Here is a 71080-nt window from a genome sequence, read left to right as displayed (position 1 = left end):
TTAAGTCAGTGACAGGGGATTTCTACGAATCTCCCAAACAGTTCATTTTTTTTCTCCGTCTTTTTTTTTTACTAAAAAAAAATTTCCAAGCGCACCATGTGCTTTGAGGCAGCAGCCAAGAAAGCTGTAGTCCGCGTCTGTGAATACCCATGTGTACACCTGTGTGCATACCTGTGTGGATCAGCATGCTTGCATTCCAAAGGTTTCTCCATGTAATGATCTGCTAGGGAGTGTGGGGAGCCACAGCCCTGTCCTCTATGGTATGAAGCAGGTATGGAGGAGATCAAAACTCCAGACATCCAGAGGCCCCCAGAACACAAGAGACCAAGGAAGACCCACAGAGGGGCAGCCGCGCCACTGTTCCAGTAAGAGCTGAGGAGAGTCCCAGATGAGGGCTCACTCAGCAGCCGCGGAGCAGAAGCCAGGGGGAGTTGCAGTGACATGCCCGTGAGCTCCGCCGGCAGCCAGCTGTGCCTGAGTGACCGAGCCCCAGGCCGAGAGGCCGGGGGCACCCCACCTCCGAAATGGCCCGAGCGAGCCCCAATAAGCGGCCGCCAAGGAGTGAGCCGGTGTGTACCCGGACGCCCACCCCCAGACACAAAGAACCACCAACGCACAGACACCTGAGGAAGTCCGCCACCGGCAGGGGAAGTGGTGGTGGGTGGAGATAGGCCCTCCAAGGAACAGGAGGATCTCTGCAGCAGTCAGAAGGGAGAGCAGCTGGGAGTGAGGTGCTTTGCCTTTCTCAGCAGACAGTGCATGCGGATTTAACGTTGTGCTGTGTGGAATAGAGATGGGTTATGCTCCCAGACCCATTCACCAGGTCTATATCAAATCAGAGCTCGTTACGGGATTTTTCCCCGCCGCAGTATGTCCGACCTTACCCATAGAGGGGGTGGCCATGTTGCTAGGAAATGATGTTCCGGGCGGATTAGTGCGTCGTAGTCTGGAGGTGCTGGATGAATCATTGCAGCAATGTTTTAAGCATGTGGTAAGTGCTGAGGAAGCTAAGAATGACCAACAAGCCTATTTCATAGAACAAGGTGTGCTAATGCGTCAATGGTTTCCATTGGGTGCTAGGAGTGTGGACTGGAGTAAGGTTAAGCAGATTGTCATACCCACGCTGTATCAGTCAAAGATCCTGGCGCTTGCTCATGAAAGCCAGTGGTCGGGACATTTAGGCATCACAAAAACGTATCAGTTACTATTAAAACACTTCTTCTGGCCTGGCATGAAATGTGATGTGGCAGCTTTCTGCCGTAGTTGCCATGTGTGTCAACTTGCGGGTAAACCAAATCAGGTTATACCCCCTGCACCATTATGTCCCATCCCAGTAGTCGATCAACCATTTGATCACGTCATAGTAGACTGCGTAGGTCCACTACCAAGAACAAAGTCGGGAAACCAATATTTACTCACCATTATGTGTGCAGCTACACGTTTCCCTGAGGCTATTCCACTGCACAAAATTACGGCAAGGTCAGTTGTGAGAGCCCTTACTAAGTCTTTTTTTCTACATTCGGCCTGCCTAAAGTCATCCAAACAGATCAAGGTTCTAACTTTCAGTCTAAATTATTCAAGCAAGTAGCTAAAAGCCTACAAATCAAACAGGTTGTGTCCTCTGCCTATCACCCAGAATACCAAGGAGCTTTAGAGCAGTGGCATCAAACCTTAAAAGCCATGCTCCGCAAGTATTGCTTAGAGGCCAAAGTGGATTGGGATGAAGGGATTCCCTTTGTGTTGTTTGCTGCTCGCAAAGCCGTCCAAGAGTCACTCGGGTTCAGTCCCTTTGAACTAGTGTTTGGCCACACGCCTCGCAGCCCACTTAAAGCAATAAAAGAGGAACTTTTGATCCAGGAAGGGAGCCCTAGAGTGGGAGTGACCAAGTATGTGCAAGATTTCCGTGAGCGTTTGAGTCAGGCTAATGCTCTGGCTAAGCAGCACCTCACTGTTTCACAAGGAAAAATGAAACGCACTTATGATAAGGCTGCTGTCAAACGACAATTCCAGACAGGAGATGAAGTACTTGTTCTCTTGCCTGTCCCCGGATCATCTCTTTCTGCTAAGTATGAGGGGCCTTATGAGGTATGTGAAAGAGTAGGAGAAACTGATTACATAATCGGCACGCCAAATTGAAGACGCAAAACCTGTATTTGCCATATAAACATGTTAAAGTTATACCACTCCCGACCCCAACCAAAACCCACTGTGCTCCTGTGGCCATCTTCAGTCACTCAGAGGGCGAAAGCACAGACGAGGCTGATGGTTTAAAAAGAAACTACTCCAGTTGTTCTAAGCCCCGCTTGCCTAACTCTGAAGTGTTAAAATCATTCCGGAGTCAGCTTGATCACCTGTCTTCCGAGCAACAAGAAGACGTAGCTAGTTTGGTCCATGAGTACCCCTGTTTATTTGGCGATGTGCCAACACGGACTACAGTGCTAAAACATGACATTGATGTTCGCAAAGCCCATCAAACAACACCATTATCGCGTAAATCCAACCAAACGTTTGTTGATGAAACAAGAAACTGAGTACCTGCTACAACATGGTTTGGCAGAGCCCAGTCAGAGCCCCTGGAGCTCACCATGCTTGCTAGAAGCGAAGCCAGATGGTTCACCTCGTTTTATCACTGACTTCCGCAAAGTAAACGCCGTTACTGTCCCTGACTCTTACCCACTCCCTAGAATTGAGGATTGCGTGGACAGTATTGGAATCGCCCAATACGTGACTAAATTAGACCTTCTCAAAGGCTATTGGCAAGTCCCCTTAACCAAGCGTGCTTCTACCATTTCAGCTTTTGTAACGCCTGACACCTTTTTGCAGTACACTGTCATGGCATTTGGGATGTGTAATGCACCCGCGACATTCCAGAGATTGGTGAATAATGTCCTCTATGGCCTTTCCAACTGTAGTGCTTACCTAGATGATCTGGTAATATACACTAAAACATGGTGTATATTAACCACTGAACCACTGAACATCCAAGGTATGGACATTGAGGCTGTGGACAGCTACAGGTACCTTGGTGTTCATCTGAACAATAGACTGGACTGGACTCATAACTCAGACGCCCTCTACAGGAAAGGGCAGAGCAGGCTGTACCTGCTGCGGAGACTCAGGTCGTTTGGAGTGGAGGGCCCACTCCTGAAGAAATTCTATGACTCTGTTGTGGCTTCTGCTATCTTTTATGGTGTGGTCTGCTGGGGCGGCAGCATCTCTGCTGGGGACAGGAAGAGACTGAACAGGGTGATCCGAAGGGCCAGCTCTGTTCTAGGATGCCCTCTGGACCCAGTGGAGGTGGTGAGTGACAGGAGAACGGCGGCTAAGCTGTCATCCCTGATGGACAACATCTCCCACCCCATGCAGCAGACTGTGACAGCACTGAGCAGCTCCTTCAGTGGGAGACTGCGGCACCCACGGTGTGGGACGGAGAGATTTCGCAGGTCTTTCCTCCCCACTGCTGTCAGACTCCATAATAAAGACTTTAACTGATCAAGCACACACATCCATACATATGCAATAATACTAAGTGCAATAATCCTTTCTGTCATCGTTGTATTTTTACTCAGTTGTATATAGCATTTGTATTTGTATTCTATTTTTATCTTATTGTATATTTATTTTATTTTATTCTACTGTATATAGTATTTTATTTTATTCTATTCTGTACAGTTGTGTACTGTATTTATTCTTATTGTATTCTAATTTTTGCCTCATAACTTTTGCACTGTCCACTTCCTGCTGTGACAAAACAAATTTCCCACGTGTGGGACTAATAAAGGTTATCTTATCTTATCTTATCTTATCTTATGGTCGGACCATTTGTACACTCTGCGCCAAGTATTCTACCGTTTAGCTCAGGCTTCTTTAACCCTCAATCTAGCTAAATATGAATTTGCTAAGGCCACAGTGACTTATTTGGGCAGAGAGGTGGGACGCGGGCAGGTGCGACCTCTTAACGGCAAGGTTGCAGTGATTATGGAGTATCCCACGCCTACCACCCGGCGGGAGTTGCGCAGATTCCTGGGAATGGTGGGTTATTACAGGAACTTCTCTAAAAACTTCTCCTCCATAGTCCAGCCGTTGACCAACCTGCTAAGCCCTAAGGTTGATTTCCTATGGTCTGATGAGTGTCAGGATGCCTTTGAAAGTGCAAAAGCCCTCCTATGCCACACTCCCATGTTAAATGCCCCCGACTTGACGCGTCCATTCAAATTAGAGGTTGATGCCAGTGCTGTTGGGGCTGGGGCAGTACTGTTGCAAGAAGACTTGCAGGGATTGGACCACCCCATTTGTTACTTCTCCCGCAAGTTTAACAAGCATCAGGTAAACTACTCCGTCATTGAAAAGGAGACATTGGCCCTGTTGCTAGCTCTTCAGCACTTCCATGTGTACTTGGGGTCTGGCACATTACCCGTTGTAGTGTACACTGATCATAATCCACTTGTATTTCTTGGCCGAATGTTTAACCACAATTGACGACTCATGCGATGGGCCTTGCTGCTACAAGAGTACAATTTGGAGATTCGGCATATAAAAGGATCAGAAAATGTGCTAGCTGATAGCCTCTCCCGGTTGTGAGTATGACTTGTTCTGTTGTCTGCTGGGAGTCCTGTGCCAGCCTTCTTTTATGCAGATCACAGTGTGCCAGACCTCACGGACGATTGGCTGCCTGGAGATCCCATGACCACTCCAAGACCAATTGACTGGCTGATTGTCTGCACCTGGGAGTATAAAAGGCTGAAGAGCCTTCACACTATGGGGAACTGCTGCTCTGAAGTGAACATGCAGTGGCCTCCTCGTCTGCTTTGCATGTGAACGTTGTTTGTTAAACCTGTTTGCTGTGTTAAACCTGATATACAGCTGACCTTAGTTTTACTAGAGTCTTGTGTTTGATTTGAACTGTGTTTGTAACCTCTGATATTCAGCTGACCTTAGTTTTATAAGAGTCTTGTGTTTGCTGGCTCACCTTAGTTAACCCTTAGCTTTTATTTGGTGTGCCGCCAGCTTATCTTAGTTAACCCTTAGTTTTTATTCTTGCCTGTTCTTTTCATTGTGTGTTAATTGTTTCCCCGGTGGTCTGTTGAACAGCCCCGTCGGTTTTTGGTTTAATGTTTGTAATAAAACCCTTTATTAACTCAGATTTCGTGAGAGGGCTTGTGTATGTTTCTCCCCTCCTGTCGCCTAGCAGAGTGTGAAGCGCTTTGTGACCGCTGTGAAAAGAGCTTAATAAATAAACTTCAATTACTTACCTCTGAAAATCAATCAATCAATAATCAAACAGTGAGTTTGTGTGTTTTACTTGGTGTGTTTCAAAGATGGAGGCCACGCTGCTCTAAGAGGACTGTGTGTGGTAACCTTAAAATCACAGACCATCCTTTGGTTCTTCTTCTGGTCCTGTGAAACTTCCTGTGTGGTGCCTTTCAAATTAAAAGCCCTCCCTGACTGTAAAGACTGGACTGTGCTGCAGCTGGTGGAGCAGCACAGTCCAGCTGTGCTGCAGCTGGTGGAGCAGCACAGTCCAGCTGTGCAGGTGTGTTGTGTTTGATGGAGGACTGAAGTGTGTGTCCAGCTGAGCTCTCTGTGTGCTCATATATACAGATGCTGATAAACACATGTTTGTATTTGGACCCTGTTACTGATCAGGACCTGCTGTGTGTTTCCTGTCCACAGGTCTACAAAGAGTCACACTTCCTGCTGTGGTTCAGATGTTCAGCGTGTTGCTTTGTTTCTCACATGTTGGCTCCACGGTCTCTGCTGCTGTGGGCTGATGTCATGCAGCAATACAGCTGCTCAACATCTGGCCTTGTTTTCATCAGCAGTTATTTGACTTTTACATCACATGATATTTGCATGCAACCTTCAAAGACGTGTGGAGAATTTATTATTTCTTTGAGAGATTTTTTAGTAAATAACAGAAAAAAGAAAGTAAGAGAAACTTTATTCTGTAAAACGTGAAAAATTCCACACACATGTAACTCACCACTGTGTGAACATCACAGGGGAGAAATCGTTTCTCTGAGTCAGAGATGAGTGTCAGTAACACAAAAGTAACACTCAGTGTCATGCAGTGACTTTTACACAACCAGATCAGATGAACCAACTCACACTAAAACATGCATTTTGCTGCACTCTTTACACTTATTTCTTTTCTTTCTGCTCTTTTATATATTTTGTAAAAGAACAAAAAAATATTTTATATCAGCAGCAATTTTTCTCAAACTGCTGCATCACAGCTTTCATGCTGTGACCTGCAAGTGAAATGAGATAAAAGCTCTTTATCAGTAACTTTTACAACTTCTGGCAGGTTAATGTCTGAACTTTGGAGTGAAACACACCCTTAGTTACAGGAAATAACACCACTGTCTGTAACTAAGTGAATCCACCTTAACACCACCTGTGTGTGTGTGACTGCATTACACTCCCACTGCTGGGAACCTGAACAAGAACCAGAACAAAGTCTAAAATACAAGCTGACAAACAGCTGCACCACCGAGTGACACTTTATTTTATAAAATTATCTAAAGGTTTCATGTTCTGACCTGCATGTGAAATGAGATAAAAGCTCTTTATCAGTAACTTTTACAACTTCTGGCAGGTTAATGTCTGAACTTTGGAGTGAAACACACCCGTAGTTACAAGAAATAACACCACTGTCTGTAACTAAGTGAGTCCACCTTAACACCACCTGTGTTTGTGTGACTGCATTACACTCCCACTGCTGGGAACCTGAACCAGAACAAAGTCTAAAATAGAAGCTGACAAACAGCTGCACCACCGAGTGACACTTTATTTTATAAACTTCACAACAGGTTTCATGTTGTGACCTGTGGAGGTGAAAAGACACAAAAACTGTTTTACAGCTTTTGAGCTGCAGGCAGGATTGAAACACACCTTAGTTAAAAGTCAAACAGCAACATTTTCTCCTCCCCTCACGTCACTCAAATGTGACAAACCAGGAAACAGGAAGTTCTTCGTCCTCAGTAAAGAGAGACGCACAGACGATCAGACTGAGCTCAGACCAAACTAGCAGCTTCCTCATTGGAAAAGTGTAAAAGACCATAAACAGCTCCGTCACTGCTTTCATGCACTGACCTGTGAAAGGGACATGATATAAAAGCTGTTTATCATTAACTTTTACAGCTTCTGGCAGGCTGATGTCTGAACTTTGGACTGAAACACACCCTGAGTTACAGGAACATTGGTTGTTATAACTGAGAACTAAACTAGCAGCTTCCTCTGAGTGAGTCCAGCTACAGGAGAGAAAAGTGGAAAACTCCAACACTGCTGCTTCAAGCTGCTGACGCTCCACACACTGAATGTGAGTTTGAGCAGAAACACGACTCAAAGGAAGTTTCAGTGAAGGTGGTAGAGGAGGGAGGGGAGCCAGGACTGACTGTACTTCCTGTCTGCTGTTTTCAGCTTCACTCACAGACTCAATGGCTTCCAGATCAGAGGAGGATCTCTGCTGTCCGGTCTGTAAGGAGGTCTTCAGAGATCCTGTTATTCTGTCATGTAGCCACAGCTTCTGTAAAGACTGTCTGAAGATATGGTGGAGAGAGAGACCAACACACGAGTGTCCAGTTTGTAAGAGAAGATCTTCAAGGGATGAACCACCTTTAAATTTGGCATTAAAGAACCTGTGTGAGTCGTTCTTACAGGAGAGAGATCAGAGAGCTTCAGAGGCTCTCTGCAGTCTGCAATATGAGAAACTCAAACTCTTCTGTCTGGACCATCAGCAGCCAGTGTGTGTCGTCTGCTGTGCCTCAGAAAAACACACCAATCACAGATTCAGACCCATCGATGAAGCTGCACAACAACACAAGGAGGTACTTCAGGAAACTCTGGAGCCCTTAAAGAAGAAGTTAAAGGTTTGTGAAGAAGTTCAAGTGAAGTTTGATCAAACAGCAGAACACATTAAGGTCCAGGCCCGACACACAGAGAGGCAGATTAAGGAGCAGTTTAAGAAGCTTCACCAGTTTCTAGCAGAGGAAGAGGAGGCCAGGCTGGCTGCACTGAGGGAGGAAGAGGAGCAGAAGAGTGGGATGATGAAGGAGAAGATGGAGGCTCTGAGCAGAGAGATAGCAGCTCTTTCAGACACAGTCAGAGCCACAGAGGAGGAGCTGAGAGCTGAAGACGTCTCATTCCTGCACAACTTAAAGGCTGCAGTGGAAAGAGTCCAGCGCTGCCCCCTGCTGGATGATCCACAGCTGCCCTCAGGAGCTCTGATAGACCAGGCCAAACACCTGGGCAACCTGACCTTCAACATCTGGAACAACATGAAGGACATGGTCTCCTACACTCCTCTCATCCTGGACCCAAACACTGCAAATCCATATCTCATCCTGTCTGAAGATCTGACCAGTGTGACTGAAGGAGGAGAGAAGCAGCAACTTCCTGATAATCCAGAGAGGATTGATTTTTACAGAGCTGTCCTGGGCTCTGAGGGCTTTAACTCAGGGACTCACAGTTGGGATGTTGATGTTGGAGACAGTACATTGTGGGTACTGGGTGTGTTAGCAGAGTACGGGCAGAGAAAGGGAAACAAACTGTCTGGAATTTGGAGAATAGGGTTGTTTGATAATGAATACTACAAAATCTCACAATCACCTCCTCACACTCATCTCTCATTCCAGAAGAAGCTCCAGAGGATCAGAGTGAATCTGGACTGGAACAGAGGAAAGCTGTCGTTCTCTGATCCTGATACTAACACACACATACACACCTTCACACACACTTTCACTCACAGGATGTTTCCATACATTCGCACTAATGATACAGTGAAGGTGTGTCCGTTGCAGGTGTCAGTGCAGCAGATGAGTTGAGGATGATGTTTCCTGTCAGTGAGTTGAAGCTGTTAAACTGCAGCTGTCCTCCTGCTGCCTCGTTGTTCCAAAGCTCTTTGTTTCTCTTTTAGTTCTCACTGTTTCTTTCTGTTTCTGCTGTCCACCTTTTCACATGGAAAATCATTTCACTGTTTCTCACTGAATGACTCCCCAAACTAGATTTGAAATTCTATCAAGTTTCTAATCATTACAAGTGATTCATGTTTCTATTTGATGTGTAAATGGAGATGATTTAGTTTGCTGGGATATGGACTGACATGTGTTGAATGGGAGGAGCAGTTTGTTGTTGTCTTCTTGTCTGTTTATGACAACAATAAATATGTTGTTGAAACAATGATTCATGTTTAACTCCATATATGAAATGTTTCTGATCTTTGAATTCTGTTTGATTAAAGACTTTCTTCATGACACAAATGAGATTTCAGTGTATTAATAGAACTAAATAAGCTCAGAGTTGAAAGGCTGGAGTATTATGTACGTGCTTCACTGTCAGGATCTTCAGGGGGATTCAAAGGGAAACATCAAACTGCTGTAATGAGATAAACTAGTTGGGCTGAACACACTTATCTGTAGTTTGTCTCCATCCAGGATCATCAGAATATAATGAACATGTGTGAAGAGCCACAAAACTGCTGCTGTTTGTCAATTTGTTTCATTTATCCAGCGGCGTGTCTAGAAAATATTTGTTGGGGGGGGGGGGGGGGGGGGGCAGATAATGTTTGAAAAAAAAAAAAAAAAAAAAATTCTACCAACCGTTAACCATAATTCAATAATCCTATAAACCTAATAACCGAATGCGCTTTTAACTCTTATTAGAATGAGATTTTAACCACTATGGTGCAAAGTTTTTAGATACTGCGTTGATAAAGTAGAAGAGATACAATCAGTGCTTTGTCAGTGTTTACTCAGCATTTACTCAGCACCAAAACAAAAAAACAAGGACCACAAGAGTCCAAATACACAAGAAAACAGTTCAAGAACACAAGAAAACAGATCAAAAACAAAACCAAATCAGAGCTCAACAAGAGTCTGAAAAAAAAAAAAAAAAAGTACAGGGGGTCGACAACACTAAGACCAAGACAGTTCTGGAGGCCGGCCGTGCACACAGCAACGGCGGCGACGGGCAAACAGTTCTGGAGGCCGACCGTGCACACGGCAACGGCGGCGGCGCAGGCAAAACCAGTCAGGAGGCCGACCACTTGGAAGGCAGTGGTGGTCACTGAGGAGGTCCGGAGGTCAGCCGCGATGCCAGCGGCGGCGACGAACCCTTTCCGGAGGCCGTCCCCGAAGGCCACGACGCCAACTTAGAGGCCCGGAAAACGGCCGGCAGAGGCGAGGTGGAACCAGTCGAGCTAGCTCTGACGACGGTGTGGCAACCGCAGGACCAGACGAGGCAGGACCAGACGAGGCAGGACCAGACGAGGCAGGACCAGACGAGGCAGGACCAGACGAGGCAGGACCAGACGAGGCAGGACCAGACGGAGGCGGACCAGACGGAGGCGGACCAGACGGAGGCGGACCAGACGGAGGCGGACCAGACGGAGGCGGAGCTAAAGCTGGACCAGGCGTGGATGAAGGAGCTGAAGCTGGACCTGACGGCAGCGGGACGGCTGCGGAACCTGACAGTGGTGATGCTGCAGGCGGTGATGCTGCAGGAGGTGATGCGGATGCAGGCAACGGTGTAGAAGTCACAGGGGATGATTCACCAGGTGGTGGCTGAACAAATCTCCCCGGACCGTCAGCAGACGTGAGGATGTGCTTGCTGGGTCCTCCAGGACCCCCAGCAGATGAGGTGTGGTGCTGGGTGGGCTCCTCGGACCCACCAGCTGATTCGGCTTGAAGCTGGACGGGCGACTCGGGCCCTCCAGCAGACGAGGCAGGACGCTGGCTGGGTTCACCTGAACCACCAGCTAACATGGCTTGAGACTGGACGGGCCCCTCTGGCCCTCCAGTGGAAACAGACACTGAAACAGCAGGCACGGAGACCTCTGCCAGTGTGGACACTGGCTGGGACTGAGCAGCACAGTGGCTAGACTCAGGCAGCAACAGTGGGATGCAGTCCTCAGAGGGCTGAAAGTGTTCCCCAATGCACTCAGCAGAGGACGGAGGCGGACGGGTGAACTCACTTGAACTCTCAGGGGGTGCTGAGAGCTGAGACTGTTCTGGTGAGTTCTCCGGTGAGGCTGCTGGCACTGGCGTCTTGACCTCTAGGGATACACCGAGCCTCTGGGGAGACCCTAGAGGGAGCAACTGTCTCTGACATGGCCAGCTTAAGAGAACCAGCAGATGTTGTGGTGAAGTGTGTTCCCTGCTTAGAATGAGACAGTGAGGATGGTGGCTGAATGAACGAGTGGGTAGGCTGCTGAACTGGTGGCAACTGAGCTACAGGTGGCGAAGTTGTAACAGGTGGTGGAGTGGCTGGCTGGGCTGCTGGCTGAACTGAGGGCTGCTAGCTGGGCTGCTGGCTGAACTGAGGGCTGCTAGCTGGGCTGCTGGCTGAACTGAGGGCTGCTAGCTGGGCTGCTGGCTGAACTGAGGGCTGCTAGCTGGGCTGCTGGCTGAACTGAGGGCTGCTAGCTGGGCTGCTGGCTGAACTGAGGGCTGCTAGCTGGGCTGCTGGCTGAACTGAGGGCTGCTAGCTGGGCTGCTGGCTGAACTGAGGGCTGCTAGCTGGGCTGCTGGCTGAACTGAGGGCTGCTAGCTGGGCTGCTGGCTGAACTGAGGGCTGCTAGCTGGGCTGCTGGCTGAACTGAGGGCTGCTAGCTGGGCTGCTGGCTGAACTGAGGGCTGCTAGCTGGGCTGCTGGCTGAACTGAGGGCAGCTGGCTGAACTGATGGCAGCTGGCTGAACTGATAACTGTACTGCTAACTGTGTTACAGGCCCCACATTAACTTGTGGTGAAGGTGTGGATGGGGGGATATGGTCAGGAAAAACTGTTTCGGGGAAGTTTATTGCTTTACCTGAAGGAACCGAGGCAGACGTAAAAGGCTCCCCTAACATAGTCATTCCCTAAACTCGTCGTGCTTGACTCAGTAACTTCAGGTTTAGAAACAACAGCGTGAACACAGTCATTAACCCTGAATGTGGGCTCAGCAAAGGCAGTCTTTGGAGCAGTGGCCATGGGTGAGACGGAAAAATTATTGTTATATTCAGAAGACACACAAAAAATAGCTCCAGAAAACACAGTCACAGAGTCTGACGCAGCATAAAAACTGTCCCTTTCACTCACCACAGCTGACTGCTTACATGTCCCTACATCCGGCTGTGGGGTGCCACGCCGGCGGCGCGAACGTCGCTTTCGCCTCAGAGACGGCTCCGACGGACCGGGTAATTCTTCGTCTGGCCGGTCGGACGGCACGTCCTCCATTGAAGCGAGTGGGCAAGCGGTAGCGGCGGGTGAAGGTGAAGCTCGTGAAGAACAAAATTCTGTACGAGCGGATGCAGTGAGTCCAATAACCAGGGGTAACTGGAAATAAGGTGTTGTAGGTTGGCTTCCACAGTGTAAAGAGACGCTTCTCCCTCATGCTCTAGCCACTGGTTGATTAATTTAGAAGCAGAGTCGATAACGGCCTCCTGAAGCTCCCTGGTTGGGCTGAATGCTGCTGGATCCATATCTGGCTGGTCCGTACTGTCACGGCGAGTGAGATGAGCCGTGTGGAAAATAATGGAGGATCCAAACGCAGGCACTTGTACAGGTGTGAGGGTGGTTTATTAAACACAAAAAGGAAATGGACAAACTAAACTAAACTAAACTGGGAACAAACTAACTACAGAACACGAACCTGGACATGAATGAGAGCGGGCGGAAACAGATGATGGTTGACTGCAGGGAAACACACAGATGAAGCAGGGTGGAAACACAGACAGACCAGCAACTACAAAGACAGAAGACGCGACTTAAATACACACAGAGAAACACAGGGAGATTACACACAGGTGGGGGACACAGCTGGGAATAATCAACAAGACGAGACAGAGGTAAAACTGAACACACATACACTCACACTCACATGAGACGCAGACCTTCACAATAAAACAGGAACAAGAAACCATCACACAAAGATGCAGACTCGACACTGAGAGACAGACAGAAAATGACACATGGAACTAAACTAAACCTGCAAAAACATGACAACTCAAAATACTGGGCCAAACTGACCCAGAACCATGACACTTTCTATGCTGCCTTATGGTAAACTTTGGTAATATTGATGTATAAAGAACAACACTGGCTGATGATGAAATACAGTCAGCTGGCATGGTGACACTGCCAGTATTAACCTGCAGGGCTGGACTGGGACAGAAAATCAGGCATTTTGACTACAGACCGGCCCCCCAGGTATTAAAGCCATAAAGACTTTGAATGAAAACAAATGCTGTTGTGACAGTCCCATATGGAAAAGAAATAGTAAAAACTTATATGACTTAACTCATGAAAGTGGCCACTTTCATGAGTTAAGTCATATAAGTTTTTACTTATATAAGGCTTACATGATTTACTCATGAAAGTGGCCACTTTCTCATTACTTTCATATATTGTTTTAGTAAGTATCCAAAACATACAAGATTCATTATATAATCTTTCAAGGGATCTTATATCTGTTTTTACTCTTGTATGCTTTTCATACAAGTTTCACACAAGACAGATACAAACTTTATAAGATTTATAAATATCTTTTCCATATGTACACTGTCTTGTTGGTATATGTATGATTTCTATACATTTTATGTCAGATAAAAACTTTGGTTGTAAGATTTAGATAATTATTTAATAAAAGCGAGACATTTTAAATGAGAATAAGAAAGAAAAGTATTTCTTTGTGCCCCCCTCTCCCTGTTAATGCCCTACCTGGCCCCCTGGCAACACTTTGCTAGACCCGCCCCTGCACAGTTACCAGCTGTCAGCTACATAAAAAAAGGATCCTGGTGTTATTTGTCTCTCAGAAACAGTTCATAACTTCTCTTCAACTCCTTCATGTGACCTAAAAGATAAACCTGTTTCTCCATCAACTGTTCAGCTCTGATGATTCAGTAAGGACATCTCCTGGTTTCATCTTCATGTTTCCCTCTCACCACATATCCAAACCGACATCAAGACCAGCAGGTTTACAGCTGTGGCTCCAGCAAACATCAGCTGATACTAGAAATTAATATTAAATAAATTCTAACAACAGCTGATCAAGCTTAAACGTGCTGCTGTTGTTTACCGCGACATCCGCTGGTATCTGAGCTTCACCGTGAAAACATAATCGTACATTTGATATTTGATTGAATTTTATTGTTTTGCCTTTGGGGTGGCACCTGGGGTGGCCAGTCTGGTTGGGGGGGTGGCCTGTGCCCCCCCAGGCCACCCCGCTGGACATGCCACTGGGTGAGGACTCTGTGGGGTTTGGCAGTGCTGTTACTGTGGGCCTGGACTGGAAGGGCCCAGGCCCCCTGCCCTTGATGTATTTTAGGGAACAGGAGTGCCTACTGGGGTCAGTGGGGTAGCTGGCCCCAGGAAGGGTGCACTTTGCCTCTACCCCTATTCCTTCCCTCCCCATCCCCAACTACCACTCTCTTCCCGCTCCATCACCCCCCACGCACATGCAGAAACAGGAGCTGGAAGCATGTAAATATAATAATAGCCACTGCAGCCGAGAAGAGTGCCTGAGCAGCCCAGTTGTAAGTGAGCTATTAAGACTCGACTGTACACCGTGTTCGTGTTTTCCTCTGAAACAATAAGCTCCGTTGGAGCAGCCATTCAACGCCTCTCTGTCTCTCGCTAGCAGTTGACCCAGACAACAAAGTAAAGCTAGTTTTCGGCTACGAGCCCGACACGGAACCCGACGTACGGTTTGGAGGCGCGGACCTGTTTTATATACACACAGAATAGTTTTCTTTACGAGATCGCTTCAAAAAGTGCAGCCTTACCTAATGTCCACCTACTGTTACTCATTTTATATTAAGATTTAAATATCTAGTTGGTATTGGTATGGCGAGTAACCTTCAGTAATAGGAATAAATCACACAGCAATAGTACATTCATGTAGTTGTAAAAAGCATGGTAATATATTAAGTCATCCAAAGTATTCAGAATATGTTACTCTCATTGAGTAACGTAATGGAATACGTTACAGAATACATTTTGGGGCATGTATTCTGTAATCTGTAGTGGAATACATTTTAAAAGTAACCTTCCCAACACTGCTTTCATAACACATACATAAGGGGCCTTGTGGGCACGCTAAATGGTGTACAGAGGACAGTCTGTGTATTCAACCTCACCTCTGGCATCGCTGCCCGCCTCTCAATTTTAAATACATGTAGACATTGAGGGTTATCAGGAGGGGTGCTTACACCTGCTGCTTTCTGGCAGAAAGCACCTGTCTGTCATGAAGTCACCCACTGCCTCGCTATCTCCACTAATCACAAGCCCACCATATCTACTGTACTTTCTGACAGCGCCCATATGACCACTGATGCTGTTAAAACACTGCCCAAACTCATCAACCCCAGAAGTGATACACTTGAAAAATGCTCATCAATGACAAGACTTTTAATTTGGACAAGTTCTTTACATTGAAAACATCTCACTGGAGGAGATTATTGATCTGTTAATAAGTAATAAGTCAACAGGTAGTGACGGTCTAATTTCTGAATTTTACAAAGCCTTCTCCAACGAGCTGTCACATTTTCTTTATTAGGTCTTCACAAAAGGTTAAGCAAATGAACAGCTACCCACTACCATGTAGTGATGACTACATGGCGCCACTACCACTGTTTGTTCTTGTTTTAGCCCATGGAATAAAGATGGTCCTAATTCTAGATATTCCAGAACTAACAAATAGGGGTGGGTTTAAAAAAAAATTTCAGTTGGCTTGGTGGTTAGCACTGTTTACTCACAGCAAGAAGGTCCTGAGTTCAATTCTACCATCAGGCCAGTGTCTTTCTGTGTGGAGAAATGACCCTAATCTCACTGAAAAGCACAGTGTTGCTGCTTTCAGGAACAACTGGAACTTTTTCAGGTTTTACAGATGTTTAAAAACAGTTGCACGATTCCTGTCTAAAGCCAGCAACAGGTTAGGATTTAGATGCTTAAGTATTCCCATCCCTGAGGTTCATTAACAAACTGTACAGTGCCCTGAATCATGGAGCCAGACTCCATTCCTCCCCACTTGTTCCTCCTAACAACTATGTCTGTTCCGAGATCCACGTCTGAGCTTATTTGCTTTTTTCTCCCATTTAACAGCCTGATTTTCGTAATGATTTGCATGTTGGTAAACAGAATCATCTTTGCGTAACCTTGCTTATGTTTCTTTAAGCATCAAGGCATGTCATTTACAGAATACCTGGTTTTAAAGACGCATAGGTATGGTCACATGACCAAAAATACCATTATATTTAGTTTTGGGAGTGACACCACTTCCAGAACTACATGTAGTTGTTTTTTTGTAAATAACAGTCTTTGAAACATTAGCATTATACAGTGCTTGGTGGTCAATGTATCATAGAAACATGTTAAATAAAAGTGTAACACTTTGGTGCCACTGCAAAAACACTTAATGACTGTATAGACTCAGAAAACCTGTTGCCTCAAAGGTTTTATAGATACCTACATACATACATACCTACATGTCCACTTGTTAACTTTCTGAAAATTACAGATAGGGCAGCTTGAAGATATCAAACATTTACATGTACAGTATTCTGTGTGAAGCTTTAAATTGGAACATTACCATATTCAGCAATTTTTTTTGCTAGATCTCCAATTAGAGAAGGTAAAGTGATAATCAGTAAACTGGTTTTGCATTTGATCAAAGCCCAGAACATACAATAATAGTTTAGATAAAAGTGTGTTTCTACAGAGAGGTCACTCCCTTCTGGTTTCCTCATTTGACAGTAAAATATATGAAAAGAACAAACAAAGACCTTCTTAAAAGTCAGCTTCAGTCAACAGAGGAGAAGATAAGCTGTCAGGTAAGATATGCATCATTAATGCTAAATGTAAATTCTTGTATATGTTTATATTCTAAACATTATTCTAAAACCTATTAATGATTATTTAAAACATTTTTTAAAGACACAATGGATTTGAAAACCTTTTAAAAATAATTGGATATATTTTTTTTCTATATGTATATAAACTATATACTAAGCAACTTAGACTGGAGATAAGAAACCTTAAATAAAAATCTTTGATAATAATTATGGTACAATATTGATCATGATCACTATATTTGTTATACAGAAGCAAAGAATGGAAGAAACCTGTTTATTGCTCATCCTGCTGCTCTCAGGTCAGTAATATTAATATCGCAAACATTTGAACTGAAACTTATAAACTCACAGAGACTGACTGATGTCATTTGGGTAATCAGATTACATGTACAGTTTTTTTTTTAACACATCAACCAAAAGCACAGTTAGAAAATCTTTATCTACTCCTACCACAACACCTGCATTACTTTTAAATTATCTTTCTTTTTATTTAAAAAAAATGATTTATAGAATGACTTAATGAAGCTATTTATATGAAAGCTATTCATTCTATTTTTAATTTTTTGGCTGCTGATACAACATAATTCCCCAACTTTGGGAATAAATAAGTTTTTTTTTCTTCAATTATTTTCTGCCTTGTTCTTATTATTGCTGTTACTTACAACAAGTCAGTGTTTTCCTAGTGTCGGTCCCAACCCAGATAAAACGGTGAGAGTTACATAAGGAATGGTACCAACACCAGTGCTGTTGATGGTTCCATTACAAACTGCTGGTCTTAAACAAAGGAGGAGAACAAGGGAAGGTGTGTAAATAGAGAGAGGTAAAGGCAGTATGGTGTGTGAGAGTAAGGATTTTAAATATAGGGACTATGACTGTAAAGGGAAAGAACTGGCTGATATGTTTCAGAGAATGGAGGTATATACATTGGTAATGGAATTAAATAAATTAAGTTATGTAAACTTGTGAAAGAACAGTGCTGCTAAATTAAATTGTTTTAATTAATTTTTTCAAGATGGTGGTAGTGTTCAAGCCGTCTGACTCTGTCCCTTCGAGTGATATTTTTTGTTTTATTTGTCCTAAAAGATGCTAACTCTCTGTATGTCTATGACCGCCAAACGCTTTTGGATTTAAGATTCCCCTGTTTAACAAGTGAACCTTAATGCAATCATGGAAAGCAGAGATTTCTCCCTCCACTGTTTCTGCCCGGTTTTCCTGTCCCAGTCTGCCTCTGCTTTGCCTCGAAGCTACCCCAATCAACGAGGCTTGCTGACGCCGGGGAAGACCAAGCGGTCGACTGGTGAGCCTGAAGGCTGCCTTCTTATGTCCCGGGAATGATTAATACTGTGATGTGGCCAGATCTGTCTATATCAAACACTGGACCTCTCCGACCATGACCTACCCCTGTCTGGTTCCTGTCGCTGGGATTACTGAAAAACCCATGCCTGCGGCTTCATCACCTCTCGACATCATTGGAGAGGAGTAAACATCCAGAACTTGGAGAAGCCTTGCTGGGCGCCTATTTCCACTACTAACCCCTCGACTTCACTAAGGATTAGCCTTGCTAATGTTCGTTTGTTAGCTAACAAAACCTTTATTTTAAAGGACTTTTTTATTTATTTGGACCTTACGCTCCTAACGGAAACTTGGCTGAGAGCTCAATTGTTTTATGAACTCTTACCTTCCAATTATTTAACTTTGCTGAGGACGGGAAAACGGGGGGTGGAGTTGCGGCTGTCCTCAGGAAGAAGCTAACATATAAACAACTTTCAACAAACTTCTACTTAAGCTTTGAAATCTTAGTTTTTGAATTGGGGAACCCAAGCCCAACACTCATTGGAATAATAAAGAGACCCCCAAAATATAACAAAGATTTTATTCGAGATTTTTCTACTTTCTCAGCAGGAGCAAGTTATGATCAAATTTTAAAAACCTCCACTCCCACAGAATCACTATTCAAATGTCTTGACGGAGTCAAAACCTGGATGGCTTCAAATTTTCTTACCTTCAGTGAGGATAAAACTGACGTAATTATTTTTGGACCAAGCTGTAACTTTAGTGGCCCAGATTTGGACTTATGTAATTTAATATCTGCTGTTAAAACACACGTAAAACAACTGGGGGTTTTCTTAGATGACAAACTTACATTTGAGAAACAAATTCACTCAGTTGTTCAGTGGTCCTTTTATAAGTTAAGGCTCCTATCCAAGGTGAGATCATTTTTATCCTTTAAAAACTTGGAACAAGCAATCCATGCGTTTGTCCTGTCTCATCTGGATTACTGTAATTCGCTATACATTGGTGTCTCTCAGTCCAGTCTGACACAGTGCCAACTTGTATAAAACACTGCAGCCCGCCTTTTGACTCATGTGAAGAGACACCAACATATTACTCCAGTGCTTGCCTCCCTTCATTTGCATATTAAGTACCTGCTACCTAAAAATATCATTTATTTATTTCAAATATACCGCGGCCGTTTTTGGAAGGTTTAGATTTGTGGGGTCAATTTGACCACAAACATAAAAGACTTTTGTCTTTCCGAGAAAAGTCAATGGAGTAAAAGTAAAATGTCCTTGTCTTTTATCACATTCAAAAACAAATAGTTTTTGTTGGGTTTTTCTCTTTTAAAAAATTGCATAAACATTTTAAAAACAATTTATTACAAAATGATGAATTTACTCAAGCATTCAAAAAGGTCTGCACCAACAGCAAGAGTCAACTGACATTTATTTAGCTTTTTAATTATTCAAATGCATTCTGTCTTATAAAAATCCATCTAGTAAGGTAATTTCCTGTCACATGTGGAGGGTCGCTCATTTGCAGTTGTTTACTTTTTGAAAAGTGAGTGGGTGGGAGCAAAGTCTAACTTAAAGCCAAGGAACACCGGCCATAAACTGTTGACCATTACCAGTATTATCAGTATCACAGTAAATATACTAATATTCTTTAGATTTCTATATTTTCAAAGTCATTTTATTGACATGCCAGAAAACCAATTCTAAGCGGAACTAGTAGCTAACACTTAATAAGAAAATACACCGGTAAGCTAACTCAGCTGCTTCTCCAAGTCAGCTCACTGATTTCACTACGGTACCTAATTTTTTACAGCCAGCAGTACAAGTTACATCTTAGTGATGGAGAGCCGCTCCTGGTCAGCGGCTCAGTCGTACTGCAGGACATACCACACAGACCTGACCAGTATAAGAAGCAAAGAGGAGAAATCCAACATCACGCTCACTTTGAATGGATCAGGGGTTCAGTATGTGTGGATTGGCCTCTACAGGGATCCCTGGGCCTTCTGGTCTGACAACACAACCTCCACATTCACTAACTGGAGGTCTTTTATGCCTGATAACTACCTTTCAAACCAATATTGTGGAGCATTTGATTTAATGTCAGGGAACTGGGATGATGACTTTTGTACAAGCAGTAACTATCTTTTCTGTTTCACAGGTGAGGTCCAGAATGCAAACACTGTAAGATCCTGTCATCATGTAAAACACTAATGTTTGTGTTGTTATATGTGGTTCATTTTTAGCAGTGACAAAGCAAACAGTGGTGAAAATGAAGCTTCAGTCAGAGGCAGACATGCACAGCACAGAGATCCAGCAGCAGGTTTCACAGCAGGTCAGCAGTTCAGTCACCAACACAAACTTGACACAAGTTCAAACTATGCTTCATGTTTTTCATCATCTAAAGACCTGATGGACATTATGGACAATGCCAGGCATCCTCTGCACACGGCCATTAACAGCCAGAAGAGTCTGTTCAGTGACAGGTTGCTTCTCCCCAAGACAAGAACTAACAGACTTAAAAACTCCTTTGTCCCACACGCCATCAAACTGTTTAACTCCTCTCTGGAGGGGAGAGGGAGGGGAAACAGGAGGACAAAGGAGGGGGGAACAACTAAGCTGTAGTGCCTCTTCACCCCACTGTGCAATACCTTTTGTGCAATACTTTTGTAAATAGTCAACAGTGCAATAGACTCAATACTCGAAATGTGCAATTCATTCACTTGTATTTTTATTTTTTATTCCTATTTATTCTATTTATCCCCTTCGTATATTTTATTTATATTGTCTCTGTATTTATATGTGTGTGTGTGTGTGTGTGTGTGTGTGTGTGTGTGTGTATATATATATATATATATATATATATATATATATATATATACATAATATTCTGTAACTCTGGAACTTCTGTCGGTGCTGTGCTTTTTGGAAATCGAATTTCCCAGAGGAACCCACCCGAGGGATTAATAAAGTTCTATCTAATCTAATCTAATCATCTGCACATTTTGTCCAGCTGTCAGGCCTCATGCTGTCAGAAGGACTGACAGACTACAGGATTTGTTGGAGGAAAGTCCAGAGTTACCATGACGACCAGTCAAAGAAGCAGGATGTGGACGGTGGCTGCAAAACTGAAGACTGACTGGACTGAACCACTTCATGTGTGAAGTTAATAACATGCTGTGCTGAGCTGTCTCATCCTTTGAATCTTTCAATATTTCAGAGTGTAAAGTTCCACCAACAGCTCATTTGTTCAGCTGCAGTTGTAGTTTGGTAGAAATTCTTTAATCAGAGGTCCACTCACTAGTTTTCCTGATAGGCTCTAGTCTCTTGCTTTGTTTTGCAGTGTCTCTTTCAATACTTTCAGCACTGTCCTTCTGTGGACGTCACTGCACAGGCTTTGTCTGTGTGCAGTTTATTAGGATCCATAGTTCTGTTTCATCTGACAGCAACCTCTGCTGACTTACACAAATGATGGAGAAGAAAGTGAGGAGAGCCAGAGATCTGATTGAGGAGGTCAGGGGGGACAACAAAACATTGTACTGTTTATGTCCTGTTTCTACTTCTATTGTTTAATAACTGTAACAGCCATGAATTCAGTTCAATTCATTTCAATTCAATTTTACTTCTATAGCACCAAAATAAGTCACATCGAGGTGCTTTATATTGTAAAGTAGACCCTACAATAATAAATTCAGAGAAAAAAAAACAACAATCATATGACCCCCTATGAGCAAGCACTTTGGCGACAGTGGGAAGGAAAAACTCCCTTTTAACAGGAAAAAACCTCCGACAGAACCAGGCTCAGGGAGGGGCGGGGCCCTAGTAAGAACTGCAGGTGGTGGGTAAAGTTTGTGCTGGTGTTGCCACACACCTCAAAGACTAAGGAACTGGTTGTGGACTTCGGGAGGTCCAGAGAAGGTCCACTGCCGGTTCAGATAGAGGGGGAGGAGGTGGAGGTGGTCAACAAGTACAAGTACCTCGGGCTGTGGGTGGACAATAAACTGGACTGGTCATGCAACACAGAGTACCTGTATAAAAAAGCCCAAAGCCGACTGTACTTCCTCAGGAGGCTGAGGTCTTTTAACATCTGCAGGAAGCTCCTGAGGATGTTTTACCAGTCGGTGGTTGCTGGAGTACTTTTCTATGCTGTGGTGTGCTGGGGGAGCAGCACAGCAAAGAAGGACTCATCCAGGCTGGAGAAACTGATCAGGAGGGCTAGCTCTGTGGTCGGCATGAAGCTGGACACTCTGGTGACAGTGGCAGAGAAAAGGACATTAAAGAAACTGATGGACATTATGGACAATGCCAGGCATCCTCTGCACACGGCCATTAACAACCAGAAGAGTCTGTTCAGTGACAGGTTGCTTCTCCCAAAGACAAGAACTAACAGACTTAAAAACTCCTTTGTCCCACACGCCATCAGACTGTTTAACTCCTCTCTGGAGGGGAGAGGGAGGGGAAACAGGAGGACAAAGGAGGGAACAACTAAGCTGTAGTGCCTCTTCACCTCACTGTGCAATACCTTTTGTGCAATACTTTTGTAAATAGTCAACGGTGCAATAGACTCAATACTTGAAATGTGCAATTCACTTGTATTTTTATTTTTATTCCTATTTATTCTATTTATCCCCTTCGTATATTTTATTTATATTGTCTCTGTATTTAGATATATGTGTGTGTGTATAACTCTGTAACTTCTGTCGGTGCTGTGCTTTTTTGGAAATCGAATTTCCCAGAGGAACCCACCCGAGGGATTAATAAAGTTCTATCTTATCTTATCTTATCTTAGTTACTGTTGTGGTCTTAGTTTTGACTTGTATTTTCGCCTGTGTTGACATGTTTGTCTACTTTTGTTTTTGTAGCTTTCAGCTTTCTTCATGATATATTTGAAAGGGTTTTAATGTGTTCTGTGGTTTCATTCATGTTTTTGTGTTACAAATAATACACAGCTATTTGGGTTGAAAACGATAAATCCATGTAGACAGGTATAGAAAAAGTAATACAAAATGAGAGAGATACATTAAAATAGTAAGTAAACAGAATGGTTGAACCATTATTTATTGCCTTTTATAGATTAATTTCTTATTTAATATTATAATTTGACTTCAACAAATTTATATTTTGCCAATATTGACATCTTTGTTTGTTTCATTAGCTTAGCTGGAGTGAACACATGAAAATAATTTAATTTTATTCATTTGAACTTAATTTGTGGTGTAGGTAATTTGATTGTACTTTTCTGTTAATAAATGAATGAGTTATTTGTGTGTTTTGACACTGAGTGATAAATCAGGTGAAATTGCTACAGATCCATGAAAGTAAAGCTAGTTTGACACTGAAGCTTTTTTGTTTCTTTGGTTTTGTATGCGTCTGTGTAAGTTTGAGGTCCATGTCAAAATCACAGGCATTCAAATGTAAAGGGCCTTAAGTTATATGTTAGTTATGAGAATATTCATGAGTGTTGCGCTTATGCTTTATAGTAGAGTTTTGTTTAATAGATCACTTTTCACCAATGGTAGTAAAAGTTCCAATCTCAGCGTCCCTGCTCAGACATGATTTACTTATTTACACCCAGGAGAAAGACCTGGGTGTAATTAGCTAACTTGTACTACTTGTTAAGTTACTTTGATGTTACTCTGTAAAATGATCTGAAACACGCTGTCTCATAATAAAAACCTGAGGCTACAGCCCTACACACCAACAAATCCCTCTCCTAATGAGGACACGTGATCTTTCTCTGTTAGGTATGAACACAAAGCAAAGAAGGTGTGGCTGGAGTGTATCCCAGCTACGATGGGGCGAGATGCATGGTACACGCTGGAAAGGGCGCCATCCCGTCACTGGTTTAACACGGGGTGTCGAACTCCAGGCCTCAGGGGCCAGTGTCCTGCAGGTTTTAGATAACACCCTTGGTCAACACACCTGAATCAAATGATTAGTTCATTACCAGGCTTCTGGAGAACTTCAAGACATGTTGAGGCGGTTATTTACCTTTAAATCAGCGGTGTTGTATCAAGGACACATCTAAAACCTGCAGGACACCGGCCCTCGAGGCCTAGAGTTCGACACCGGTGGTTTAAAACATAAAGACAAACGACTATCCAGGTTTTAGGTTTAGAAAAGAACCGGTTCTGTTCGCTGTGAAATAACATAACTTAACTGGAATAAATTTAAAAACTTTGCGGAATCCCACAAAACACGCCTTTTGCTTTTTTGTCCCATGCGGAGATCCGTAGGATATGAGCGCCCCACGTGACCGCTTACAGCAAACCTCAGCAGAGTAGCGACGGCGGGAGAAGAGTTGCGCGTGCGCAGACGTGGCTGCCGTCCTATGAAGCAGACCGAGCTCAAGTATCGCTCCTGTTCCTGTCGATTAAACACCAATAAAACAGCGTCGCTGTCGCTTCTATCGACCCGCAGCAGCTGAAGCAGCCATGTGTTCAGCTGAGTCTCTGAGAGAGTTCATACAGGAGAGGCTGGCTGCTGTCTGTCAACAAATCTTCTGCGAGGTTCAGAAAACCATCGTCCAGTATGAGGAGGAGATCCAGCGTCAGCGCAGACTGCTGGATATCAGCCGGAGACCCAACACACACTCACACGGCTCAGGTACGGACACGTGTGCTGAGCTCAGGTTCCTCTCTGTTGATGAAGACATGAAAGCTCGTCAGCGTCTCCGGGATTTCTCTGATGTTAGCTGGGAGCAGAAAGCTGTTACCTTGGTGATTAATTTAATTTCGGACTCTAATTTGTGTAAAATATCAGACACTGGGCATCAGCTAAAGACTGCAGTCAGGTGTGTTTGGCTGTTTTTCACAGTCGTACTGAAACAATCAGTGCAGTTTGAGTTCATCTGTGAGATTATTGTTTAGCAGGAGTAAAACCCTGAAAAGAAATAAACGCCTTGATGCTGATAAAGCAGCGAGTTTAAGGCCAGCGTGTAGTTCAGGTTTTTAAGTCTTGAGCTGCCCCTGATTTCCTCATATTTTGGTAAACATAAATAAAATATGTGACCTGAGGGAGGTACCTATTTCAATAGGATGGAGCTGCAGCGTATATGCAGCTGTAAGTATATAGTCAGTTCCCCCAACTGGGCAAAACACTATAAAAAGGAAATTCATCATTGTTGTCTCCACCCAAGCTCACCACCACGGTGCATGCAAAAGTGGCAAGAAAAAGATGAGTTTCCGTGCAGCACCTTCGCTGTCTGCAACGATATATTAAAAAAATAAAAGTAAACCACTCTCAACTACAATCAGTACACACATTGGAGCCTACTGATACAATGAAGAAAAACAAACAAATAAACAAAACAACATCGACAGCCACAGCTGTCACAATAATCTTCAGCTCTTTGCAGTTGAGTTAAACCAGTCTAAAACAAATTAAAACAAACACTGGTGTTTCGGGACTTCGGCCTGCAGCCAAAAATCCATCCAGGCAAAGCTGCAGCTTGGCAATCTGTAAATGAAAACAGGACATCACTTACACTGAACAGTTGACCACAGCAGGAATACCCCTGTTCACAAGTTAGGGTCACACCCTAATAAGTATCGGCAAGTGGTGGCGGAGTCCACTACACATTTCTCTGTAGGAATAAAACAGTGTTTCCTTCTACAAGAGTAAAAATGACTTTAAGCCTCTGCCAAACTACAGAAACTCAAGTGGGACATGTTCCGTTGCCTCAAAGGGGAAAACTACCGACAAAGGTCAGGTCTCACCTGTCACATATAAAAAGAAGAATTTGAAGCAGCTATTCCAGAGAGTTTAGACTTTCAGTCAATTTTTTTCTTTATGCTTTTGTGGAATCAGATTAAGAATAATTAAAGAGACTAAAACACCAAATAATTTTTAATGATTTCATTATTACCATATTGTAATTTATATTTTTGATGGTACAACAGGGTAAAATGCCTGTGAAACAAAATTGATAAATTCAGTCTACAGTGTTGTTAAAGTCTTTACCCCCCTTCCTGATTTCAGAGACTGCGTCTTCTTTTGGCGTTTACTGGGTGGCTGGCATCCTCGTTGATGCATTGCTGCATCTTCTATTTCAGTCCATTATTACACTCTTAAATCTTCTCATTCCTTCATCTTTCAGGATCTTGCAAAGCTTGAAACGACCCATTAACGACCTATTAAATTAGTCAGACGATTTTGATAGTCGACGTAATCGTGACTAGTCTACTGGTGGCAGCCCTATTAGTTAGAAAGCAAAAATGAGTGAATGTGGCCTGTTGTTTGTTTTTATTAAGGAGTTTTTTCATCATCTTTTTCTCTATTTCTCTCTTCAGAATTCCAACAGCTTCATGTTTGTGGGAAAGAGGAGCCTCTGACAGAACAGCAGGTCTTTAACCAGGAGATGATCTCCAGTGTGGACCAGGAGGATCCAGAGCCTCCACAGATGAAAGAGAGACAGGAGGAGGAACTGCAGCAGCTGGGAGTGAAGCAGGAGGCTGACGGTGTCAGAACTGATGATGATTGGCTCAAACTGCTGGCGACCATCTGGAAACCCGAGATAAAGCTGCACAGAATAGGTTTGTAAAACTGGGATGATTCACAGGAAGAAATAAAGGTCAGAACTTTAACTAGAAAAATTTGCATTTCCTGCGAAAATGCAGTGTGGATGCTTTAAAGCTGAAGCTGTATGCAAAAACTAGCGGAAAAAGCTGAAAACTTGCAGAAATTGTTAAAACTTTGCAGAAGCAAAGGAACTTTGCTAAAATGGAATAACTTAGCAGAACTGCAATATCTTAGAGGAAACATAATACTTGGCAGAAATACAATAGCATAGCAGAACTTAGCAGAAATATTGTAACTTACCAGAAACATGATAACTTCTAAAAAATACAAGAATTTAGGAGAAATAGTATAAGATAACAGAAAGAATGTATTTAGCCAAAAATACTTAAACATTACAGAAACACTATGATTTACAAAAATAGTACAACAGAGCAGAAATGCTGTGATTTACCAGAGACACTGTGATGAACTATGAATATTGTAATTTTAAATCAATACTATGTTTCAGCACAAATACTCTGGTTTAGCACAAATATTATAACATAGCAGAAATACAATTATATAGCAGAAATGCTATATTTAGAAAGAAAAATATAATATAGTAGAAATACTATGATTTAGCAGAAATACTACAATATAGCATAATAACAATGATTTGGAACAAATACTATGATTGAGCAGAATAGCAATAACTTAAGTGAAAATACTGGAAAAGTAAAATGACAAGATGAAAAAAAACAGAACATGGTTAAGTTCCCTCAAAACTAATTTTTGTTCACCTGTGAAAAAAAAAAAAAAAGAGCCTGGGAGCTGCTAAATTTGAATCCACAGAGGCTGTGTACTTTTTCCTGCCAAAACAGGTGCACACACGCAGCACAGAGACAGGATTTTTGCAGTCTATTTCTCATAGTGAGGACTCCCCTCAAACAAATGACCACAATTTCCTAACTGTATTGGCCAGAACGGTCATTTTTACGCCGTTTTGTTCAGAAGAGATGGGGGAATCGTCAAGTGTTGACAATTTATCATTAAAATATGAATTTTTAGAGATATATGACATCGATGACTTGTTGGCTTAGAAGCCACAAAGGCCCCAATATGCAAATTTGAATGCCTCAGCCCACATATATGATTGGCTGGGAAGCCGTGCAGACCCTGATTTGTAAATTTACTACATTTAGCAGAAATACTGTATTAAGCACAAATCCTATAAAAAGCAGAAATACTATATTAAGCAATATAAATATCCTATAAAAATCCTATAAAAAGCAAAAATACTGTACTATGATTTGGTAGAAAAACTATAATTAATCAGAAATACTATATTTAGCACAAATCTTATAAAACAGCAGAAATGCTATGATTTAGCGCAATAGTAATAAGTTAAACAGAAAAATTGGAAAAGCAAAATGGACAGCTGAAAAAATGCTGAACATGCTGAGGGTCCCTCAAATATACTTGTTAAATGAAAAAAAAATCGGCAAAAAAAACCATATAACAGCCACACAATCACAAATATGGACACATATGGAAACACACATGCACAGAGAGAGAGACACACAAGATCCAAGAATGGAATGTGCAGTTTTTTGCGCTATTGGGGGTCTGGGGACCCAGAACCGGTCAGTATCTGGTGTGACCACCATTTGCCTCGTGCAGTGCAACACATCGTCGCATGGAGTCTATCAGATTGTCAATTGTGGCCTGTGGAATGTTGGTCCACTCCACTTCAATGGCTGTGCGAGGTTGTTGGATATTCGTGGGAACTGGTACACGCTGTCGTATACGCCGGTCAAGCACATCCCGAACATGCTCAATGGGTGACATGTCCGGTGAGTATGCTGGCCATGCAAGAACTGGGACATTCTCAGCTGCCATCTGCCCTGAACAATGTGAACCATGATTCATCCGTGAAGCGCACACCTCTCCAACGTGCCAGACGCCATCGGATGTGAGCATTTGCCTACACAAGTCTGTTACGGCGACGAGCTGGAGTCAGGTCAAGACCTGGTTGACATTCCTGTTGTCAGCATGCCAATTGCACGCTCCCTCATTGCTTGTGGCATCTGTGGCATTTTGCTGTGAGACAAAACTGCACATTCCAGGGTGGCCTTTTGTTGTGGGCAGTCTGAGGTACACCTGTGCACTACTCATGGTGTCAGATCAGCATCCTGATGTGGCACACCTGTGAGATGGGATGGATTATCTCAATATAGCAGATGTGCCCACTACCACACATTTGGACTGATTTGTGACCACTGTTTGGGAGGGATGGTTATATTGTGTATCTGGGATGAATTTTAGGTCTCTACGTCCATCCCATGGGGAATGGGAGCAGTAACAAAGGTGTTGCGTTTATATTTTTGTTGAGTGTATATAAAAAAAATGTTTTCATTTGTCTCTTCAGACCTTCAACGACTAAATGTCTGTGAGGACGAGGTGGAGAAGGAGGAACCTCTCACAAACCAGGAAAACTATAACGAGGAGAGGAGCTCCAGTGTGGACCAGGAGGACCCAGACCCTCCACAGATTAATGAGGAACAGGAGGATCTCTACAGCAGTCAGAAGGGAGAGCAGCTGGGAGTGAGGCAGGAGACTGATACCTTCATGGTGACTCCTGCTTATGAGGAAAGTGACCACAGTGAAGCAGAACCAAACAGTGAGCAAATCTCTCACAGCTCTGGTGAAGCAGAGAGCCAAGATCAGGAAGAAAGTCAGCATGTGGACTCAGGGTCACCTGAAAATGCAGAGGTGAAGACAATCAGACGTCGCAAAAAGAAAAGTGACAGTAATAAAGTGGAAAATCCTGCTCTGTCAGAGAGTCAGGGTCAAAGTGGGGCAAGAAAAAAGACTGAACAATGTGACATCTGTGGGAAAAGTTTTCAGTTTAAATCACGCCTGACTGCACACGTGAGACGTCACACAGGTGAGAAACCGTATTCATGTAGCACCTGTGGAAAGGCGTTTCTGTTTAAATCCCAACTGAATATACATATGAGACGTCACACAGGTGAGAAACCATATTCTTGTAGCACCTGTGATAAAACGTTTGTCCTTAGATCCCTACTAAACGCTCATGTAAGAGTTCACACAGGTGAGAAGGCATTTTTGTGTAGCACCTGTGGGAAAGCATTCACTTCCAACTCACAATTGACCACTCACACAAGAGTTCACACAGGTGAGAAGCCATATTCTTGTAGCACCTGTGGTAAAACCTTTAACTGTGCAACCTACCTGAAGAAACATGTCAGAGTTCACACAGGTGAGAAACCTTATCCTTGTAGCACCTGTGGGAAACAATTTAGTCAATGGATACACATGAATCGTCACATGAGGCGTCACACAGGTGAGAAGCCATATAGCTGCAGCACTTGTGGGAAAAGATTCCCTTACCAATCAGGATTGAAAGTTCACATGAATACACACAGGTGACACGGTTATGTGAAGGCTGCAGAATCTGTGGGAAAAGATTTTGTTAAATAGACACGTGATAATTTATGTTGCTTAAAAGTGTTATATTTAGAAAATGTGGGACAGAGTCATAGCAGTGTGTAGAGCTCACACTGACCAGGAGTCAAATCACTGCAACACCCGAGTGAAAAGATGACCGATATTCAAATTAGCATTTTCTGTCCAGAGTAGTAAAAACTCTCAGCATTCTTTATAAAGTTCATTACATTATTCTTATAGTTGTATCAGAGAAACCCTGATGTTACATTTAATGATGGTTAAAGTTCAGTGTGCTCCTTTTCTATAGAAAAGTACATTTTTACATTTAGAGAACATGCACCAGAAAAGTCATTCAATTTGTGTTTGGTTGTTTATTTGTGTGTTGTAACAATGCTTTTTGACAATAAATCCTATACCATTGCAAAGTCTATTTATTTCTCTTTAAATGGAAGCACATTTATAAGGAAAATTTTATTCATGGGTTGAGCAGCAGAGTTGAGAATGTAGATTGCATCCACGACAAACAGCTTATTCTGCTATTGTGTCATAATTTTTAGCTTCCAGAAGACCAGGTGCTGAAAATCAGGTGCCTGATCGGCTCCTGACTAGCAGAATCTGTTATAGCAGTTAGACAGATCTAGCAACTTCAACCTGTTATTCCACAAAACCAAGTTTCAGCATTATTTGCAGTGAGACAAAGTACTTTTTGTGCTTAGTTGATTTATTTCAGCAAGAAATATAAATTAATCAACTTGTACAGATACAGCAAAAACACTGAAGGGGTCCTCACCGATTACCGGCTGATGGGCCACCGTAATGATATCCATGTCTATGACAAGGAAGATGCAAGCATGACTAATGATGACGCTGAGAAAAAACAGTGGTAATGTCTTATGTATTCAGCAGGGGGAGCAGTGTTGACATTCATTTACAGGCTTGCAACATTATTTATTTATAATTGTTACATTTGTTCAGGAATCTCATTCTGACAGAATCATAACGTTGAGACTATTGAAGCCTCACAACAAGAGTCCCCTCGTAGCACTTTACATTATAAGGCAAAGACCCTAAAATAAAACGGAGAAAGACTTTAATAATCAGATGAGCTGTTATGAAGAAAAGCTTTTGCAACAGTGGGAAGGAAAAACTCCCTTTTAACAGGAAGAAGCATCGAGCAGAACCAGGCCTGGGGTGAGGCGGCCATCCTCGATCATATCAGGATAAACACACTCCGTAGAAGACAGCCAGAGATGAATAATAACTAATGATTAAATGCATAGAGATTCATAACCACATAGTGGGCGAATAGCGCTCAGTGCATCATGGGAATCCCCCACCAGCCTGCGCCTATTGAGGCATAACTAAAGGAGGATTCAGGGTCAGGAGCAGTTATGTACAGCTACTTTTAATACTACTGATATTTATTTAGACTCTTTCTCTCTGATTGATCTTTATGAGTTAACTTCAATAATTACTTCCTCCAAATCATCAATGTGTCTTTTAAGTCCCAAGGCTGCTTAAAGAAGTCGTAACATTAATGAATGATTCAGTTCTGCATATGATGAATCTGTCCCCGTTACTGGACTCACATGTCCTCAGCCAGAATCTCTGAACAGGTCTGCAGAACCAGATGGCATCCCTACAGTTCACAGCACAGTGTGTGCACTGTGCAGTGAGTTCGTATGTTTGAGTGTTTGGAACATCCTTTGTCCAGTCCCCAAACCTTTGATTCAGAAAACTGATCAGAGGTTCGCACAAACTCTATTCAACCCCCCCCCAATTGTGCTCCAGTCAAATTTGATTGATTTAAAGGTTTTATCTCTGAAATAACTCTCTGGATAACTGTTTTTGTCATGTAATTGGATTGCACTGTCAGGCCTCAACCCTGACCTGACCAAGTTGGGTGTATCACCTGAAAGCTAAGCTTCTGCTCGTCTAGCTCTTAGGGTCACTGAGGCACACAACTGACCACATAAAGCTGGAACTCTCTTAGGGGAAAAATTGAAAAATTAAAGAACAAACAAATAAAATAAAATATTGCTCATCAGATTATAACAGCTAAAAACATGAAATTTGCATTAATTGGATGACCTTTATCAAATATATTTGAAGACAACAATAACACCTCTCACTGTTTTGTCATGAAAGACGCAATGTGGCAAAATGTTGTAATAAAACTATTACAACAACTAACATCTGAGTAGAAAAGGGTTTTTTTTAACTGTAAAAAACATATTTAACAAATTATTTTCATAACTTTTCTTAATGCACGCTCAATCACCCAGGTAAGTAAAAACCCAAAAGTCTTGATCAAAGACCACTGATCGATAGTTTTTGATTGATGGCTGTGACAATTTGAATATTAATGATCACAAAGCTGAGGTTACAGCCTATTGTTAGTCTGTGGGTGGGTTTTAGTTATTGTGCAAATGTACTGTTTATAAGATTTGGGGAAACCTCCAGTCAGTTGATACTGAAGAAGTCACTTGGATGAGTGACGAAACATTTCTCTGACTAAAAACGCTACGTCCAGATGAACAGATCCAACCTTTTTGTAATTTTCTGAACTGAATGACCGAGTTTTTATCGAGGTATTCTTCTGTTTTAATTGCACGTGATTCACGATGAAATGCTTTGCTTACTTTGCAACAAAAACAACACTATCAAAGCTGCCCAAAGAGGCTATTCATACAATGAATTATATAAATGCAGTTTGTTCATGCCTCTATACTGTAAATTATCCACCAAAGCAGAAAAAAGCAACATCATGTTTTCATGCTCCTGCAGCACATTGATGCTAAACGTTCTCAAACAGCTGATTTCATGCACTGACCTGTGCAAGTGAAATGAGATAAACGCTGTTAATCAATAACTTTTGCAGCTTCTGGCAGTCTGAACTTTGGAATAAAACACACTCTGAGTTGTAAGGGCTGTAACAACAACACTGGAATCACACTCACATTTGGTCCAAACTAGCAGCTTCCTCTGAGTGAGTCCAGCTACAGGAGAGAAAAGTGGAAAACTCCAACACTGCTGCTTCAAGCTGCTGACGCTCCACACACTGAATGTGAGTTTGAGCAAAAACACGACTCAAAGGAAGTTTCAATGAAGGTGGTAGAGGAGGGAGGGGAGCCAGGACTGACTGTACTTCCTGTCTGCTGTTTTCAGCTTCACTCACAGACTCAATGGCTTCCAGATCAGAGGAGGATCTCTGCTGTCCGGTCTGTCAGGAGGTCTTCAGAGAGCAGAGCAGAGTGCCAGTGTGTCACATCTGCAGAGACTCAGAAAAACACACCAATCACAGATTCAGACCCATCGATGAAGCTGCACAACAACACAAGAAGGAACTTCAGGAAACTCTGGAGCCCTTAAAGAAGAAGTTAAATGTTTGCAAACGAGTTCAAGTGAAGTTTGATCAAACAGCAGAACACATTAAGGTCCAGGCCCGACACACAGAGAGGCAGATTAAGGAGCAGTTTAAGAAGCTTCACCAGTTTCTAGCAGAGGAAGAGAAGGCCAGGCTGGCTGCACTGAGGGAGGAAGAGGAGCAGAAGAGTGGGATGATGAAGGAGAAGATGGAGGCTCTGAGCAGAGAGATAGCAGCTCTTTCAGACACAGTCAGAGCCACAGAGGAGGAGCTGAGAGCTGAAGACGTCTCATTCCTGCACAACTACAAGGCTGCAGTGGAAAGAGTCCAGCGCTGCCCCCTGCTGGATGATCCACAGCTGCCCTCAGGAGCTCTGATAGACCAGGCCAAACACCTGGGCAACCTGACCTTCAACATCTGGAACAACATGAAGGACATGGTCTCCTACACTCCTCTCATTCTGGACCCAAACACTGCTCATCCAGAACTCATCCTGTCTGAAGATCTGACCAGTGTGAGACGAGGAGGAGAGAGGCAGCAGCTTCCTGATAATCCAGAGAGATTTGATTATTACAGCTCTGTCCTGGGCTCTGAGGGCTTTAACTCAGGGAGTCACAGCTGGGATGTTGAAGTTGGAGACAGTACATGGTGGGGACTGGGTGTGTTAGCAGAGTCTGTGCAGAGGAAACAAAGCATACTCTCTGGATTATGGATAATATGGTTTGGGGAAGATAAATACTCAGCATGGTCTCCATTAGCAGGATCCACTGCTCTCTCAGCACAGATGATCCAAAGGATCAGAGTGAATCTGGACTGGAACAGAGGAAAGCTGTCGTTCTCTGATCCTGATACTAACACACACATACACACCTTCACACACACTTTCACTCACAGGATGTTCCCATACATTAGCACTGATGTTGAAGTGAAAGTGTTGACGTTGAAGGTGTCAGTGTCAGTGGAGCAGATGAGTTGAGAATGATGATATTTCTGTTTTTCCTTTTTTTCCTTTTAAAAATCCAGTTCTGTCTGGCAGCCTTTGCAATCAGAATTATGATCTGAATGCACTGTTGTGCCAAACACATTTTGCTTTTCCAAATCAGCTCTGTATATTCTCTATGGGCTCCCCTTTTTTAAGGTTTAACTGTTTATTTCGTCTATCCATGCTATTTTGGTTATTACAATATATGTTGTATAGAGTATGATCCTGTCTACGGCAGGGCAAGAAGGAAAAAGGGAAGAGGCCCTAGATGGCCAAAGGGTGACAGCCCTAGAGGGCCAGTCGATGAGCAGCAGATCCCACTATAGGTGAGAGCCGAGACCAGGGTCCCAGTGCTCCATGTGCTGAAGAACTGCCCAGTACACAAGACAGTTACCTCCTGACATGGAAGAGCTCAAAGCCACCCCTGGCCACCAAGGGAGCCGGTGAACTACCACACCACAATGTCCAACCACCGGCCCTGGAACCAACAAGTAAAAATGCCCAAGGTGAAGCGGTCAAAAGTCTGGCTGTACTTCACAGCAAAAGATGCAAACTCAGCAGCCTGCAACAAGTGCTTTAAGCTGATACTGTGATACTGTGCAAAGGAGGTGACACCTTGAATCTGATGACGAACCTGGCGATGTATAGTGCTTTTTTTTTTAAAGCCGAGAAATGCGCCGTATTTGATAGCTTGCTGCGAGACCTCACACCGAGCACATCTGCTGCGGGTGTGGTGCCTGTTATCGGACCCGGAGTTAGCAACATCCCCCAAAAACCCGAAGAGGAGAGTCCTGGCCCCTAGCCCTGCCAGTGTAGCAGAAATGATGACGGATGATGATGCAGCAGCAGCCGTTCTTCTCTGCGTGAGTAGCTTAATGTTGTTCGTGTGTAATTTACGTTGAGTACGCTAACCACGTTATTACATTAATGCACGTAAGGTGAACTAGCAAACACCGTCGTAGTTACATGCGGCTGTCTTCTTGTTTGATGGCAGATACTCCCTTCACCCTGGCCAAAAAGGCTAAAATGACCAAAGAAAAAGTGGAAAACGGCTAAACATGAGAGGTTTTAGGACAAAGTTTGTGTTTTTTCCATTGTTTAAGCACTGCTTCCAGCCAAGAGTGATACCATATATGCCCCATAGCTGCAGAAAAGGCTAACATTGTTATCTTTTTACAAAAAAACACCTGAACATGAGAGGTTTTAGGACAAAGTTTGTGTTCTCCATTCTTTAAGCACCGGCACCGTTTCAAAAGTACCGGTTTGGCACCGGTATCGGATAAAACTTAAACGATACCCATCCCTACCCAGAAGTGGCGAGCCAGGAAATAACTCCTCCCACCACAGAGAGTAGACTATAGTGTGTAGATGAGTCCCACATCTTGGGGCTGTGACTGTGTCACAACACCAGAAAGGAAGAAGACACACTAGTCTGGGTCTGGGACAAGCTGCACTCAGCACTGGTTACTCCCGCACATGGACACCCCATCCCATCCCACACAATGGGCCTGCAGGCACCTAGAAGAGGTCAGCCACCCAACTAGAGACAAGGACCCACCACCACAAGCACTCCAGGCCCCACACACCAAGATCGCTAGGCAGCACCCACCCCAGTCCCCCACCACCACGAACTGAGGCAGAAACCCAGACACTCCAAAACTACAACCACAGCTCTTTAGGGTCCAGGAAGCCGCCAGACCTCTAAGTTTCAGAGAATGCCTTAATTCACTATTAAGGAACCCAGGCAAATGAGACCACCCCTATTAAATAATAGGATGAATCAGTGGGGACCAGAGAGAAACGAATAAACACAGTTCATCTTTTGAGGAGGAAAACACTATCTACAGACTGATGTGATCTAGAAATAAATGTAAATATTGATTGATACACAAACTTTTTTTTTTATTTAACAGTTTTCTTAGTGATGCATAACAAAGTAAGGAGTATAAGTGATGTATTTAGTTGTGTAGTTACTGATGTCACCTAAGATGCACACTTTGGGTGAGGTTGGGATACTGCAACTAAACCATGTGGAGAAGTCTTCACACATCCTCTGCCAGAACATCTAGAAAGGCGTGCAGGACCATATAGCTTGCATATAGTTCTCAGCAGAGTTGTCTTTGCAATGGGTGCATATGTTTGAGTGTGTAAGGCCCATTTGGGACAGCCTTTGTCCTGTAAGTTTGGGCTTTCACTCATTTTGAAGGTATTGAGCACATACAGACATTTTACTCTGGATTAATGAAAAGATCTTGCTCCCACTTTACGGTTGAGACAGAAATTGATGAATCAATTTTAAATGAAAGCTTTTGATATTTTGATAGCCATTTGAGGGCACAGATATTTACACATCTTTAGGTATAGATATTTCTAGATTCAATTGATTGGGATTAAAATTTTCCGGTATGTCTCATTTCAGTTGCTGATATTTAAGAAATGTGTTTGTTGATGATTCCATATCTGGATACAACTTCTTGAAATGAAATAAACTTTCCATTTTGTATAACATGTTCAAGATTTTGTATCCCTTTCTCAATGAACAATGATGATACTTCTAATGTTGTTTCCTGTCAGTGAGTTGAAGCTGTTAAACTGCAGCTGTCCTCCTGCTGCCTCGTTGTTCCAAAGCTCTTTGTTTCTCTTTTAGTTTCACTGTTTCTTTCTGTTTCTGCTGTCCACCTTTTCACATGGAAAATCATTTCACTGTTTCTCACTGAATGACTCCCCAAACTAGATTTGAAATTCTATCAAGTTTCTAATCATTACAAGTGATTCATGTTTCTATTTGATGTGTAAATGGAGATGATTTAGTTTGCTGGGATATGGACTGACATGTGTTGAATGGGAGGAGCAGTTTGTTGTTGTCTTCTTGTCTGTTTATGACAACAATAAATATGTTGTTGAAACAATGATTCATGTTTAACTCCATATATGAAATGTTTCTGATCTTTGAATTCTGTTTGATTAAAGACTTTCTTCATGACACAAATGAGATTTCAGTGTATTAATAGAACTAAATAAGCTCAGAGTTGAAAGGCTGGAGTATTATGTACGTGCTTCACTGTCAGGATCTTCAGGGGGATTCAAAGGGAAACATCAAACTGCTGTAATGAGATAAACTAGTTGGGCTGAACACACTTATCTGTAGTTTGTCTCCATCCAGGATCATCAGAATATAATGAACATGTGTGAAGAGCCACAAAATGCTGCTGCCCTCTCAGCATGATGAGCTCCAGCCTTTGTTAGCAGGACAACAGGAAACATGAGACAACTTTCAGAGACAGTAACCAACTGTGGCCACAAGATGGCAGCAGCTGATCTGAGATCCTTTATGTTAGCACAGAAATATTAGCTTCTGTCATGACTGATGAAGTTACTAGTTAATAAAGTTTCCAGTAAAGTGTTTAATCGCAGCCACAGATTGACAGCAAATATCTCGATTAGCTTCAGTGCATCTATAATAAATATGTGCAAGTTTCAGTGCTTCGTTTAAACTGTATGATACTTATACTGACCCAGGGTCAGTGTAAAATACAATCCTAGCTGTGTGAACAAAGCCTGGCTCCTTTAATCCTGCATGACAAACCTCAGGATGCAGGTTATTATTACTCTTTCCTGCTGGCACACCTGTCACACCTGAGAGTCAGCTAGAAACTTACAGTGACGTGGACATCATGCAAAGACTGCCAGACTCTGTAATACTGCAAATGATCAGTGACTCAAGTTAACACTAAACTTTAAATGGTACCTCTGTGTCTCTGTGTGTGTGCTGAACATTTAGAATCGGCGTTTCAGTCAGGCTGCATCAGCTGAAATATGTAAATAATAATATTTTTTATTCAGGTGTGGGGAAAATACATAAGACTGCAGTGAAGCGATGTACCAGATTAATACCTGGAAATCCTGTTTGGCTTTTTTCATTTTAATTCTCTTCTCTGTTTTCCAGAACAGTTCTCCACAGTCGGTGTCCACATGGGTCAGTGGGACCAAGAAGCACTCTGCTAATGTGGGACTCTGACCAGCAACATCCAGCAAGACCCAGACAGCGTTTTCTATCTCCCAGCTGGAGTTTTTTGTTTGTCTGTGACTGGAGAGTCAGATTTTTGTTGAGCTTCACACTTGCAGAGTTAAGTCAGTTTGCAGAGATCCCTCCCACCCTGGCTTTTATGTGCTAGATTTCTTATCTGAAACAGTAATATTTCAGTGACTGCTGCTTATACCACAGGTTAATACACTCTACTGATCCCTGATAGGAGAATCATCACCTCTGCCAACAAAGAAGCCTGGTGGATGTTTGTTTACAGTGTGATGATGGGACATCATGCTCTGCATCTTCAAAGTTTGTCTCTTGATTATCATTCATACACAGTAATTTGAAGTATGCTTATATATAGTAGAGCAGCACTCCAGGGCAAAAAAATATATTTAAAAATATTTATCACGATATATATTTGAGAATTTGCGATAACGATATAACTGACAACATAACTGACACTAGACAAAATACTTTACAACTCCACAACTTTATTAGTGCAAAAAAACCCATCAATGTATTTTCACTTAAACAAGCAGCTGTTTTTTATGTGCATTAAAGTTATATAAAAATTTAACAGTGCAAATGCAAAATCCTTGCTGACATTTTAACCAAAAGGCATTTCCAGTGGAAATTGGCCGACATACTCAGCATAACCATGTATAATATGCACAAAACTTAAAGTGAGGTTAAACACACACAATGCAATAATATTACGTTGAAGCACAGTACGTATCACTCCGCGAGGCTCCCGACTACGGTAGCCGTAATGCTCCAACAATCCATCAAGCAGTGCGGTTGCGTAGCTTAGCAAAGTCATGCTAAAACATTTTTGACAGATTTTTGAGTGCCCTGTGCCACCTAAAATCTGTTCGGAAAGGAAGGTTACCCATATTCTATCGCGATATTTCATTTTTTTTTATCATTGCCTAACATTATACCGGTATTACTATGAACGGTATGATATGGCCCAGCCCTAATATCTAACATAACTGGGCCAACCTGGTAATCTTCCTTTATGGAGGCTGTTTGAGTGTTGTGTGGTGAAAAAAGTGGACTAGTCGGCAGGATGCGAGTACAGATGCAGGAGAACTCTATCAGTGAGTTAACAGCACATCACTGCATCACACACCAGAAAACACTGTGTGGTAAAGTCCTAAAAACGCCTTAACGCCCACTCACATCCTGGGCCATCTGACCTCAGGAAATCACATGATAGGGTGGGGCCAGGTTTCACAATGAGCACACCCGAAACTCTGGCTGATTGTGACACACACACATTTTCACACCTTGGCTCATGTGATTAGGTAGAGAATCATCAGGGGGTCCTTTGTTCCTGTTTGTGGGGGAAACTCTTTTAAATCTGAGACTCTCCACCATTTGACCCTAGAACTGAAGAAGCTTCTCGGATGAGAGGTGAAACCTCTTCAAACAACTTAAAGAAGTCCAGACGCTTTTCTTTCCAAGCTCCTTAGATTAAACAAGAAGATGTGTCCAAACTTTTGACTGGTTTTGTTGGTTTGCAGCTAATAAAATACAGGTTATGCAAACCAAACAAGCCAGACAGAAAGTGATGCTTGCAATATATGATTATTACTTACTTGTGTTTCTGAACATGAACATAACAAGCAGGATTCTCTGGTACTCTGCTTAAAACTGTGGGTAATTCTTAGGCTTTCTCCTCTCCAAATAAATTAACAGTCATAGTGGTACCTTTGAGATTTATTTTAACACCCTGGTTCAAACATATTGCGCTGTGAAAGGGACACTCCAAATCCATCAACTGGTACATGTCCAGCAAATAAGTGTATAGGGAATAAACCAGTAAAATTTACAGGAAAGAACTGAAATCATTAAAATCACATTTTTTTTAAGTATGCAGTCCAGAGTGTTGTTACTAAAACTGTTGTTAATGTGACATCATGTGGAGTGTACAACATAGTGCAACCTAAAAATATGCAGAAGTAGTTTCTACCTTGTCGAATGATCTGAGAGAAGATGACTGTTTAGTTTATTTAGATTGCTCCCAGAGGTGCGTTCATGAAACTCCAACATCAGAATATTACACTTTTTCTAATCTTGAGCTAATTGAGAGAGCATGAACTCTCCTCCATGAAGCAAATTGAAGTTTTCAGCAGAAACAAAATAAACTAAATAGTAGGAATTTAAGTAGGAATACACTTCCCTCTAAGGTACGAGGACAGGACTTAAAAAGCAACGTCCAAAGAATGTCTTTGAAACACCTTCATCAAGCCTGCAGAACACTTAAAAAAGAAAAACTAGGTCCAAGTCTGGCCCCTCTTATACAAAATATAGAGAAATTATATAAGAGTTTAAAGAAATTAAATAATTCAAACATTAAGTTGGAACCCAACAGAAGAAATGAAGGACGTGCTCATAAGGCAAAGACCCTAAAAAATACTGAGAAAATCATCTATAGCAGCCTGCTGGGGGATTCCCATGACGCCTATTGCAGCGTAACTAAAGGAGGATTCAGGGTCAGGAGCAGTTACGTACAGCTACTTTTAATGATATTTATTTAGTCTCTTTCTCTCTGATTGATCTTTCTGAGTTAACTTCAATAATTACTGTCAGAAGAAGAGACAGTTTCTAGTGTGCACTCTGTCTACTAACTAGGTGTCCTTGGCCTGAGTGGTTTAAAACTGGAAAAGGCCCCACAATTGAACCTCACAGCATTTTCATTTGTTCAGAATTACAGATGGTTTGTTAGCAGTTTCTATCCTGTCATAATAAAGCTGTGCCTATAAGGCATCTGGATTTCTGCTGTGATGAGGCTGGGCTGCTGTGTTGCAAACTGTGCCCCATCACAGCAGCCTCATATTTGACCATCCATACTGTATTAGACTTCATGTAAAGACGTTTTTACAGCTAAGAAGAGTCTGATGGTGTCAACAATAAGAACATATTGAAATGTAGTTCTCTGATTGAGCGTGTTAGACCTTCTACTTTATTTTTAGAAGAAAGTCTTTACCTCCTTTTTCAAACACAGGTTAATTCATTGCAGGTACAAGTGGGTTTGTTTAAATAACAAAGTGAGATTAATTTATTTTATAGTGTATGGGACAGCCGGCAGGAGTATGCAGGTGTAGCCTCAGGGAGCAGTTTCCTATGAAGCTCACTATTAAAACCCCTGAAAGTCAATGTCACAAAAATGCCCAACATACAGGTTTTTAGCACTTACAGTACTATTATTGAAGTCTGGTTAAACTTTTAATACCCAGCTGTACACAACAATATCGCAATAACAACATTTTCCACAATGTTATAAATTTCTTGTGACAATCACCTTTTTTAAGACGATGGTTTCAGTAACATCACAAATAACACAGGCATTAGAGGAGAATTATAAAATGTGACAGCGTGTCATTGTCACGGTAGCGTGTGTGTATCAGTTTGAGAATCCGTTTTTCTCTTTTGTCCCTCTCAGGACTCCGTAAGATCTGGGGCGGTTTGCAGGGAGTCACGTGACCGCGCACGGCAAACCACTGCAGAGCAGGGATAGGAGTTGCGCTTGCGCAGACATTGGTCCCGGTTTGATTAAGCGGGCTGAGCTCAGAGACACAGTAAAGTATCGCTCCTGTTCCTGTCGATCAAACACCAATAACACAGCGTCGCTGTCGCTTCTATCGACCCGCAGCAGCTGAAGCAGCCATGTGTTCAGCTGAGTCTCTGAGAGAGTTCATACAGGAGAGGCTGGCTGCTGTTTGCCAACAAATCTTCTGCGAGGTTCAGAAAACCATCGTCCAGTATGAGGAGGAGATCCAGCGTCAACGCAGACTGCTGGATATCAGCCGGAGACCCGACACACACTCACACGGCTCAGGTACGGACACGTGTGCTGAGCTCAGGTTCCTCTCTGTTGATGAAGACATGAAAGCTCGTCAGCGTCTCCGGGATTTCTCTGATGTTAGCTGGGAGCAGAAAGCTGTTACCTTGGTGATTAATTTAATTTCGGACTCTAATTTGTGTAAAATATCAGACACTGGGCATCAGCTAAAGACTGCAGTCAGGTGTGTTTGGCTGTTTTTCACAGTCGTACTGAAACAATCAGTGCAGTTTGAGTTCATCTGTGAGATTATTGTTTAGCAGGAGTAAAACCCTGAAAAGAAATAAACGCCTTGATGCTGATAAAGCAGCGAGTTTAGGGCCAGCGTGTAGTTCAGGTTTTTAAGTCTTGAGCTGCCCCTGATTTCCTCATATTTTGGTAAACATAGTAAGTATAGTATAAAAAGCAAAACATAGAGTCTAGTCCCGTGAAGAAGAAGAGCCACCTCCACAGGACAAGACTCAGCAGTCCATCTGCATCTAAAGGATAAAGGTCACCCTTTCAAGGATGCCAATGTTTACATTTTGGACAGAGAGGACAGATGGTTTGAAAGAGGAGTGAAAGAAGCATCTATGTCCACTGTGAGCGACCATCTTTGAACAGAGGCGGGGGTTTACGACACCAACTCTCTGCCATTTATAATCCAGTTTTGAGATCCCTTCCCAGACGCCTTAACGCCCACTCACATCCTAGGCCATCTGATCTCAGGAAATCATATGATACGGTGGGGCCAGGTTTGACAATGAACACACACAAAACCTTGGCTGTATTCAGGGTCTGCAGCCTTAAAGGCCGCATTTTAAGGGCGATTACGTCACAGCGACGCGACGAAGGCTGTCCCAATTCAAAGGCTGCTTGAAATGCGTCCTTCATTTCCCTGAATTTTAAGGACGTGGCGGTGTAGACTTCGTGGCCCAACATATCCCACAATGCATAGCGCGGCGGTGGGTGTGGATAATTTTGCCAAAAAAAAAGAAGAGTAAACTTTAAGTAAATACTGAATATTATGTCACTTATTCATGTGCAAATGTTTAATAACGAAGAACATTAAACATTACTGTTGGCCACATGTCGGCAAAGTTATGTGACATTAGTGACGTTTGTACTAACTTGCTTTTAAAGCCTTTACTTTAAAATATACGCCGTTCAATAGCTGAGCTTAATCTTACAGAGAATGATCAAAGCTCATGTAGAAACAAAAACAAATGAACAAAAGATTTTCTCCTTCATTTCTGTTAAACAAAGCTGTATGAAACGTTTCCAGCTGTTAGTATCATGGTTGCTAGGCAACCTGGGCAGCGCAACGGAGGCTAGACCGTCCTATTTTACAAGCCTCGCACTTCTGGCCTTAGCGGTCTTTGAGTACGCGGCCCTTGAGGATGGTTGAGGCTGCGTACTTTAAGGCTGCAGACCCTGAATTGGGATACAGCCCTTGGCTGATTGTGACCCACACACACATTTTCACACCTTGACTCATGTGATTAGGTAGAGGATCACCAGGGGGTTCTTTGTCCCTGTTTGTTTAAATCTGAGACTCCCCACTATTTGACACTAGAACTGAAGAAGCTTCTCGGATGAGAGGTGAAACCTCTTCAAACAACTTAAAGAAGTCCAGACGCTTTTCTTTCCGAGCTCCTTAGACTAAACAAGAAGATGTGTCCAAACTTAGCCTTTTTTAAAAATCTTGAGCTAATTGAGAGGGCATGAATTTCTACATGAACATTTACGTCCACTGTGAGCGACCATCTTTGAACAGAGGCGGTGGTTTACAACACCAGCTGTCTGCCATCTATAGTCCAGTTTTGAGATCCCTTCCCAGATGCCTTAACGCCCACTCACGTCCTGGGCCATCTGACCTCAGGAATTCGCATGATAAGGTGGGGCCAGGTTTCACAATGAGCTCACCCGAAACTCTGGCTGATTGTGACCCACACCCAGTTTCATGCCTTGACTCATGTGATTAGGTGGAGGATCATCAGGGGGTCCTTTGTTCCTCTCGGAAATCTGGGACTCTCCACCATTTAACACTAGAACTGAAGAAGCTTCTCAGATGAGAGGTGAAATGTCTTCAAGCAACCTAAAGAAGTCCAGACGCTTTTCTTTGCAAGCTCCTTAGACTTTCACAGAAAATTTTTTTTTTTCCTATAGGGCATTTACAAAGATCTGCTGATGTTCTTAAAGTTCATGTTTGAGTTTGTCTTTCTGTATAGTTTCTGGGATGATTAGAATTTAAATTACATTGTTGGAAATAGTTTGTTTTGATGCAAAATTTGTGCAAATTTGCATTATAATATATTTTCCTACAGTGTATATAAAAATTGCATCTCAAACATAAAAAAAGAAGACACTAAAATTTCCTGTGGTTGGAAACTGTTTAGTAGAGATGGCACGATACCACGTTTTTATGTCAGATACTGATATGAATCTGATATAGTGTATTTTATACTCAAAGCTTTTTTATAAATATCTTGCTGCATTTTCTATAAGTTCATAGTCAAGTTTTAAAAACCAAAACACTAAAGCTATTCTGTATGCAAAAAATAGCCTGCACCTAAAATATTTCATAGTTCAGCATTTATTATTATTTGAATTTGATGATCTATGACTTAAATCTACTGATCTGAAGGTTGGTTTTTGCCTCCCCCAGTCTGCCAAATATTCTTGGGCAAGATACTAACACCAAGTTGATCTTCGATGCATCCATCAGAGTATGAATGTGTGTGAATGTTAGCTAGAAGGCAAAAATCTTTAAATGTTGCACATTTTATACAGCTCTTTGAGTGATCCTGGAGAGTAGCGCTATATAAGAATCAGCCCATTTACCGCTTATCAGGCGTCACAACAAGATAGGGAGGGTGTTGTGGTATCTCCTCGGCTTGCTGCCTGCATGCATCAAAAAAACAAAATAACTGAGGCTTGGTGGTAAACTAACCTTGGTGGTTTCAGAATTTCACCTCTGTTTCTTTCTTCAGAATTCCAGGAGGATCCAGAGCCTCCACAGATGAAAGAGAGACAGGAGGAGGAACCCTGCAGCAGTCCGGATGGAGAGCAGCTGGCAGTGAAGCTGGAGGCGGACGGTGTCAGAACTGATGATGAGTGGCTCAAACTGCTGGCGACCACCTGGAAACCCGATATAAAGCTGCACAGAATAGGTTTGTAAAACTGGGATGATTCACAGGAAGAAATAAAGGTCAGAACTTTAATAAGCAGCAAGAATGCATCACGTTTCTGTTAAAACCAATTAAGATGCTTCAGTAACAGAGTTGATTGAGATGTTCATTGTCTTTCAAAATCATTGAAGGATATGATATTTCTTTGGAACAGAGATGGGAACAAGTCATTATTTTGCAAGTCTCAAATCTTTATCCTCAACTCTGAAACTTTGAATTTCAAGACCTATTTAGTCTTTTTTTTAAACAGTGTTGCAAATATATGTTAAATGTAAATAACAGACCATATGTTCTTTTAAAAATCTGTATTTATCTTGACACACGATGAAACAAGTGTAACTGAACTTACAAAGTATACACAGAGTAATGATAAAATATCACCTCCGTTATACAGCTCAATTAAACTTGGCTGCAATAACAGTCCTTCTTTAAACTATAAATTCACAGAATAAACATTCAATGAAAATTTTCAAAAGCAGACAAACAGTGTAGACATTCGTGAAGTACAAAACAAAGATTCATTGCAGTACATTTTTTTTATGTGTCAATGTGCAAGTTATAAAGATTGAAAAACAAAAATATATAAACTGAACAATGAACAGAAATGTGCACTTTAAGTTATTTCAGTTAATTATTCTGCATTTGCAAAAGACCAAACTGGCCAAAACTCTGCTAGTCATTTGTGTACAATGAATGATGATCATAGCTGAAAACTCCCTTTTGCTTTACACATGCATTAAATTAAAGTCGATTACGTCGTTTAAGCATCATGAGGAGGAGGGTGGTTCCCCTTTTTCTTTGGGGGGGGGGCTGGGAGTTAGCAACCCTATTACTTAGGGTTTACACAGAAGAGCCACCTCCACAGGACAAGACTCAGCAGTCCATCTGCATCTTAAGGATAAAGGACACTCTTTTGAGGATGCCAATGTTCACATTTTGGACAGAGAGGACAGATGGTTTGAAAGAGGAGTGAAAGAAGCCATCTATGTCCACTGTGAGCGACCATCTTTGAACAGAGGCGGGGGTTTACGACACCAGCTCTCTGCCATCTATAATCCAGTTTTGAGATCCCTCCCCAGACGCCTTAACGCCCACTCACATCCTGGGCCATCTGACCTCACCCGAAACTCTGGCTGATTGGGTCCCACGCCCAGTTTCCCACCTTGGCTCAGGCGATTAAAGGATCATCAGGGGGTCCTTTTGTCCCTCTGTGGGGGGTTACTCCCACTGGGTTTAAATCTGGGACTCCCCACCATTTGACCTTAGAACTGAAGAAGCTTCTCGGATGAGAGGTGAAACGTCTTCAAGCAACTTAAAAGAAGTCCAGACGCTTTTCTTTGCAAGCTCCTTTGACTACGATGACCTGGATGACTGAGAACCTTCACAGACATTACTTAGGTTGTTTAATATTTCCGCTAAGTACTCTTTAAAATACCAGAATAGAAAGGATGGTGTAGGTTTAAAAGGGTTTTAGAGATCTTTTAAGACGTGATTGCACTAAAATATGTACTGCGCTTTCAATAACACATTTGCCGTTTTTTAATACCACATATGATTTCTTTTTAAGCACGTTTTATATCAAACCGATTTACCAATAGATAGAGCTGGGCGATATAAGATTTTTTTCATATCACGATATGTTTTTTTGTTTCAGCCGATAACGATATCTATCACGATATCAGCCAAATAACTATATTTGTAAGATTTAAATGTGCCGTTGCTCACAAGTAAAATGTGAAATAATCAGCAGCTTGTTTTTATTTAAATATTTATTTCCCATAATAAGTTCAACAGGGTAGATGTACTTAAGGAACATGAGACTTTTTCAGATAAATAAAGGCAAATATTGCAAACTACACAAAAGGCAGCCGCTAAAGCGTTTAAGTTTCAAAATAGAACAAACGAAACAGACTAAATTGTCAATTCCACTTAGAAACAAAATATTAATTCTAAAAATAAATCTTAGTTTGTTTTACAGAAGAACAGACAAAACTGACTAACTTTTGTCAATATCAAATAAACTGAGAACTAAAAGGAAATTCTCAATCTCTCCTTGTTGTATAGCTGAGCTTTTCAAACAGTTTTAACAGTTACTTTAGTCTGACAAAAGCCGAATGACGAATTAGCGCTTCCAGTCAGAGACTGAGGCTACGTCCACACGTACACGGGTATTTTTGAAAAACGGAGATTTTCCGTTTTCGTTTTAAAAAATAATCCCGTCCACACATAAAGGCAGAAATGAAGGAAAACGCTGCTATGAACATGCCAAAGCAGCAGGTGGCGCTAGATTCCTAACCGTGCAGAAATGTTGGCCAATCAGAAGTCTAGAAGCCTCGGTGGGAAAAAGTAAACAAAGCTGGGGCATAGAAGCAGAACAGAGTCGTATGTGTGGAGGGACAGTAACTGTGTGTATATGTAAGCATTTAAACACTGCAGAGAGTAGAATTAACAGTAACAGTATTGTAGAAATTCATTTCACCGACACAATAACGTGGCGCACAGTGTGACGTCAAAAAATGCGTTTTCTCCGTTTTTCTGTCCACACGTAAATGCAAAAACTGAGTTTTCAAAAATATCCACCCTGGCCGGAGTTTTTAAAAATCTTTGTTTTCAGTGAATTTCAAAAATACCCGGGTACGTGTGGACGTAGTGCATGCACCAGTTTATTGTATTTCCAGACTTGCTTTCGGCACAATTTACAGTGCACGCTACTCTGTTTTTTGTCAGACTTGAAATAGCCGAAATACCTTCACACTACGGAACTTCTATGGCTCTTCCGTTCGACAATCTCTCCGGCGTTGGAACCATCATCTGTTTTCTCTTCGGTAACCTTCGGTCACGCTCGGTTGATTTTTCTAGTCGGCACACTCATTTCCTCCATTACCCGGGCGGTACGGTGGCTGGCTGCTTCCCAAACAAATACACATGTGCGGCTTGGCACTTGTGCTGTACGTAACAAGTCACGTGACGTGACGCTGCGGCTGTGATTGGTTCGGCTCTGCGCTACTTAATTTGGATTGGCTGTTCTTTTTTTTTTCTTTTTTTTAAGAGGACAAGAGCGGCGAGGTCTATCGCAATAGTGTAATTTTTCTATCGAGAAAAAGTTATATCGCGATACATATCGTTATCGTTCTATCGCCCAGCTCTACCAATAGCCCACCATTGTTATTTTTTTTCTCAATGCACTCTGGGTAGTGACGTCATACGGTTGCACCACATCGAGTTCACAGTTAGCGGCGCATTGGAAATGGCTTCTGTTCAACCTTTCCAGTTTGGACCAGAGCAACCGAGAGAGAGGAAGAAAATAGTTAACCAGCACTTAGTTTTGATGAAGATGAAAACAATCCATCACACGAGGACGAGAGAGTGAGGGAAAACTACTGGTGTGTATGCGGCTACTGCTTTTCAATGGCAACGGCGACTGAGCATTTGTTGTAAAGCACCTAAACTTTTTGAAGCCGTATGTTAATCCAGATGTTCTTTGGGCAGCCCTTGTTAGCCTCCGTGTATTCGGTCTTTAAGTAATAACGTGATGAATCGTGCTTCCGGGCCCAAAGTATTCTGCATTTAATAAGACTGTTGTGTTTTTAGCATGTTTTAATGCTTTGTATCTTGTTCTGTTTAATCTCAACAAGCCCCTAAAAACAGTCAGTGATCACTGTCGGCTTCTCGGTTTTTATCACCGCTAATCATTTTAATGTGTTTTTAAACACTTACGATGCAGCCAAACCCATGCAGCAGTATATTGATGACTAACCTCATATTGTGGATGGATTATCTCTGCTGTTCTCCTGACTGACGTTTGGTCTGTTTATAGCATCCTGTCATGCAATTGCACTTGTCCCTATAACCATTGGGAACCCTCAAATTAATTTTTATCGAATGGAAAAAAAGTCCATTTGTTAGTGTTCACCCTCCAGTGCACCCCAGGGTGGCTGTGGCTACAATGTAGCTTGCCATCACCAGTATGTGAATGTGTGTGGATGGGTCGATGACTGGATGTGTAAAGCGCTTTGGGGTCCTTAGGGACTAGTAAAGCGCTATACAAATACAGGCCATTTACCATGTTATGCTAACATAGCTTGTCGCGCTAGCGATCACGTATCACATCATTATATACCAGCTAGCCAATCTTCAGTAACCCTACAAATGTCGCTGCTGTTTACTTTCCTGTCATCATTTATGTTGGAAGTGATAGCAGAACTGTACGTTTTAATTTGTTTCATAAATCTCTCAGTCAGAACATGGTATATTATATTTAGATGGAAGTTTGTGAGCTAGCTCCCTACTACCTTCTAACTCAGTTAAATGTCATAAATTCTGTTTTCATGGATGCCTGGATGTTAAACTTAATTGTTAAACCTGGCAGAGCAGTCACACTGATCATTTTATTACAGATGAACAAATTTAGACAGTTTTTCAACTCTCAGTAATGCTGCAGTGATCATTTGATTTTTGCAGCGGAGTTTCCACTCAGAAATGGCTAATAACGTCAGACTTAGGCTACGTTCACACTGCAGGTCTTAATGCTCAATTCCGATTTTTTGATCAAATCCGATTTTTTTGTCTGCTTGTTCACACTACATATAAAATGCGACAGCAAACGCTCTCTAGTGTGAACGCTCAAAGCGGCCGCATACAACCAATACACGTCATCATCCCAGAATGCATTGTGTGCTAAAAAAACATGGCCACTCCCACGGCTCCAAAATAGTTTTAAACAACAAAGATTTAATGAATAACAAAAAAATTGTAGTTATTCTCAAGTATGTTTTTAATTATTGGAGATAATTTGTAACATATTTAGAGTAACTTGTCACAATAGTCGGGGTTCCCTTTAAGTTTATTAGCTTGATTAGTATTGCTGAACTATGAAATATTTTGGGTGCAGGGTATTTTTTGCATATATGTATAACAGATTAGCTTTAGTGTTTATTTTTTAAACTTGAGTATAACTTATACAAAATGTAGCAAGGTATAAAAAAAAACAAACAGTTTGATTGTGAAATAAACTATCGGTATTGTTAGATATCCAAATTTATGATATTGGCATCGGACATAAAAAAGTGGCATCATGCCGTCTCTAGTATTGATGTAAAACCCCCCTTGGTTACAAAGACAAGGCACTGTGTGTGAGTGTGTGTGAGTGTGTGAGTGATGCGAGTGCGTTTGTGTGACCTCCTGCTCACCAAAAGGATCATAAAAGCAGGAAGCAACATCAAACAGAGTCTTTACAAGGGATGTGTCTGTGATAAAACACTACAGCCTCCTCCCAGAACCTCGAGAGGCTGGGGAGGGGGACAAAGGAATGTCTTGATCCTATAGTTTGAACTAAGACTTTACAAATTTAAGAACTACGATTACAACATTCAACAATTAGACTTAACAAAGTTGCAAGTCGTAGAACATTTTTTCAAGTCTAAAGTCAAAAGATTATTGACTTTTCGTCGCACATTTTGTCGCACTTAAATGTTGCAGATCATCAAACATATTTAAATATTAGACAAAGATAACCTGAGTAAATGCAAAATGCAGTTCGTAAACGATGAGTTTATTTATCAAGGGAGAAAAGTTATCCAAGCCTGCCTGGTGCTGTGTGAAAAAGGAATTGCCCCCTTGTTAAATAACGAATTAACTGATTAATCACACCTTTTTGCAGGCTGAGTCAGGAAATCACTTTAATAGAACCTTTCTGACAAAGTGAAGCCGGCTAAGAGATCCCAAAAACCAACACATCATTCCACAATGTAAAGAAAAACATGAGAAACAAAGTCATTGACATCTATCAGTCTTGAAAGGGTTACAAAGCCACATCTAAGGCTTTGGGACTCCACTGAAACACAGTGAGAGCCAAATGATGCACAAATGGAGAAAACTTGGAACAATGGTGAACCTTCCCAGGAGTGACCGAATGACCAAAATTACTCCCGAGGTCACATCCAGGAGGTCACAAAATACTCTAGAACAACATCCAAAGAACTCCAGGCCTCACTTGCCTCAATTAAGGTCAAAGTTCATGACTCCACTATAAGAGACTGGGCAAAAATGGCATCCATGGCAGAGTTACGAGGTGAAAACCACTGCTATGTAGTAACATAAAATCTTGTCTCAGTTTTGCCAAAGGAAAGTCTCCATGATCTCCAAGACATTGGGAAAATATTCCGTGGACTGACGAGGCAAAAGGGAAACTTTTTGGAGGCATGTGTCTCTTTACATTTGGTGTAAAAGTAACAACAATTCTGAACAGGAACATCATTTTCACAGTAAAATATGGCGAGGGCAGTGTTGGTGGTCTGGGGCTTTTGCTTTTGCTGCCTCACACCTGCAAGGCTTGTTGTGGTAAATTGAATCATGAATTCTGCTGTCTACAAAAACATCCTGAAGGAGAATATCCGACTAGAGCAGGGCGATATGGCCAAAAATATTTATCAGAATATATATTTGAAAATTTGCGATAACGATATAACTGACGATATAATTTCTGCGACACAAAATACAACTTCACAACTTTACTAGTGCTGAAAGTTTAACCAAAAGGCATTTCCAGTAGAAATGGGCTGACATATCCTGAGCATAACCATGTATAATATCCACTGAAGTTAAAAAGAGGTGCTTTGCAACATTAAACTGCAGTGTGCCAAATAAAAAAAGTCATATGTATTTTTTGGACCATAAGGTGCATGGGGTTATAAGGCACATTAAGCGAAATAAAGCAGTCGGATAAATAAAACTTTATTCAACTCATTCTTCTTACTTCCTCCACTTCTATACCATTGATTCATTAATGCTGTATTCTATCACAGCTGCTCTATTCCCATGTTGTTGCAGTATATTAATGACTAACCTCGTATTGTGGATGGATTATCTCAGTTGTTCTCCTGACTGAAGTTTGGTCCGTTTACAGCATCCTGCCATGTGATTGTATTTGTCTCTAACCATCAGGAACCTTCACATTAACTTTTGAGTGGAAAAGTGTTAGCGTTCATCCTCCAGCTTCATTGTTTTGTTATGCTAACATAGCTGTGTCGCTAGCGATCACTTAGCACATCATTATATACCAGCTAGCCCAACTTCAGTAACCTTACAAACGTCACTGCTGTTTAGTTACCTGTCTTCATTTATGTTGGAAGTGATAGCAGAGCTGTACGTTTGAATTTTTTCAGAAATCTCTCAGTCAGAACACGGTATATCATGCTTGGGTAACTAGCGAGCTAACTTCCGCTAACTTCCTGCTAGCTTCTAACTCCGTTAAGTGTAATAAATTCTGTTTTCATGGATGCCTGGATGTTAAACTTCATAGTTACACCTGGTAAAGCAGCAATGCTGATGATTTTATTAAAGATGAAAGAATTTAGACAGTTTTTAACTCTCAGGGATGCTGCAGTGTTCGTTTGACTTTGGGACTTGAAGGGGACGGAGTTTAAGACCCAGATTTACGGGTGCCTTATACGGCAATAACGACGGCCTGCTTGCATGTTCTACAGGGGGGAAAAAGTGCTTTGTTGTGTATCTGATGGACACCAAACCAGTTCCACATCACTGAAGTGGCACCATTTTTACAAACTAATTCTGGTTCATCCATTTCACTCAACAATCCGCTTTTTCTCTTCTCATTCTCTGTTGCCTCCATGCTTTTTCGGCCATGTGCATATGAAAACAAAGGCACTGCGCATGTGCGTTTCACCCATATTGTATCGCGTTTTCTTATCGTTGCTTAACATTGTACCGGTATTACCGTGAACAGTATAATATGGCCCGGCCCTTTAACCGACCATTTATTAGAGACTGAAGGGCACTAGGATTCTGCAGCAGAATAATAATCCAAAACATACCAGCAAGTTCACCTTAAGAAAAACAAAATGAAGATTTCGCTGTGGCGTGACCGTAAAAAGACGGTTTTTCGAAAACCCTCTAATTAATGAATTACAACAGTTCTGCAAAGTTCAGTGGGCCAAATTCTCACTATGTAGAGACCTGTTTATGGTTCAGATCAAAATATATTTTCTCTGGTGATTGTTGTTTTAGAGAAAAAAAAAATTTCCATTTCTGTTTTTTTAGACGTCCAACAACTACATGTCTGTGAGGAGGCGGCGGAGGAGGAGGAGCCACTCGCAAACCAGCCAATCTATAGCGAGGTGAGGAGCTCCAGTGTAGACCAGGAGGACCCAGACTCTCCACAGATTAATGAGGAACAGGAGGATCTCTGCAGCAGTCAGAAGGGAGAGCAGCTGGGAGTGAAGCTGGAGCCTGATATCTTCATGGTGACTCCTGCTTATGAGGAAAGTGACCACAGTGAAGCAGAACCAAACAGTGAACAAATCTCTCACAGCTCTGCTGAGAGCCAAGATCAGGAAGAAAGTCACCATGTGGACTTGGGGTTACTTGAAAATGCAGAGTTGAAGAAGAGGAGACTTTGCAGAAAGAAAAGTGACAGTAAGAGAGTAAAAATGGCTGCTGTGTCAGAGAGTCAGGGTCAAAGTGGGACAAGAAAAAAGACTGAACAATGTGACATATGTGGAAAAGCTTTTCAGTTTAAATCACGCCTGATTGCACATGTTAGAGTTCACACAGGTGAGAAGCCTTATTTGTGTAGCACCTGTGGGAAAGTATTCAATTACAAGTCAAAATTGGTTGTTCACACAAGGGTTCACACAGGTGAGAAACCATATTCTTGTAGCATCTGTGGTAAAACGTTTCTCCTTAGATCCCTTCTGACTACACATTTTAGAGTTCACACAGGTGAGAAGCCATATTCCTGTAGCACCTGTGGGAAAGTGTTCGCTTCCAACTCAAAAATGAATGCTCACAGAAGGGTTCATACAAGTGAGAAACCATATCCTTGTATGACATGCGGAAAAACTTTTAAGAGTACAAGCAACCTGAAAACACATGTCAAACTTCACACAGGTGAGAAACCTTACCCTTGTATCACCTGTGGGAAAGAATTTAGTCAATGGATTAACATGAAGCGTCACATGAGGTGTCACACAGGTGAGAAGCCATATAGTTGCAGCACTTGTGGGAAAAGATTCCCTCATCAATCAGGATTGAAAGCTCACACAAATTCACACAAGGGAATGAAGGCTGTAGAATCTGTGGAAAAGGATTTTGTTAATGAGATACGATAATTGATATTGCTTAAAAGTGTTATGTTTAGAAAATGTGGGACAGAGTCATAGCAGTGTGTAGGTGGTAGAGCTCGCACTGACCAGGAGTCAAATCACTGCAACACCTGAGTGAAAAGATGACCGATATTCAAATCAGTATTTTCTGTCCAGAGCAGTAAAAACTCTCAGCATTCTTAATTCAGTTCATTACATTATTCTTCTAATTGTATCAGAGAAACCCTGATGTTACATTTAATGATGGTTAAAGTTCAGTGTGCTCCTTTTCTTCCAGATCATTATTTAGTTCTTTTGTTTATCAACGTGTGTTAAATTTTAAATAAATATTTAATTCATTAAATCAAATTATTTTTGAAGGGCAATCGCTAACATATGTAAGCAGCATAAAAGACAGTTCTGTCTCATTTCAGAGTTTTTCTTTGTTTTGTTGTTTTTTAAAGAGATGTACAAACAGATGTTGTTGTTTTATTTTTTTTAACATTTAGAGAACATGCAGCACAAAAGTGATTCAATTAGTGTTTGTTTATTTGTGTGTTGTAACAATGCTTTTTGATAATAAATCCTATACTACTGCAAAGCCTGTTTCTTTCCCTTTTATATGGAGCCACATTTATAATGAAATTTTTATTCATTGGTTGAGCAGCAGAGTTGAGTATGTAGATTGCATCCACGACAAACCACTTGTTCTGCTATTGTTTCTTGATGTGAGCTTCCAGTAAACCAGGTGCTGAAAATCAGGTGGCTGATTGGCTCGTGATTAGCATGACCCTGATACAGCAGTCCGTGGGTATCTGCTCTAAGCATGCCATATTTAAAAGATTTAGATAGGGTCCATGCTATAGGGCTGTTTCAACTTGGTATTCCACATAACCAAGATTCAGCATTATTTGGAGTGAGACAAAGTACCATCTCCAAACTTAAGACCAAGTTACATAGAATGGGAATGTCATAGATAATTTGCAACGTGCATGTCACAGGAAGACCGTTTCCTCACCTCATCAGCACTGAGGATCTGTAGGAAGTCTTCTTCAGATTTGCAGTCAAGCATTTCAGGATGATATGGCTGATAGCCCTCTAACAAATTTGGAACAGACTGGACACAGTCACTCTTTTGTCGTTTGACTAACATGTGTGTCTCACCTCCTCTTGTTCATCTCTGTTCTATCATTCTCCATCTCCCTCTCTCTCCATCTCCCTCTCTCTCCCTCTTTTTGCTGACAATCATCAAATATACAGTTGAAACCAGATATTTACTCTTCAGATCAAAAAACAAACACTTTTTTAATTTTAACATCAAATTAGACTAAATGTTTATTTTTTTAGATTGATAAATATAAAAAACATATTTGTTAACTTTAAGAGTAAAGAGAGAAACTATCTGTATTTCTTAATTATAAATGGCACCAAATTGTATTCAAAATTGAGCCACACTTATAGAGGTCCACAATTCTTTTCCTGGTGTTTTGGTTGACATCTCTTTGACTACGATGACCTGGATGACTGAGAACCTTCACAGACATGTTGACATCTCTTGATTTTCCCATGTCACAGAAACAGGCTCTGTGTTTTGCCTTATATGCATCCACAGCTGTGCCACCAGTTTACTCACATGGACTCTACTAACCAATCAGAAGCTTCTTCAGCTCAAAATGGAATCGTCTGGAGTTTTCTTATTAATTAACAATAAACTTAGTGTATATGTACTCCTAAATTTGATCAAAGTGATAAAAATAGAAGCTCTGTCTATCTTTATTCTGACATTTAACTAATTCAAAAGATATTTCAATATTTATTTATCCAAAACAAAACAAGTTTACTCTAAATTGATGTTGTACAGTAAAAAAATGTTCTTGTGTTTTCCATAAAGTGTATGTAAATATCTGGTTTCAACTGTGAATATACTGCTGTGTACTGAAGTTCCTCTTGTTTTGCATAGAAATATACTGAACAATATACAAAGCATAATATATAAAATACTACCAGAGTTTTTTCTTTGAAAGAAGCCCCTTATGTCCATTCTTGTATATCAGTGCATTACTGAAACCGATTTATTTAGCCGTGGAGGGAAACAACTGAAAATATGAAATAAACACACATGTAAGCTAAGACTCTCTAAAGAAACAGCATTGTTGTTGTTCGGCTTTTCATTTCGCCATTTGTTGATTCACTCGAAGAGTAAGTAACGTCATATGGGTCAAGTGATCTGTTTGATATCAATCTTTCGCGATACATATTTACATTATTTGTACAGTACGGATGATTTGCTTTGGTACCTGGTCGAACTTCAGTTCTCCTCTGTCTGCCTGGCTCCGTTTCTCTAACAGCACACTCTCATGCAGCAGCTGCCCCGCCCCGCTTAGTGCCTGAGCTCGGAACATACCAATACTAGGGGGGATTTACGCACAGTCGTAAATTCCCACAGTGTGCGCTATGTGCTTTAAATATTGTGTGTAGTTTTTTGCTTAATACAGTTGTCATCCAGGCATCTAATTATGAAAAAATTACACTCCAAAAGACCCCAGGCTTCTGAAAAAACAACCCGGGCTTAAGCCCAGTAAGCCACCCCCCCGCTCCGCCACTGGCTCCAGACATCCAGAGGCACCAAGAGCAAAGAAGACCAAGGAAGACCAACGGAGGGGCAACCGTGCCACTGTCCCGTGATGTGACGTGCCTGAGATAGGCCTCCTCCCTGGGGACAGCTTCCCTGCTGACCCCAGTAGGCACTCCCAGACTCTGCAACCCACCAAGGAAAGGGGGCCCAGGCCCATCCGGACCGGGGCCCAGTTCAGCAGCGCCGCACGGCCCCACAGAGCCCGGGACAGCCCACCCGACCCCACCACAGAGAAAACTGCACCCACCCCATCATCCACTCATCTTCCAGACTACACAAGACAATAGACACAATTTTTTAAAAACCTCCCTAAAATGTTTAATAATAATAATGGATTTATATAGCGCTTTTCAAGGCACCCAAAGCGCTTTACAATGCCACTATTTATTTTCATTCATATATTCATTTATATCATTATATCATATCATTTATATTCATTCACTCTCGCATTCATACACTGGTGGAGGTAAGCTACAGTTGAAGCCACAGCTGCCCCGGGGCAGACTGACAGAAGCGAGGCTGCCATATCGCGCCATCGGCCCCTCTGGCCATCACCAGTGGGCAATAGGGTAAAGTGTCTTGCCCAAGGACACAACGACCAGGACAGAGAGCCCGGGGATCGAAGCGGCGACCTTCCGGTTACAGATGTGCTTCCCAACCCCCCTGAACCACGGTCGCCCCCAGAATTGAATTCAAAATCCTGCTCCTCACATACAAGGTCTTAAATAATCAGGCCCCATCTGATATTAATGACCTTGTAGTACCATATCACCCTATTAGAGCACTTCGCTCTCGCTCTGCAAGCCTACTTGTTGTTCCTAGAGTATTTAAAAGTAGAATGGGAGGCAGAGTCTTCAGTTTTCAGGCCCCTCTTCTGTGGAACCAGCTTCCAGTTTGGATTCGGGAGACAGACACTATCTCTACTTTTAAGATTAGCTTAAAACTTTCCTTTTTGCTAAAGCATATAGTTAGGGCTGGACCAGGTGACCCTGAATCCTCCCTTAGTTATGCTGCAATAGACGTAGGCTGCCGGGGGATTCCCATGATGCATTGAGTTTTTCCTTTCCAGTCACCTTTCTCACTCACTATGTGTTAATAGACCTCTCTGCATTGAATCATATCTGTTATTAACCTCTGTCTCTCTTCCACAGCATGTCTTTATCCTGTCTTCCTTCTCTCACCCCAACCGGTCGCAGCAGATGGCCGCCCCTCCCTGAGCCTGGTTCTGCCGGAGGTTTCTTCCTGTTAAAAGGGAGTTTTTCCTTCCCACTGTCGCCAAAGTGCTTGCTCATAGGAGGTCATATGATTGTTTAGATTTTCTCTGGATCTACTGTACAACATAAAGTGCATTGCACTATATAAATAAAATTTAATTGAACTGAATTGAGTTACTTTTGATAGAACTAGTAATGTAACTAAGTTACTAATGTAAAGTAACTTACACGACACTGCTCTTCACACATGTTCATTATATTCTGATGATCCTGGATGGAGACAAACTACAGATAAGTGTGTTCAGCCCAACTAGTTTATCTCATTACAGCAGTTTGATGTTTCCCTTTGAATCCCCCTGAAGATCCTGACAGTGAAGCACGTACATAATACTCCAGCCTTTCAACTCTGAGCTTATTTAGTTCTATTAATACACTGAAATCTCATTTGTGTCATGAAGAAAGTCTTTAATCAAACAGAATTCAAAGATCAGAAACATTTCATATATGGAGTTAAACATGAATCATTGTTTCAACAACATATTTATTGTTGTCATAAACAGACAAGAAGACAACAACAAACTGCTCCTCCCATTCAACACATGTCAGTCCATATCCCAGCAAACTAAATCATCTCCATTTACACATCAAATAGAAACATGAATCACTTGTAATGATTAGAAACTTGATAGAATTTCAAATCTAGTTTGGGGAGTCATTCAGTGAGAAACAGTGAAATGATTTTCCATGTGAAAAGGTGGACAGCAGAAACAGAAAGAAACAGTGAAACTAAAAGAGAAACAAAGAGCTTTGGAACAACGAGGCAGCAGGAGGACAGCTGCAGTTTAACAGCTTCAACTCACTGACAGGAAACAACATTAGAAACATCATCATCCTCAACTCATCTGCTGCACTGACACTGACACCTTCAACGGACACACGTTCAATTTATCAACAGTGCTGATGTATGGAAACATCCTGTGAGTGAAAGTGTGTGTGAAGGTGTGTATGTGTGTGTTAGTATCAGGATCAGAGAACGACAGCTTTCCTCTGTTCCAGTCCAGATTCACTCTGATCCTCTGGAGCTTCTTCTGGAATGAGAGATCAGTGAGAGGACCTGGTGGTGACCATGCTGAGTATTCACCTTCATCAAACCATATTATCCATAATCCAGACCATATGTCTCCCTTCCTCTGCACAGACTCTGCTAACACACCCAGTCCCCACGGTGTACTGTCTCCTACATCAACATCCCAGCTGTGAGTCCCTGAGTTAAAGCCCTCAGAGCCCAGGACTGAGCAGGAATGATCAAACCTCTCTGGATTATCAGGAAGCTGCTGCTTCTCTCCTCCTCTCACACTGGTCAGATCTTCAGACAGGATGAGGTCTGGATCAGCAGTGTTTGGGTCCAGAATGAGAGGAGTGTAGGAGACCATGTCCTTCATGTTGTTCCAGATGTTGAAGGTCAGGTTGCCCAGGTGTTTGGCCTGGTCTATCAGAGCTCCTGAGGGCAGCTGTGGATCATCCAGCAGGGGGCAGCGCTGGACTCTTTCCACTGCAGCCTTGTAGTTGTGCAGGAATGTGATATCTTCAGCTCTCAGCTCCTCCTCTGTGGCTCTGACTGTGTCTGAAAGAGCTGCTATCTCTCTGCTCAGAGCCTCCATCTTCTCCTTCATCATCCCACTCTTCTGCTCCTCTTCCTCCCTCAGTGCAGCCAGCCTGGCCTCCTCTTCCTCTGCTAGAAACTGGTGAAGCTTCTTAAACTGCTCCTTAATCTGCCTCTCTGTGTGTCGGGCCTGGACCTTAATGTGTTCTGCTGTTTGATCAAACTTCACTTGAACTTCTTCACAAACCTTTAACTTCTTCTTTAAGGGCTCCAGAGTTTCCTGAAGTTTCTTGTGTTGTCGTGCAACTTCATCGATGGGTCTGAATCTGTGATTGGTGTGTTTTTCTGAGTCTCTGCAGATGTGACACACTGGCTGCTGATGGTCCAGACAGAAGAGTTTGAGTTTCTCAGAGTGCAGACTGCAGAGAGCCTCTGAAGCTCTCTGATATCTCTCCTGTAAGAACGAATCACACAAGTTCTTTAAAGCCTTGTTTGAAGGTGGATGCTTCTTTGAAGATCTTCTCTTACAAAGTGGACACTCGTGTGTTGGTCTCTCTCTCCACCATCTCTTCAGACAGTGTTCACAGAAGCTGTGGCTACATGACAGAATAACAGGATCTCTGAAGACCTCCATACAGACCGTACAGCAGAGATCCTCCTCTGATCTGGAAGCCATTGAGTCTGTGAGTGAAGCTGAAAACAGCAGACAGGAAGTACAGTCAGTCCTGGCTCCCCTCCCTCCTCTACCACCTTCACTGAAACTTCCTTTGAGTCGTGTTTTTGCTCAAACTCACATTCAGTGTGTGGAGCGTCAGCAGCTTGAAGCAGCAGTATTGGAGTTTTCCACTTTTCTCTCCTGTAGCTGGACTCACTCAGAGGAAGCTGCTAGTTTGGTCTGAGCTCAGTCTGATCGTCTGTGCATCTCTCTGGGCGTTTTTCTTCCTCTCTACTAAGGAGGAAAAACATCATGTTTCCTGCTTTGTTGCATTTGAGTGACGTGAGGGGAGGAGTAAAATGTTGCTGTTTCACTTTAACCCTTTAAAGCCGGCCGGAACGGGCATGCTCCGTTTTGTGTATCTATTATTAAATCCCTGTGTTCTAAGCTGACTAATATGCTGCTAATGTCACGGTTTGCCAGAGCAAACCATGTGATGTGGGGAAGGAGGACCCGAAAGACTCTTTAGTGAAAACAGTACGTTTGTTTACAGTGAGGTAAATAACAGATGCACACAAAATCCCCTTTGCTCTCTAGACTCCCATGTGTGTGCTCCGCGCCATAGTGTTCCTGCACACCCTGTGCGTGCTGGTCATTCGTTCCACCCAGGGGCGGATCTAGAGAAATTTTCTTAGGGTGGCATGAGGGTGGCAAAATCGAAGCCCTTTTTTCCCCCCAAACACATATGCAGGTGGTTACATATGGTTAAAATGATTCAAATGCAGTAAGTATACATGTTTTTCATATAAATATAGTCTACAACTTAATTATTTTCTGTAGCCCACATAATTAAACACTTTAGTTACATAAAACATATGAGTTTTGATGCTATGTACTGTATAGCATGTATGATAAATAAATATGTAGCCCAATAAGTATAAAATCCAGAAAGCTACACAACATGGGGCGGTTCATTTACAAACACAAGTCTAACTTAAGTTTCACTGTTTTTTGTTAGAAAACAATCACATTGTTACAGCTTAAATTACACAAAATGTCAGAAATCTGCACTGTCATGAAAAAAAATTTAAACCAAATTTTTCGTGATTTGTTGGATTAACCCTCCAAAATACAACCGGCCATTTTTGACTCCTTTTTAGTTTACGTTTGTATTTCACCCTCAGATTGTTTCATTTTATTTTTTTCCCCTTGCCTTGTTTGGTATCTTTTCAGCTCAACTGAATTTAGTTGTTTTTTTCACTGACATACTGCATTAGTATTAGTGATCTGAAATCACACAAAGAACTTAAAATCCTAGTAGTATTTCTTTACTGTACAAAAAAACCCCACAGACACGTTGAGTAAACTTTTATAACTTGAAATGCAAATGTAATCTAATTGTACATTTTGTAAACATATACAGCTATTTATCTAAAAATGCCTGTGCTAGACAGACCCAACACCCATGCAAATGTACACCTATCTGGAACAACCCTGACATATTACAAAACAATAATATGACAAACTTTTCAGATTGGAGTGGTAAAGGAATCAAATATGTAGAACATATACTAGAAGGAACCGAATTTATTTCATTTGACGGACTAGTTACACAATATGGGATCAACAAGAAAAGATTTTTAGAATATCAACAAATTAAATCCATAGTAAAAAAAGAAATTTAAACCGGGTCAAGTTGAACTACAAACACCACCAAGCGTGGTTCAATTTCTTACTCTTAAACCCCCCAAATTACTATCCAAAATATACAGAATGCTTTCTAAAACAGATGAATCAATATCACTTCCTATTGCAAAATGGGAAGCGGATTTATCAGTTAACTTAGACCTAAACTTCTGGTCTCAGATTTGCTTAAAAACCTTTCATCTAATTAGAAATCCCAGTCTTCAATTAATTCAATACAAAATATTACATAGAGTGCACTATACAGGTCATCGGATGTTCAAGATGGGCTTTACGTCTACCAACAACTGCTCACACTGCCAAACCAATTCACCGGACAATTATATCCACGCTCTTTGGTTCTGTCCACCAGTTCAGAAGTTTTGGCGCGAGATATGTGAAGACTTATCAAAGTGTCTGAAATGTAACATTCCAACTTCCCCCTTAGTGTGTTTGTTGGGCAGCTTAGATAATGTCACTTCAGAAAAGAATATAGCCCATATGGTTTTCACTGCCCTATGCATAGCCAAGAAAACAGTCCTCATGAACTGGAAAAATAAAAATAGTCTTAATTCTGACCAATATAGAAATTATCTATTAGATTACATTAGTCTTGATACGGCCTCTGCCACCACATCAGATCAATTGCTCTGGGCTCCTTTGATCAGCTCCATCACCTAGTGGGGGTGGGGGGTCATAGTTTGGTCCCGCCTTCACTGTTGTGATTGGTGTGGGGGTAGGGACAGGCTTAGGGCGTCGGGGGGTTCCCCAGGAGCATCTTCCTTGGGGGACTGAACCCGGGGTAGCGGTCATGGCCTATTAGGGGCTCTGTTGGCTCTTAGGTGACGGTTTCCTCGTGGCTGCGTGCAGCGGGGCTAGGGGAGAGTCTGTGCTGATGGACGTGGGTTATTGACCTGGTAGCCTGGCTGCCCCTGAGTGGGTCCGGGACGGGCGTGAGGTTCTGGGGGAGCTCCGTCTCCGGGCTGGGGCCCTGGCTGGGCCTCGGGGACTTGGGTCCTGGTTGGTATGTTGCTGGGGTTGTGGGCGGGTGGGTGTATGGGGGCCCGGCCCTGGCGCAGAGTGCCGCCAGCGCATCGAGCCACCTGGGGGCTCTTCAACTGGAGGGGGAAGGTTGTAACACCTTGCAGGAGCTTTCCTCTCTTCAGGAACTCTCTCTGCAGGAGGGGCAGATACAGGAGAGGTGGAGGAAGAGCTCAGCCTGGGTGTCTATTGTCTCATGTAATCTGGAAGATGAGTGGATGATGGGGTGGGTGCAGTTTTCTCTGTGGTGGGGTCGGGTGGGCTGTCCCAGGCTCTGTGGGGCCGTGCGGCGCTGCTTTTCTGGGCCCCCTGTCCAGATGGGCCTGGGTCCCCTTTCCCTGGCGGGTTGCAGAGTATGGGGGTGCCTACTGGGGTCAGCGGGGGAGCTGGCCCCAGGGAGGGGTCACTTGCCCCTCCCTTCCTTCCCTCCCCATCTCCCGCTGCCTCCCTCTTCCCACTCCACCACAATCACCCACACATGCAGGGCCTTGGGGTAAAGGTGTGTCACCAGGGTGCAGGGGAGGCTACCCCCCCCTCTGTCCCCTTCTGGCTTCTTGTGCCTCAATTTTATCTCACAACTTAGACATTCACATTACTCACACTCTCATAACACATACATATAGGATCTTGGGGGTGGGCACGCAACACGGACTCCAAAAGACCATCAGGGTGTACACCTCACCCCTGGTGTCGTTGCCCACCTCTCAATTTTAAATACACGTAGACATTGAGGGCTAGCAGGAGGGACTATGTGCTTACCTGCTGCTCTCTGGCAGTTAGCTCCATGCCCTCCTGGGTTTTAAATGCACCTTAGAACACACATGCATCACCACTACATATGAGCGGGCGGAGGGAGGTTTTGGAGTCTTCACACACCTCCGTTCTCTGCGACCTGCTGAAGCGGGAGGGCTAGGAGGAGGACTTGGCCGTCTGACTGCGGTCTGGAGTGTGGGGCCTCCCTGCTGCTGTGGAGTCGGGGCGGTCTGCTTCTCCCCACCGCAATGAAAAAGGGTAACACCACCTGGGTCTGGGTGCAGTTTCCCCCTCCAGGGGCAAAGGTACCTAGACCCGGTTCGTAGAGTACGCTTGGGGAGTGTGATCGTGTGTACAGTGTCTCTATGTCTGTCTCCACATTGGTTGAGTGTTGAGTAATTGCATATGAGAGCATGAGGGTGGGAATGGATGTTTGTATCTGTGTGTGCCTGTATGTCTGTGTCTATATGTCAGGTTGGGTGTCAGACGGCACCTCTCTGGGGATATCTCAGGCCCTCCAAGGTATGGAGGCCTATCTCCCCCCCACCACTTCCCCTGCCGGTGGCAAAAGAAAAAAAACTTACTTTAGAGATGTTGCGCAAATGGAAGAAAGCAGTTTTACATATCTGTTTAATATGTGCGTTGAAGGACACGTCCTGGTCAAAAATGACTCCAAGGTTCCTCACAGCGTTACTGGAGGCCAAGGTAATGCCATCCAGGGTAAGAATCTGCTTAGATACCATATTTCTAAGATTTTCAGGGCCGAGTACAATAACCTCAGTTTGATCTGAATTAAGAAGCAGAAAGTTAGCGGCCATCCAGGTCTTTATGTCTTTAAGACATTCCTGCAGTTTAACTAATTGGTGTGTGTTACCTGGCTTCATGGACAGATAGAGCTGGGTGTCATCTGCATAGCAGTGAAAGTGTATGCTATGTCTTCTAATGATACTGCCTAAGGGAAGCATGTATAATGTAAAAAGAATTGGTCCTAGCACTGAACCCTGTGGAACTCCATAATTAACCTCAGTGTGTGAAGAGGACTCTCCATTTACATGCACAAACTGGAGTCTATTAGATAGATATGATACAAACCACTGCAGTGCAGTACCTGTAATACCTACAGCATGTTCTAATCGCTCTAATAGGATATTATGGTTGACAGTATCGAATGCTGCACTAAGGTCTAGCAGGACAAGCACAGAGATGAGTCCACTGTCAGAGGCCATAAGAAGATCATTTGTAACCTTCACTAAAGCTGTTCCTGTGCTGTGATGAGCTCTGAAACCTGACTGAAACTCTTCAAATAAACCATTCCTCTGCAGATGATCTGTTAGCTGTTTGACAACTACTCTTTCAAGGATTTTTGATATGAAAGGAAGGTTGGAGATTGGCCTATAATTAGCTAAGACTGCCGGGTCTAGAGATGGCTTTTTGAGTAAAGCCAGTACAGTACAGCCAGCTTGAAGGCCTGTGGTACATAGCCGATTATTAGAGATAGGTTGATCATATTTAAGATCGAAGAATTAATTAATGGCAGGACTTCTTTGAGCAGTTTTGTAGGAATGGGGTCTAAAAGACCCGTTGATGGTTTGGAGGAAGTAATTATTGAAGTTAACTCAGAAAGATCAATTGGAGAAAAAGAGTCTAACTTAACATCAATGGTGCTAAGAGTAGCTGTAGATAATATTATATCTGTGGGATGATTATTGGTAATTTTTTCTCTAATGATAAAAATGTTATTTGTGAAGAAGTTCATGAAGTCATTACTAGTTAACGTTAAAGGGATGGTTGGCTCAACAGAGCTCTGACTTTTTGTCAGCCTGGCTACAGTGCTGAAGAGAAACCTGGGGTTTTTCTGATTTTCTTCAATCAGTGATGAATAGTAAGATGTTCTGGCTTTGCGGAGGGCTTCTTATAAAGCAGCAAATTGTTTCTCCAGGCAAAATGATGATCCTCTAAATTTGTGACACGCCATTTCCGCTCCAGCTTATGAGTCATCTGCTTTAGGCTACGTGTTTGAGAATTATACCACGGAGTCAGGTACTTCTGATTAGAGACCTTAGTTTTCACAGGAGCTACAGTATCCAGAGTCGTACGCAGTGAGGAGGTAAAATTATTAAAAAGATAATCGACATCTGTTGGGGTAGCGTTCAGATAGCTGCTCTGCTCTGTGTTGGTACAGGGCATTGAAGATGATAACAGTGGTAAATGGCCTGTATTTGTATAGCGCTTTAGTCCCTAAGGACCTCAAAGCGCTTTACACAACCAGTCATCCACCTATTCACACTGGTGATGGCAAGCTACATATACAAATATCAAATATATGTGACAGGCAAAAACTAGCAAACACTTTTAGCAGTTAGAACAACTTATACTTGAATGCAGAATGTTACACCATCACTTATGGATATATTAGTTTTTCGCCTCTCACTGCTTAAGCCATTAATCTTTCTAGAATTGTTCTTTGAAACAGATGCGACCTCACAAAAGGTGTTAACGATGCTGTCAGACCAGAGCAGTTTAACGCTCAACTACAAATCAATGGCTTTTTGATGGTGGCCGGCGCGGAATGAAGGTCAACTATAAATAGACCTTTTCTCGACATTGTTGTTGTCACCTGGTCGACTACAAATAGATCAAATATCAATGACAAAAAAACAACGGTAAATCAACATCATTACAACGTCCCTATAGTAAGATTTACCACAGTCGGTTTACCACAGTATTTCAATGTTGTTACAACAGTGGCATTTCAACCCTGACCATAACAACGGATCGGATGAAAAATCAACGTCAATTCTATGTCGTCTTGCTATCTGGGACCTCTACACTGACAGAGCTGACACCTGATTGGACCATTACAGAGTTAGTCTTCTTTTCTGGCTGTGGATTGGTTCGTCAGGATTTCCCCCTTTACAGGTTTAAAAACAATCTCTGTTTTTAAATATTTTGACCTCCTTCTTGTTTCCAAAGGTGAAGCAGCACCAGCCTCCTCTGATCTTCATGTTGTAGCTCTGTGTGTCCAGCAGGGGGCAGAACATCTCCAACCTGTGCCAGCAGCTCTCACTGTGAGCTCAGACGTTTGTGGACACTCAGTTTGTTTGAACATAGTAAATAATCAGAGCTTCTCAGACTGTTTATGGGGACACCACCTGCCCGAGGGTGTACTGTGTCAGAGAGGTGGTGTATGCTGCTGGGTGTAGTCTCTCTGCTGGTTCATGGTTTTTACTGTGAAACTGTGTTCATGTCAGGAAGGTTTAGTCTGATCACTGTGGTGCAGTTTGGTTTACTCTGTTTCTGAGTGTTTGTAGGATCAGTCTCTGCAGGTCACCTGATACCTGCAGTGAAGTGTTTATAAATCAGCTCCATCAGATTTAATCCAACAGAATAACATGTAAAACACTCCAGGGCTTTTAATCTGAAACTTTCTCTAGAGCTGTCTGGAGTTTTAGACTAGAATATTCTGTGATTGCCAGACTGTCCACATCATGTGTCCTACCAAAACTTTCATCTATCATAACTTTCATCGACAAACATCCCCTGACATTAAACCCAAATATGTCAGAGTCTGCAGTGTGATCATTTAATGTGGTCTGGAAAAGCTGCAGTGGCTCAAGCCAAAGGTTTAATATTAAAAGAAAAGGGAAGCACAGAGTACCAGAGCTGCAACATGTCACATTAAAAGCTCCAGAAAAAGGAACATGTGACAGTGACACCAGAAATGTTTTATATTAAAGGGAAACTTGATTTAATATGTTAATAAATATGATGTAATATACAAAAATAAAAAACAACAATTTAAAACCACAGAAGAAGAAAAGATGATGTTATAGCTCTAAGTCAACTTTCAAATTTAAAGCTCAGCATTTAAAGCAAAGTAAAAATGTGCTGGAAAAGGGTTCATTAGAAAATCAACAGTTTTAAAACAATGAAAATCCCCAGAAAAACACATTGGAAAGAAGAAATAAGTAGGAGGTTCCTAAGAAGTTTCTAAGACGCCATGAAAAGGGAAATACAGTTTAATGGCTCTAAGAAAAGTTTCAGATTAAAAGCTTCAGGAAAGGTGTTTTACACCTGCTGTGATAGTCATCTAAACGAGGTTGGACAGAGGATCAGGATAAAAATCGGTCAAGTGTTTTAATTTTCATGACATCTCTGTTAGACAACACCACACTGATCACCTAAACCTATAGAAGGTCCTAGTAAAGATTAAATGTTTCTGTCATGTTTAAAAACCTTTGTTTTTATATGATGACCTGTTAGCCCTCAATTCAGTGTCACATGAGCTCAACCCTCCATCATCCCTGCTCAGCATGACCCTTTCACTAAGCTCAAACCTTAAGGATCACTCTTCACTTCTCCTCCATCTTTGTTGGGTGATCTGTGCTCGAGCTCTTTTGACCTACACTTTGTTTGACTGGTGTGTTGCGTGCTGGGCCCAGCTACGCTTCGGTGATCACAATCCACACATAGGTGTAGATCTACAACACTTCCTCACATACAGCTCTTTCCAGAAAAATCACTGCAAGTCAGACATTACTGTGCAAAAGTCTTGAGTCACCTGGTATTTCTCTACATTTTGCCTCCAAGGATTTAACTTTCTTCTGATTTTTAAAGTGGTTTTAAGCAGAGATTCTGAAGCTTTCTGGGAGTCAATGACTTCTTTGGACACTGGCTGCTTTTTCACTAATTTTCAGTCCAGTCCTTGTACCTAAACATTTTCACAGGAATGTTTAATTCTGACTTGCGAATCATTCAACTGTAACCAAGGCTCCCAACACAGTGAATGGACCAGCGTTGTGCCTACAGGCAACTTAGCAAAGAACCAGTTTTAAACTGTATCTTTGGGTCATTTGTTACCAGCAGCCTGTCACAAAAACAACCCTCAGTACAATTTGTTTAGCTGAATCTAAAACTGGCCCAGTGGAGGATAAAGAAGAAATGTGAGGCCTGAAAATCTCCAGCAGATGAACAGTATCTGAAAGTCATGACCTTAAGAAAAAAATCCAGGAGGGCAGTTCAGTAGGAGGGGAAAGGAGGGGAGTGGAAATGATTGGAACAGGTGTGTTGAAGTGATGAATGATGAAAACAGAAAAGTACCATCATGTTTTAATCCATCTTTTAATACCACCTGGAAAGCATCTGATTGGCAGCAGCTTTATTTTCAGACAATGATGCCAAACACAAAGCCAGTGCGGTGAACACTATCAGAGCCCGGACGTCAGCGTAGCTTGACAGAATATAACAAAAGGAAGAAACATCCAAAAAAGAGCTTTAAATGTTCTTCAAAAACCCGGAGAACTATTCCTGAAGATACTTAAAGACATTACAGGAAGCTCCTCAGAGAGTTCAGGCTGAAAGGCTGCTGTGACTCAGACCAAATGTTTATTATATAAAAAGAAAAGGGAAGCCCTCAGTACTGTGGCTACGACACGTCAAATTAAACCCCCCAAAAAGGGAACATGTTGTAATAACACCTTTTCTAATTAAAAGGAAATGTGATTTAATGTGTTGATAAACATGTTGCAATAGCTAAGGAGATTAAATGAATCCGACTATAAGCTATAGAAGACGGACAGATATGTTTAGAATAGGTTTCAAATTGAAAACTATTATAACTTAGAATCGAAAGTTTTAAAAGAAATTATGTGAACTGCTCAGAAGGCTGGTCAGAACTGTAAAAACTCTGTTTCTGCCCCATATTCCATATTTCGTGCTTGTTTGCTGGTGTTTCAATAAATCACTGTACTCATTTTTAATTTTCAAGGGATGGCTCAAGACTTCTGTGCAGTGATAGGATGGTGTGAAATGGTTTCTGCAATTAAGACACAAAATTACAAAACAAGCGGTCGTTTCAACACTGATGTGCTGTTGTGTTGGATCATCACGGGCGTGTGAGGGGGGGCAGTCGTGTTCAGGCAGGCCGTGTCTTCACCCTGAATGTAATCCAAGTCCTTCTAGAAACAACACCTACGGGCAGATATTTTGAAACAGATCCTGAATTCATTTCAATGCTCACAGAGGCCTTAAAACTGCAGCTTTGCTTCAGATTGAGAGTTGAACCTCTGCCATCATGTAGCTCTCAATCCTCACACACATTTAAAGTCAGGGGTTTTTCCCCCGTGTTTTATTGTTTTTACCACAAAGCACTCACTGCTTGTACAAAGTCTGCATCAATGCCTATCGCTCTGAGTCCCTGCATGAACGCGTCTTTACTTCCTGTTAGAAAGTCACAGTTTAGTAAAAAGGCACCAAGCAACTACAAAGAGACTAAAAAAACACCATATTTGAAGCATCTTCCTTAGTGTGATGCCCCTCCTCCTCCTCCTCCTCTAAATGAGGTGAGAGCATCTGTTCAACTCTGCAGAGGTGGAAGGGTGGAGGAGGTGTGCATGTGTGTTTGTGTGTCACAGGAAGAACGATCTAGTGGTAGGAAGTGGGTGTGGCCTTTAAAGAAGACACTGAGCACAGTTTAAATTTTCTGTTTCCCATTAAACTCGACAAGTGTTGTCTATAAAAAGTCAATTTACATGCTCTAAGCGTGCCATCACACACGTGCACACACAAGCACACAGACACACACTTCACTTCACTGTGCTTCTCCATATAAGGACACACACACACTTGATAGTACTTAAAGTGCAGTAAAGTGTGTGTGAGACTGAGGAGAACACCACTTCCTCTTCTCTCACTCGCTTCGACTTCTTTCAACTTGAGTCAGAAAGCAAGAGTTCAGTTACTGAGGAAGTGTGTGTGTGTGTGTGTGTGTGTGTGTGTGTGTGTGTGTGTGTGTGTGTGTGTGTGTGTGTGTGTTGTACGTTCTGCTTTAACCTCCATAAATGGTGCCTGAGCTGCAGACTGGAGGCCTCCGGCTTCTCTTTGATTTGCCTGATTGATCAGGGCTGTTCAAT

General features: G+C 42.3%; 6 protein-coding genes across 6 annotated transcripts; 5 read left to right on the top strand and 1 right to left on the bottom strand.

Annotated features, from left to right (window-relative positions):
- The first annotated feature begins 7428 nt into the window (after positions 1-7428).
- On the top strand, positions 7429-8825 carry LOC146672493 (nuclear factor 7, brain-like). Its single transcript, XM_085386355.1, has one exon. The coding sequence runs from the start codon at positions 7440-7442 to the stop codon at positions 8823-8825; it is 1386 nt and encodes a 461-aa protein (XP_085242481.1). The 5' UTR covers positions 7429-7439.
- An 11114-nt stretch (positions 8826-19939) lies between these two features.
- Positions 19940-21254, top strand: LOC146672492 (C-type lectin lectoxin-Lio2-like). The gene is made up of 3 exons (XM_085400872.1): positions 19940-20276; positions 20362-20450; positions 21129-21254. Exons 1-3 carry the CDS (start codon positions 19958-19960, stop codon positions 21252-21254), a joined length of 534 nt encoding a protein of 177 aa, XP_085256998.1. The 5' UTR covers positions 19940-19957.
- A 3159-nt stretch (positions 21255-24413) lies between these two features.
- LOC146672491 (uncharacterized) lies at positions 24414-30515 on the top strand. Its single transcript, XM_085386234.1, has 3 exons — positions 24414-24721; positions 26407-26649; positions 29043-30515. Exons 1-3 carry the CDS (start codon positions 24550-24552, stop codon positions 30065-30067), a joined length of 1440 nt encoding a protein of 479 aa, XP_085242360.1. The 5' UTR covers positions 24414-24549; the 3' UTR covers positions 30068-30515.
- Positions 30516-33270: 2755 nt separating this feature from the next.
- Positions 33271-38439, top strand: LOC146672490 (zinc-binding protein A33-like). Its single transcript, XM_085400870.1, has 3 exons — positions 33271-33600; positions 33763-34093; positions 38381-38439. The coding sequence occupies exons 1-3, from the start codon at positions 33271-33273 to the stop codon at positions 38437-38439; spliced, it is 720 nt and encodes a 239-aa protein (XP_085256996.1).
- Positions 38440-41998: 3559 nt separating this feature from the next.
- LOC146672489 (uncharacterized) lies at positions 41999-55195 on the top strand. Its single transcript, XM_085386247.1, has 3 exons — positions 41999-42311; positions 45287-45466; positions 53543-55195. Exons 1-3 carry the CDS (start codon positions 42140-42142, stop codon positions 54610-54612), a joined length of 1422 nt encoding a protein of 473 aa, XP_085242373.1. The 5' UTR covers positions 41999-42139; the 3' UTR covers positions 54613-55195.
- Positions 55196-58693: 3498 nt separating this feature from the next.
- On the bottom strand, positions 58694-60909 carry LOC146672488 (nuclear factor 7, brain-like). Its single transcript, XM_085386342.1, has 2 exons — positions 60832-60909; positions 58694-60730 (listed from the first exon to the last, which is right to left on the bottom strand). The coding sequence occupies exon 2, from the start codon at positions 60711-60713 to the stop codon at positions 59328-59330; it is 1386 nt and encodes a 461-aa protein (XP_085242468.1). The 5' UTR covers positions 60714-60730; positions 60832-60909; the 3' UTR covers positions 58694-59327.
- Positions 60910-71080: the final 10171 nt, after the last annotated feature.

The sequence above is a fragment of the Rhamphochromis longiceps genome, linkage group LG3, assembly GCF_057381845.1.
Source record: "Rhamphochromis longiceps isolate RC_006_pf linkage group LG3, R_longiceps_female_GT1.1, whole genome shotgun sequence".
In the NCBI taxonomy this organism is placed as follows: Eukaryota; Metazoa; Chordata; class Actinopteri; order Cichliformes; family Cichlidae; genus Rhamphochromis; species Rhamphochromis longiceps.
This window is presented reverse-complemented; position numbering and strand designations above follow the sequence as displayed.

Excerpts from the sequence above, each read along its gene's own strand:
- LOC146672493 (XM_085386355.1), top strand. The coding sequence starts at position 7,440 with ATGGCTTCCAGATCAGAGGAGGATCTCTGCTGTCCGGTCTGTAAGGAG.
- LOC146672492 (XM_085400872.1), top strand. The coding sequence starts at position 19,958 with ATGGAGAGCCGCTCCTGGTCAGCGGCTCAGTCGTACTGCAGGACATAC. Across the intron at positions 20,277-20,361 it reads CTATCTTTTCTGTTTCACAG|CAGTGACAAAGCAAACAGTG; the intron begins GTGAGGTCCAGA and ends GTTCATTTTTAG. Across the intron at positions 20,451-21,128 it reads AGCAGCAGGTTTCACAGCAG|CTGTCAGGCCTCATGCTGTC; the intron begins GTCAGCAGTTCA and ends CATTTTGTCCAG.
- LOC146672491 (XM_085386234.1), top strand. The coding sequence starts at position 24,550 with ATGTGTTCAGCTGAGTCTCTGAGAGAGTTCATACAGGAGAGGCTGGCT. Across the intron at positions 24,722-26,406 it reads CACACACTCACACGGCTCAG|AATTCCAACAGCTTCATGTT; the intron begins GTACGGACACGT and ends TTCTCTCTTCAG. Across the intron at positions 26,650-29,042 it reads GATAAAGCTGCACAGAATAG|ACCTTCAACGACTAAATGTC; the intron begins GTTTGTAAAACT and ends TTGTCTCTTCAG.
- LOC146672490 (XM_085400870.1), top strand. The coding sequence starts at position 33,271 with ATGGCTTCCAGATCAGAGGAGGATCTCTGCTGTCCGGTCTGTCAGGAG. Across the intron at positions 33,601-33,762 it reads TTCTAGCAGAGGAAGAGAAG|GCTGCAGTGGAAAGAGTCCA; the intron begins GCCAGGCTGGCT and ends CACAACTACAAG. Across the intron at positions 34,094-38,380 it reads GGATGTTGAAGTTGGAGACA|AACAGTTCTCCACAGTCGGT; the intron begins GTACATGGTGGG and ends TCTGTTTTCCAG.
- LOC146672489 (XM_085386247.1), top strand. The coding sequence starts at position 42,140 with ATGTGTTCAGCTGAGTCTCTGAGAGAGTTCATACAGGAGAGGCTGGCT. Across the intron at positions 42,312-45,286 it reads CACACACTCACACGGCTCAG|AATTCCAGGAGGATCCAGAG; the intron begins GTACGGACACGT and ends TTCTTTCTTCAG. Across the intron at positions 45,467-53,542 it reads TATAAAGCTGCACAGAATAG|ACGTCCAACAACTACATGTC; the intron begins GTTTGTAAAACT and ends CTGTTTTTTTAG.
- LOC146672488 (XM_085386342.1), bottom strand. The coding sequence starts at position 60,713 with ATGGCTTCCAGATCAGAGGAGGATCTCTGCTGTACGGTCTGTATGGAG.